The sequence below is a fragment of the Cydia splendana genome, chromosome 8 (assembly GCF_910591565.1).
Source record: "Cydia splendana chromosome 8, ilCydSple1.2, whole genome shotgun sequence".
Classification (NCBI taxonomy): domain Eukaryota; kingdom Metazoa; phylum Arthropoda; class Insecta; order Lepidoptera; family Tortricidae; genus Cydia; species Cydia splendana.
Window position 1 is genome coordinate 997,436 of NC_085967.1, and position 63,252 is coordinate 1,060,687.

At 39.5% G+C, this 63,252-nt stretch overlaps 4 protein-coding genes across 4 annotated transcripts; 1 reads left to right on the forward strand and 3 right to left on the reverse strand.

Moving 5' to 3' along the window:
- Nucleotides 1-213: 213 nt before the first annotated feature.
- LOC134792603 (E3 ubiquitin-protein ligase rififylin) lies at nt 214-9,084 on the reverse strand. The gene is made up of 7 exons (XM_063763835.1): nt 8,651-9,084; nt 6,905-7,099; nt 6,429-6,515; nt 4,905-5,063; nt 4,027-4,311; nt 982-1,164; nt 214-524 (listed from the first exon to the last, which is right to left on the reverse strand). The coding sequence occupies exons 1-7, from the start codon at nt 8,910-8,912 to the stop codon at nt 349-351; spliced, it is 1,347 nt and encodes a 448-aa protein (XP_063619905.1). The 5' UTR covers nt 8,913-9,084; the 3' UTR covers nt 214-348.
- A 4,036-nt stretch (nt 9,085-13,120) lies between these two features.
- Nucleotides 13,121-19,850, forward strand: LOC134792604 (elongator complex protein 2). The gene is made up of 12 exons (XM_063763836.1): nt 13,121-13,333; nt 13,579-13,870; nt 14,613-14,816; nt 15,141-15,356; nt 15,725-15,945; nt 16,612-16,756; nt 16,897-17,088; nt 17,356-17,460; nt 17,912-18,077; nt 18,227-18,491; nt 18,786-18,994; nt 19,674-19,850. Exons 1-12 carry the CDS (start codon nt 13,184-13,186, stop codon nt 19,789-19,791), a joined length of 2,283 nt encoding a protein of 760 aa, XP_063619906.1. The 5' UTR covers nt 13,121-13,183; the 3' UTR covers nt 19,792-19,850.
- A 2,040-nt stretch (nt 19,851-21,890) lies between these two features.
- Nucleotides 21,891-27,054, reverse strand: LOC134792605 (uncharacterized). Its single transcript, XM_063763838.1, has 6 exons — nt 26,857-27,054; nt 26,075-26,292; nt 25,132-25,319; nt 23,952-24,114; nt 23,178-23,325; nt 21,891-22,586 (listed from the first exon to the last, which is right to left on the reverse strand). Exons 1-6 carry the CDS (start codon nt 26,973-26,975, stop codon nt 22,163-22,165), a joined length of 1,260 nt encoding a protein of 419 aa, XP_063619908.1. The 5' UTR covers nt 26,976-27,054; the 3' UTR covers nt 21,891-22,162.
- Nucleotides 27,055-35,586: 8,532 nt separating this feature from the next.
- On the reverse strand, nt 35,587-52,944 carry LOC134792623 (D-glucuronyl C5-epimerase B). The gene is made up of 8 exons (XM_063763867.1): nt 52,666-52,944; nt 47,978-48,095; nt 47,317-47,462; nt 44,965-45,540; nt 44,532-44,666; nt 44,155-44,342; nt 37,341-37,505; nt 35,587-36,697 (listed from the first exon to the last, which is right to left on the reverse strand). The coding sequence occupies exons 1-8, from the start codon at nt 52,732-52,734 to the stop codon at nt 36,331-36,333; spliced, it is 1,764 nt and encodes a 587-aa protein (XP_063619937.1). The 5' UTR covers nt 52,735-52,944; the 3' UTR covers nt 35,587-36,330.
- Between the last annotated feature and the right edge of the window lie 10,308 nt (nt 52,945-63,252).

Here is a 63,252-nt window from a genome sequence, read left to right on the forward strand (position 1 = left end):
CAGGCATATAATTAAGTATTATCATAGTGAGTGACGCTTAGAATGAAAATATCAGGTCGTGACGCTTAGGAGCGACGACAAGATTGTGTCGTTCTGGACGTGACATTCCGGAAGTGACGTAATTGATAATAGATGTCTAATTCCGTACGTAGATTTGGATGTGATGTTCCGGTTGTGACGTGGCGGAAGTGATGTTCCGGATGTGTCATTCCGTAAGCGACATTGCGGACGTCTCGTTCCGTCACGTCACGTTTTGGAAATGATGTTCCCGATAAAACGTCCCGATTGTGTGTTGAGTAAGAGTCATACCGGACGTGACGTTCAGGACGGGTCGTTTTGTAGTCACATTCAGGAGCGGAAGAAGCGCACGGCGCGCACGACGTACTGCCGGCAGATGGGGCACTCGGCGAGCTGCTTGGCGCAGCGCGTGCACGCGGCGATGTGCCCGCACTCCAGCAGCACGCACTCCAGTGGGGCCGCCATGCAGATCTTGCAGCACTCTTCTAGCGGGAGCGCTTCTAGTTCTGTAAACAAACGAAATAGTGAACTAAAGAGACCGGGGCAGAGGGAATTGAAGAGTGTGATATATGACATAAAGAGCCGAGCGAAGCGAGACCATTTTATGAAGCCTAATGCGTCGGCTACCAAACGCATGCTCCGAGAGTGCAAGCTCAACGCTAACCCCGACTTCTATTTACTGGAGTAAAAAAAATTGTATCCATCTATATTTGTGGCTTCAGGGTCGAACGTGCATTCTGTGGCATTCGGTTCAGCAAGGTAAGTGCTTTCTCCAAAATTGCGTGGAAATACAAGTTCAATGAACCGCAGTGTCTAACGCGCGTCAAAATCCAAAATATTGAACGAAATTACTTATCCGTGCATTTTTTTTTTTCATTTTTTTCAGCTAACGGACACTTGATGTCTTGAACCATCCTTGAAGGCTAGAATGTGAAGTTATAGTCGTATATCTTATAAGCTTACCGTCTTTATATCTCGCGTGGTCCTGCCATAGCCGCTGTGCCCGTACTAGTAGCTCCTGCCGTTCGACGCAGCCGCGGAACTCGACGCGGTTTCGTACTAACAGTTCTTTGAGTTGACGGACGGTCAGAGCGTCCAGCGCTGACATGTCCTTCAGGTCATCGAGGGTTATTGACTGCGACCCACCTGGCAAAAAATTCAATTAAAGTGGAAATAAGTGCAATAGATGTACCAACTTGGTGTAAAAAATACACAAATTAACCGTACAACTCCAACTCTCCACACTACCCCAATTAGGATTGGAAATTTTGTATATATAAAAAAAAGTTCTACAACTTTGATATTTAATTTATCTCACGGTGATTTATTTCGCTGAACCGTAAGTGGTTGGTAAGTACCAAATAACATTGGTATGTTCCGAGAAAATTATCGGAACTTATTGGTATTGATTAGCTATTCGCGATCGCATCTTTTTGTGTATTGAAAGAAGGCGGACAGAAATACATGCTGATGATGATTTATACAGTAGCGATCAAAAGTATTTTGACAATGATAATAATTTTGGTATTGTATGAAACATATTAGATTTTTCAAATAAATTTTTGATAATTTAATCAATGGCTTAAAAGCTTCTTGAAACACGTAAAAAGCTTAGTTTCATCGAATGAAAATATAAACTTGGCAACAAAAAATGACAATTTACGGGTTCAAAAGTATTTTGACACGGTTCTTGTTTACAATTTTTTGAGAACAGAGCTGCAGAATTTAAATATTTTGGAAGTAATTACATCTGAATATGCCAGCCATACAACAACCAATATACAACCTCTCTTAATATGCCAAACATAAAGCATATTCGAACGATTTCAAGCAAGCTGGTGTGGCTGCACTTTAGAAAGATAAGTAGCAAGCTGAGGTTTCGCGGACTTTTGGTGTATGACTGCATCTGATTTCTGTCTGGAATAAGCAGTTCAAGGCTCGAAACTGCATCACAAATAAGCATAGAAGCGGTTGTCCTCGAAAAACTACTTCTACGACTGATCGTGTAATAAAAAAGATTTCAGTAGAACACCCATGGAAGCGTACAGTAACAATTAAAAATTAACTAAAAAAAACCGGGCAAGTGCGAGTCGGACTCGCGCACGAAGGGTTCCGTACAATAATGCAAAAAACGGCAAAAAAAAAACGGTCACCCATCCAAGTACTGACCCCGCCCGACGTTGCTTAACTTCGGTCAAAAGTCACGTTTGTTTTATGGGAGCCCCACTTAAATCATTATTTTATTCTGTTTTTAGTATTTGTTGTTATAGCGGCAACAGAAATACATCATCTGTGAAAATTTCAACTGTCTAGCTGTCACGGTTCGTGAGATACAGCCTGGTGACAGACAGACGGACGGACGGACGGACAGCGGAGTCTTAGTAATAGGGTCCCGTTTTACCCTTTGGGTACGGAACCCTAAAAACTATAACGTAAAGGTTGTTGTTTTTACTATTAAACTACTCTTAATAGAGCATGGATTACATGGTCGACGCCCATTAAAAAAAACCGGCCAAGTGCGAGTCGGACTCGCGCACGGAGGGTTCCGCACCATCAACAAAAAATAGAGCAAAACAAGCCAAAAACGGTCACCCATCCAAGTACTGACCCCGCCCGACGTTGCTTAACTTCGGTCAAAAATCACGTTTGTTGTATGGGAGCCCCACTTAAATCTTTATTTTATTCTGTTTTTAGTATTTGTTGTTATAGCGGCAACAGAAATACATCATCTGTGAAAATTTCAACTGTCTAGCTATAACGGTTCGTGAGATACAGCCTGGTGACAGACAGACGGACGGACAGCGGAGTCTTAGTAATAGGGTCCCGTTTTTACCCTTTGGGTACGGAACTCTAAAAATATACATATTTCAGCAAAGAGTAAGGTATCCCAATTAGCATTCGCGATTCGTGACAAGTTGTGGACAAGTGCCGATTGGTCAAAAACTTTATGGAGTGACGAAAGCAAGTTTAATTAAATGTCGTCGGATGGTATCAAGTATGTGCGTCGTCCAAATAACAAAAGACACGTTGTGCGATACCAGGTACCCACCCAGTCTAGCCTGGTGGCATTGGTGGCCCTAACGTAATGGCTTGGCGAAATTTTTCTCGCCATGGAGTCGGGCCTCTCGTACGAATTGATGGGATAATGGATCGATATTATTCGATATGTATATGAAAATTTACTCTACACACAAATGATACCATATACAAAAGAAAATATGCCACTTCGCTGGGTTTTTCAGCATGATAACGACCTCAAGCACAAATCCGGTCATGTAAAGGCTTCTTTAATGCAAAAAAATCTAGGTTTTTGAGTGGCCTAGTCAAGGTACTGATCTTAATGCTATAGAGCTTTTGTAGGAAGCGTTGGATCGTCCAGTGTGAGGTGCAGAAATAATTCAAACAATGGGGTTTTTTCCAAGGTCTTCAGTCAGAATGGGCGAACATACTATATGATCATATACAGAAGTTAGGGGACTCTATGCCGTCTCGATTTACTGCTGTGAGGAAAGCACAGGATATGCCATTAAATATTAATGAAATGTTTTTTTTTAACCGTCTTGCCAGTTCAGCAAAAGCATTTCATTAAAGTGTCAAAATACTTTTGATCTACCTGTAGCGCAAATTATCAGTTTTAATTCTAAGTCTGTTGTTTAGTTTTAGTAATCTAAGTGGAAACGTAACAAATGAAGGGTGAATAAGATATAATCGTAACGTACTGATTAAATATATACCCTATTCATAAACATATTGAAAGAAGTTCGTTTGTCAAAATACTTTTGATCGCTACTGTAAGTATTGTTTCGCTTGAAACTTGAAACGCTCATAATTACTCCAAGAATATTTTTATTATACCGTCTAGATGAACGTATCGAAATGTGACTTGTTCCCTATTTATTAGACTCATTCTCATGCCATCCCCTTCTTTATGACCATTCTAAAGGCTCGTCCAGGAGCGATGCACTATCGGGGTTGAAGGATCAAACAATCATATTCTCTCTGAGTTACCTGTGTTAGAGTCGGACTCATTCCCATCTTGCTTCGGCGGTAATAAGTGTGTCGGTGTCTGCGGTGTCGAATCATCTCTTTGTGGTGGAGGGGCTCTCCTTGGAGGAGACACTAGTGGTGGGGAAGGTGGTCTCTGTATCCGTTCTATCGGCTCATCCTGTAGCGATGTGCTGTCGGCGTCGCGGGAGGTGGCGGAGGGCGAACGGAGCTCTAGAGATGAAGCAGCTCGGAGAGGAGTGGTGGGGCCGGAGAAGGCGCCCGGGGATGCGAGGAGCACTTCCGAATCTGAGAAAAGATGTATGTATTTTTTAACTAAATTTTATGCTTTATAGACTAGATTTTCCTTACCAAACTTCAAGTGTGACAACAAAACTTAGTCAGAACCCAAAACCATCAGTATACATATATAATGAAACCCCGGGACATAAAACAATGTTATCAAGCCAACATATTAACATAGTAACAATCTGCTGTTTACAATGTGTTTCAGATGCTGGAGGCACCTAGGAGCCTATAGAAGTGTTTATGTACCGTATGACAACCTGAAGTATGGCGTGTCTACATATATATCCGGCTTCAACTAATGATTTATTGTTATGGGCATACACTCCAGCTTACGAATATATGTTACGACAAACTCCCAGCCCGAATCGTTCAGGTCTTCAACCTCGAGACAATCTGCCGTGTCCACATGAGCGGATTCTGCCGCGGCCGCAGGAGTAGTTGCCGATGGTACTGGTACAGATGCACTCCTACATACCATCGCCCACACTGTTAACTGACAGTTCGTAAACCTTATTACAAAAGGCATAAGGTCCACCGATGGACAGTTAAAGAGTGTTGCTGTTTGTACAAATGGCCAGATGTTATTTTCTTACCATTGGGTAGAGGATCGGCGGGTCGCCGGACAAACTCCCAGCCTGAGTCATCTAAGTCTTCGACCTCGAGACAGTCTGCCGTGTCCACATGAGCGGTCTCAGCCGCGGCCCCAGGAGTAGTTGCCGATGGCACTGGTACGGAGATGCGCTCCTGACCGCCTGCGTTCATATACAACACAACAATACATGTGTGATCATGTAATTGGTTTTCCATCTCTTATTCATTTGGGATACTCTGTATAGATAGCTGTTGGATCTCCAAAACATAAATAAATAAATAAGCAACATATACCCCAAATAATGAAGCGAAATGGACGACGATAACCAAGTGCTAAAATACCTAAACGTCGCGATTAAATGAGACACAAATGCTACCATGTTATCCACGTCACGGGCGGGCTAGGTTTTCCCTATACCTAAATCTGCTGGGTAGCCTAACATATGAGATCATCGTAAGTCTTTATTGGTTCTTCTGTCTTAGTTTAACGTTATAGTTAACGTAACGTAATCTACGAGACGTGAAATACGAAATGGCGATACTAATATGACAATTAATGGCAAAGATACAGTGAATTTCGTAGAAAAAGGTAAAGGCAAAAATACAACGGTATTTGCAACTGACAGTTTTTTTCCGAAATTGACCCATAATATTTAGTTAGCAACTGAATCTTTTATTTGCATGTTAACAATCATGGATAAAACATTCAATCAAAAACAAATATCTTATCTATAATTTCAAATCATCTTTACAGTTATCAAACTGTATCTGTAAACTGTATCATATCGATACAGTTATCAAATATCATGACATGATAATGCGATTTATTTTTAGACTATAATATACCTAGTATCCACATAGTCAGTAACTCATATTTTAATATCCGTAATAAAAGCAACTGGGCTTTCCTGGAGCTCTACCGAAGAATACTTATTCTTTTTTTTTCAAACTATAGTCTATTTAATAAACAGTAACTTGGCCGACTTTTCTGGATCTACACGATTTCGTTATAGGTAATGAGTAATGACGAAATTACCTAGCACTTACGCTGCCGCTAAGACTTTCCTGTATCGACTTGTTCGACATCCGCATCCGCATAAGCTCCGCATCGATTTTATGCGGATGCGGATGCAGATGCGGATGTTGAAAATAATGCGGAAGTTCCGCGGATGCGGATGTGGATGTTCGCAACATCCCTGGTCCAGACCATCAGTCCATCAGTCCGAGTGTTACACGATTGACGATAATAATTCTCTCGTCATTCTGACCATAATGATGGACTGAACTGACGCCAGAATTAGCGTGTAACCGATGTCTAATAAAACAATGGTGTTAAAAACCCGCAAATTGAAAATTGCCTTGGCTGTCTAGGATTAAACAAGGTGTTGTAGTCAATAGTTTACTAGTTCAGTCGATTTAGCATATTTATATTTTTTTTTATACAAACATTAAATCGCGCCCCTAATTGCCACAAAGACCTTGCCTCACTCCGTCGATAATATCAGTCAATAGCAAAGGTCACTGACCTGGTGTGGGAGTGAAGCGCTCGCGCCGCGGCGCTTGCGCGGGGGTAGGGTTCTGCGTGTGCTGGTGTGCCGCGTTGTAGCACCCGCCTGCAACAATAATATTTATTAAATTATAAATCTGGTAACAAGGCGCTTCGTTGTCATCGCATCCCGGGTATTAACTCGAAAAGTGGTTAAGGGCGATGTAATGACCTTCGTGTACGTCAGCTGCCGCGCTGTTGGTGGGTTAAGTAACGGCAGCCACCTAAATACGTAAAAAAATTATTGTCGCATCCTGATTGAAACTTACTTTCTAGATGTGCTATTAATTTACTTTCTTGATTCAATTTAATAATTTAGTTAGGCAAACTTTTTGCAGTTTTAATAGTTGTACAGCTTAATGTTTCCCCAGAATACTATTCCACACTGCTGTTACGAGTGTGCATAAGCATAGTAGACACAAGTCAAATGATTATTTTAGTCTGTTCTCATATTACCTCCATTGGTGTTAGGCTGTGGCCTCTGTTGTTGTGGTCTCGGTGGTGGTCGCAGGTCGAAGGTGGAGTTGATGAAGTTGTTGATGTTGCTGGTGATGCCCTTGAGGGACGGGAAGGGCTCCGCGCGGGGCGCCCGCCGTCTGTACGCCGTGCTGTTCACGTGCGACACACAGAGTGATACTAACTCTTCTTTTTCTGAAATAGGAATACAGTCAAACCTGGATAAAGTAGAACTGGATAAACGAGAAACCTCTATTAGCGAGAGTAATTATAAGGCCCCATCATTTTTGCCCTAGATTACCTCTATTGGCGAAAGATCCAAACCTCTTTACATCCAGACCCTATACATCTCTAAGGATAATTTGATTAACTATATAATCTTATAGTTCTGACACCTAGAGACATTTACACCTCTAAGCGTTGTAGATTTTTTTTTTGTTTTTGTCTGTATTTTTTTTATATTAATATTATAGGTTTTTTATGTAATTCGACATTAAGAGACCATATACATCTCGTAAGTAATTGTAATACATTAGTTTAAATTGTTAGTTTTATTTTATAAGAATGTGGATGTATGTTATTTTATTATTTTTGCTTGTATGTAAATTCAATGATGATGTGTGTGATGTGCCCTTGTGGCCTATTTGCTGAATAAATGTTGTTGTTTGATGTTTAAGAGAGAGTTGTTTGTCTCGTTTGAACCTCTGTATCAGAGTGTCTCTCCCTTGGCCTCTATAAGGGAGAATCCTGAGTGTAATCATTATCCGTTATTTTTAACACTTTCTAATTTTCTTGGAACTAACACACACGTGGTGAATCTGACCATTTTAATATTTTTTATAAAAAAAGGATTTGTCCCGTAGCTCGTAGGTCATTGTTTTTGATCCTTTTGAGAAAAACAAATGTGCGCCATGAACCGATATTTTCGATCAAACTTGCTCAGTGCCTACGTATCGATTGTGTAGAATGGTTGTACACATTCTAGGATTATCTAAATGAAAAATAAGTGTTAAAGATAAAAATTGCAATCTCTACCGAGAACAGAAAATCACAAAAGCAAAATTCACAGAAATTTGGTTTCCATAAATATTAGCTGAATCGAATAAATAGGTACCTATGTAATTTTAGTAATACAAGAACATATCACTGCAACTTATTTTTCAAACCTGCCTAAGCGAGAAATCTCCGATCCCTTACCTCTAAGAGTAAGAAACTCGGATTAGAGAAAAACCTCTATACGTGAGAAAAATATTCTGGCTCCTTGAGGTCTCGCTTATACAGGTTTGACTGTAGTTGATCAGAGGTTGCAACTGGTATTTACAAATTTGTCATCATTTGTTTGTTATTTCTATTTGAGTATGATGATTCTGCTTTAATTTTTAGTTTTGTTTATTTGGACAGCAAACATATAAGTACTGAGGTTGGTATAATATAAATTATTAACAAGATAATGATTATATCCTTATCAACTCTCACAAAGCATACAGAATATATAAATGACATTGTACATAGAAGTACACATTGTATCTTATTCTAATGGTCAGGCATACAGCCAAAATATTTATAGAAGTAGCGTTTATAGATCTCTTATTTGTTATTCTTAGAATTATGCATTATGCCTAATAAAGGGGTTTTCCCAACATGTCAAACGCATGATGTAAACATGACGTCGAACTGCGTTCTTTAGCGAATTTTCTAGAAGACTTACCCGCAAGCTGTCGCACCAAGTCTTGTCAGGGTACTCACCGACGCAACCGCGGGTGGACACATTCTGGCGCTGCAAGAAGCACTGCAGGTCCCGGACCTTGAGATGAGCTATGGCTGGTCGCGCCAGCGGGCGCGTCGAGAGCGCCCGGCAGGGAGCGCACATGGCGCCGCCGCCGCGCCGCAGGCAGCCCGCGCAGTAGTACCGCTCGCACTCGGAACATGCCCGCTTGCGGCGGAACACGCTGAATTGCACCGCACAACTCTCGCACGGCATCTTACTACCGCGTCCTCGCACTATCATTTGACATGCTCAATAGCTCGCGCTCCACTACCGATACGTTTCTAATTATCACAGTTTCATGACCAGAGTTTTAGATAAGCTATTTACGGTTTTCTTCAAGATTTGAAAGGGCATTTGATAATTTTATAAAAAAATAAACATTCACACAACATCTGCCATCATGGAAGGTTGCGTTTCGTTACACGAATATTAATTATAGACGTCGCTTTTTGGTCGCTTTGTTGACAATAGCAGCACTCTTGAGTCTCTTGTACTTTCCTATGCGTGTACAGGAGCGCAATGTATGAATGCGTTCAGAACATGTTCAGAATAATAAATATAAAAAATAAAAAACTGAGGGGCTCTACATCAAAATATAATACTCACCAAAGAATATAATACTCACTAGGAGAAGAACGATAACTCCATACAAAAAAATGTCCCTTTCAAAAGTTCGTTTATACTACTAGCGCTCTGGTAGGATACCATTGTAATTAGAATTGACAACCCGTTTAGCCTAGCGGGTATTGGCGGTAATCCAGTCCAGGAAGCTAATGGTCCTGGGTTCGAATCCCAGAGAGGGAATTTCTTTTTGTATTTTTTTCTTTTTTGTTGGGGTCAGGTTTTTAAGAGCCCATCAACGTGCACACTAGCGCCACTGCTGAATACATTAAACTAGTTTTTATGTTATTGGATTCGTCAATCTACCCGTCCAAAGTTAAAACGGCCGTTTTTGTTTTGAGCTCATAGATCGACGAATCCAGCAACATAAAATCTAGTTTGATGTATTCAAAAGGTACCTAAATACACAATACAGTCCGTAGCGGCCCCTTTTTTAAATACATGTCGTTAAATTTAAATAATCACGATTATTTAGCAGTGGCGCTAGTGTGCACGTTGTTGGGCTCTTAAATTAGCATTTCACAAATAAGTAAAAAAATACGTTAAAAGATAATGATTAGGTACTATATTCAGAAATTCGCGAAATATAAAAGGTAACAAAAAGTTACGTATTATTAAGATATAAATATTTTCATAATACATATGAATACATACACTGATATGGCAAATGGTTACAAGTTGTTATTACATCTATCCGGTTATCGGACATTTTCTGCTTCACAGCTCCGCGCAGCCTTCTTGGTCACCGGGAAACTAAGGGCCTACCGCGAACCACGTTGGACGTGCTGCCTCCCTGTCACACTTACGTACGAATTTACACGCGCGACAGAGGGGCAACACGTCGAACGTGGTTCGCGGTAGGCCCTCTAGTTTGGATATGCGGCAGATACGTGCCCTTCTGAGCTTTTCCCAAGAAATCATATGACGGCCCAGGATTATATTATTATCTCACGCTCAAGCCATCTGCTGATTCACTTTCTGAAACAAAATAGTCAAAAAATTAAACAATATAATCTATCTTCCTAATTACTAACGTCGCTAATTCCTAGGGTTACCAGCTTAAACAATGTGGGGTTTTACATCTATGTTGAATTTTGATTATAATTTCGGACGCGATATAGCGTCCGCGGGACTTACGGGGATAGTAAGATTAAATTATTATATTTGAATTTGGTAATTAGCACGCTCATTTTTATTTAAAGATTAATATATATCTTACCTTGAAATTATCGCTGTTTCTGATTTACTACAACGGTTTCCACACACACATTAGGGCTTTCCATAATCCGGATAAGAATTGTTGATAAAGTCGCCATTGCCGGATACATACAGCAAGGAAGGAAGAGAGACAACGGTTAAAATTTAACTAAGTCTGTGCGAAGACGCATTTAGATATGTTGCTCGTACATATGAATAGTTTTTATTTTTAAAATTAATAGGTAAATAAATATATTTCAAGTGAATAAATCGTTTTATATGAAAATTGATATTTTTGCATTAAATGACTTAAATGACAGCATTGACATTACAGACTTTTATCTTGTCTATGTTCTTACCGGCCAGAGGGGCTACCGCGAAAACCGAAATTCGCAAATTGCGGGGATCTTACTCTTTTACTCCAATGAAGGCGTAATTAGAGTGACAGAGAAAAATGCCCGCAATTGACGATTTTCGGTATTGGCGGTAGCCCTACTGACCCAAATCAAGGCTTATCAAAGAGGCCAATTGACAAAGATTTTTTTTTATTTTATCAAGGAGGGTAGAGGCACGTCTACCCTTCGTAGATTTTATGAACATAGACAAAGAAAAACTGAAATATATAGCTGGTCAAGCAAATCTTGTCAGTAAAAAAAGGCGGCAAATTTGAAAAATGTAGGCGCGAAGGGATATCGTTTCATAGAAAATTTGAATTTCGCGCCTTTTTCTACTGACAAGATCTGCTTGACCAGCTATAATAGATAATAATATACATATATCAAAAAATAAATAATAATTTACATATGACTACTTCATAAAATACAAATCAAAATAATTTGATTTGTTCCTAGAAATCGTATCTATAGACAAAGCCAGTTCTAGCAATGTTGCTGTAGTAAAATATTTTGATGTTAATTACTGGCAATCTCGTCTGGGAACGGACAACACATGTACAATTTTGAAGGGTCACATCGTTTCAAGGAAGTCAATAGGCCTTGATACTCACTCTACATAATATAAAGATGGTCAAGCAGATCATATCAGTAGAAAAAGGCAGCAAATTTGAAAAATGTAGGCGCGATAAATGGAATACGGGATATAGTCTCATAGAAAATTTGAATTTCGCGCCTTTTTCTACTGACAAGATTTGCTTGACCATCTTATAGCCATAACACACTACCGCACCGCACCAAGGTCATTGTGGAACGCACCCATAAGTAAGAGGGAGAAAGCGATATCTCTTTCTCCCTGTGGTGGAGTGGTGGGGGTAACTGACAGAACGGGATAGTCTTACGTATCTTTCAGTAGGAGTAGCAGAGAAAGCGCTATTATTGTTTGTCCTTGTCACAGTCTCACATATTTTTGTTCCCCACCGTTAATTTAGTATGGATTATGGTGGGATTGGTGGGCAACAAATAAATTCGACCAATCATAGTGACGCATTGCGTATGTTTTGTCCCTCACGGAGGCACGCGTATACCGGGAGAAAGCGATATCTCTTTCTCCCTCTTACTTATGGGTGCGTTCCACAATGACCTTGGTGCGGTGCGGTAGTGTGTTATGGCTATTATAGTAGGTAGGATCCTATAGAAGTGGTATACGCGTGCCTCCGTGAGGGACAAAACATACGCAATGCGTCACTATGATTGGTCGAATTTATTTGTTGCCCACCAATCCCACCATAATCCATACTAAATTAACGGTGGGGAACAAAAATATGTGCGACTGTGACAAGGACAAACAATAATAGCGCTTTCTCTGCTACTCCTACTGAAAGATACGTAAGACTATCCCGTTCTGTCAGTTACCCCCACCACTCATGCCCAATCCAGTTTAATCATAGTTTAATACTAGATTCATGCCCTATTAGGACAGCTGGAAAAATGCTGGAAGCTTAGAGCATTTAATGACTGGAGTGGCCATTAAGAGCTTACCCCTCTGCCGAAAAACTTGCACAATTGTGCAAGCTTTTGTATGGACTGACATAGCTATTTGTACGTTACGTAAAAATCATGTAGAAATAGCAATACATTTGACGTTCCCTTCCCCGCAAAAATCGGCAGACTGTTTCGTAAAGAAAATGACAGCGATGACATCTCCAGTTACTATAGCTGGTCAAGCAGATCTTGTCAGTAGAAAAAGGCGGCAAATTTGAAAAATGTAGGCGCGAAGGGATATCGTCCCATAGAAAATTTGAATTTCGCGCCTTTTTTTACTGACAAGATTTGCTTGACCAGCTATAAATTTAATGCTAAGGCTGGAAACATGGTTGACAGCCGTGTAGTAGACCCTTATAGTGGTAACACACTATCGCACCGCACCGCGGCCTTGGTGCGTCGCACCCATAAGTGAGAGCGAGAAACAGATATCTGTTTCTCACTTATGGGTGCGACGCACCAAGGTCGCGGTGCGGTGCGATAGTGTGTTATGGCCTTTAAGCCTGCCGCACACGTTCGTAATTTTCCGTACGGAATGACATGTGCAAGCGAGACAGCGCTATGCATTTGTAGAGCGACGTCGCGTTTACACTTGTCATTCTGTACGAAAATGAATGAAAATTCCGAACGTGTGCGACGGGTCAAATGACAACTTGATGACAACCATATGACAATTTTGACAAAATAACCTATAAAAGTATACAAACAAAAACCAATTCGTGTTTTTTGAGAAAAATAAATAATTCATGATTTCAAATGCACTTAAAATCCACTGAAAGCATGGAACTAACTATCCAGGAGATCTACACATCCGTAGCATGTAACCGTACACCTGAAATAGCAGACTGGAATAATGAGGGAATTATCTGTTATGGAGCAACAAACGCTGTTGTTATTTATAATACGGTGATTTTACTATTATATCAGTAGTAGTAGCTGCTATAAGTAAAAATGGCTATCACTTTTTATTATTATGGCCTACAGTTGTGGATACCGCTCAGAATATACAGCATAATAATGCGAAATATGTTATAACAGCTGTGTATTGTTATGAGATTGTGACATGGCTTAAGTTGGCGCTATTTTTTTTAAATAATAAATCATATACACTGTGCCAAGACTTTAAAGTCATACCTATCTTTTGTTTTCAGAATCTAAAAGGCACCAACCCAATAAAAGTTCTCAGCCACCACAAGTCCAAAGTAAACTCAGTGAAATGGCTCCGCAAGGCAGACGGCTCTTGCACAGAGCTACTATCATGCTCTGCAGACAAAACCGCAGCCATTTGGGCCTTTGTGGATGGGGTTTGGAAAGTGACTAGTGTATTGTCGGGGCACACAGATGGGGTGGCTTGTGTGAATGGGCTGTATACTAAAGATGATGATTTGTTGGTTTTCACTGGGTCTATTGATTCTACTATTAGAGTTTGGGAGAGGAAAGATGGTGAGTTAATATTTTTTTATATAGATGACTAGCCTCCTAAGACCCAGCCATACAAATGAAACATAAAAAGTTGTAAATGAAATTTGGACCTATAGTGTAAGAAATAGAGTTGATTTTATTTTGTTTGGTTCACAATATAAATAATAATAATAAATAATAAGTTTTTTTTTTACCCCATAGCTCAGTACTTAGTCCATCGCTTTCACCCAATAACCTAGTTCATTTTAGATTCCATCAACTCTCAATAGCCCTTACACCCTGGCGGGTGCTGCCTCTGCGTGCGTCCCATGACACGGGCAAGGGCAGCATCCGCTCGGTGTACCCCTTACATTTCATTAAAGTGTCAAAAGGGCCTCTACGTGTTGGCTTCGGCTCCGCGCATGCCTCCCAAAGGTCCGGAACACCATTGTTCCGTGATGGGAAAGACATACAAATAAATAATAAATATTATAGGGACATTCTTACACAAATTGACTAAGCCCCACAGTAAGCTCAAGAAGGCTTGTGTTGTGGGTACTCAGACATACAAAATACAAAAAAAATACAAAAACATCGACATATTTAATATATAAATACTTAAATACATAGAAAACAACCATGACTCAGGAACAAATATCTGTATCATCATACAAATAAATGCCCTTACTAGGATTCGAACCCGGGACCATCGGCTTCATAGGCAGGGTCACTACCCACTAGGCCAGACCGGTCGTCAAAATAAATGTCTCATTTGTTTCCAAAGGTACAACAAACCACAAGCAAACAATCTCACTTAACTCTGGCCTGTGCCTCACACTGCAACCACACCATCTCGGAGGCCAGCCTGTGTTGTTCTGTGCACTAGACGACCACAAGATACATGTGTTCGCTGGAGAGGAGTTCCATAGAGTGCACACTCTAGTCGGGCATGAGGACTGGGTGCGAGGACTGGATGTTATGGACATTGGTAAATGTGTTTTTATATCCTAATTGTGAATACTATTCCTGACCTTTAGTTACGTTTTTTTTTTTATTATCAGGACTGTTTTTCAACCTACAAGTTCTCAATGCTAAATCTATTTTGTCCTTGATTAATCCCTCATTGATGAAATAGTTAACGAAATGTCTCATAAAACCATTATCGTCACGTAGTAGCACGGTGCACGGGATCAGGTAACTGCCCTCAGTGCCTCATTGAAAATATCTAACTTAACCTGTACTACCATTTGGTGCCAGTTTTTGTGACTTAATCTACATTTTCCTAAAAGAAAAACATGTCTTAAACTTATAGATTCCAACACCATACTGTTAGCATCCGCCTCCCAAGACACATACATCCGTTTATGGCGTATTCAGCTCCACGTGGAACAACCTGCAGTCGGCATAAAGGTGGAACAGAAAGTGTTCCAGACTTGTGGGACAGAGTGGGCGGTGAAGCTTGAAGCGGTGCTGGCTGGACATGAGGGGTGGGTGTATGGGGTCCAATGGCATCCCAGCGTCAATACAGGTATGTGGAACAACCCACACAGCATCAAGGTGGAACAGAAAGTGTTTCAGGCGTGTGTGACAGATTGGGTGGTGCTTGAAGCAGTGCTGGCTGGACATGAGGGGTGGGTGTCTGCACTCCGCATGTGTTGGATCCGTCTCATGCCAGTCATGCCTGACCGCGAAGTGCACATGCGCCAGCTAGTGGACGCCCTTAAAAAATAATTTGTTTATTTGGTAAATATTCGGCAGTTTGTACCGAAATATTCGGCGGAATACGAACTTTGAAAAATATGCCGAATACTTAATAATTACCGAATATTCGGCCCATTTTTATACTGTAAAATTTACAAGACATCACACAAAAATCAACATTAACATTTGTTGCAGATGGAACCACCACCCCAGTCCACCGCCTCCTTTCATCATCCCTGGACAAAACCCTGATTGTCTGGGCCCCGGACGAAACAGGCGCGTGGGTGGAGCGCGTTCGAGTAGGCGAGGTGGGGGGAAATGGATTAGGATTCTACGGTAGCCGGTTCGGACCCGGAGGTGGCTCCTTTTTAGGACACGGCTATAACGGGTCCTTCCATATCTGGGAACTTAATAAGGTCAGTAAACGATAAAAAAAACCATATTGTAAAGGCCTATCGCAATCACGAGTAAACACCATTAGGTCCAGCAACGTAGAACATAACGCGTGCTTTATTCAAGGGCCCAACTGTAATGCCATGTAGCATTTTTCATATTTCATTTATTTGCATAATCAGGTACATTACAAATTACGATACACAGGTGTTATTTGTAAAGTAGGTGGTACATGATAGGGCATTGCAAAATCTCTTAAATACTAAGAAAAAAAAAATAAGTAATAAGTAAGTTTTAAGTGAAAATAAAGTAGATATTTATGACAAAGTAACTAGAACTTACCAGATCAGCCATATCGGACCCGAGTGAACATCAGCGTAGTGCTTTATCCAACCCGCAAACTATAATTGCCATTGGCAATTTCGAATGAGTATAATATACCTAAAAAGCGATCTACTAGACCTTTAGGTATCGAAGACCCAAATCAGGAGTTTTCGGGTGTAATCTTAAAATTGTACATAATATTCACTTTCAAGGGTGGGCTTTTTTTGTAACCCCAGGTTCACGATATAATGCCATATTATTGCGACGAGTGCGCACTAGCTTAGTGAATTAACTGGAGACGATGAAGTTTTTAATTAGAATCACGTGATTTGACTTAGTTAAGCCCTTATTTTAATCATTTCTAGGAGACCCGTCAATGGGAGCCTCGTGTTGTCTGCGGGGGACATTTTGGACGAGTTGAAGACATAGCCTGGGCGCCAGCGGAGTACCTCCTCAGCGTCTCCGCCGACCAGACCACGAGGCTGCACGCGCCGTGGACGCGACCCGACGGTATTACGAAACAAAGTGTCTTATGCATTTGCCACTTGACCTAACGTTACCAATTTCTAACTACTACAGGGTCGGCGAGCTGAGTCTGGCTACTATCTATAGAACTAATGTTTCATTGATTTCTCTACTTTGTTATCTAGGCGCAGTGGAGTGGCACGAACTAGCACGGCCACAAGTGCACGGCTACGACCTCGCCGCTATAGCTCCTATATCATCGCGCACGTTCGCGTCGGCGGCCGAAGAGAAGGTCATCCGCGTGTTCGACGCGCCTTCCAACTTCGCGCACAACTACCAAACTATCGTTGGCGAGCCTCTAGGAGGGGAGGATGCTGGTAAGTCATCAATTTAAATTTGAAGATATAGCCATAAATCATTTTCAATAGGAGCAGCGGCTAGAGTATCATTTGTATTGTTTCGTTCAATTTTCAAACATAACAAAATCAACTCTGTTTCTTACACTGTATATTCAAAATTCACTGACAATTTTTAGGAGGATATAAAAAAGGAAATATACTATAGATCATTACGTATATACATTATGGACCTTACGCCAACTAAACAGCTACTAACTTACGCCAACAAATATATACTATATCCAGGTGCGGAGGGTGCCTCGGTGCCGTCGCTGGGCTTGTCCAACAAGGCGGTGTTCGCGGGAGACGTGGCCGATGACGACGGATACTTCGTGCCTGTCAATCTAACAGGTATGTTGTCGGCTTAGCCAATTTAGCCATAGATTATTAAAAGTCTCCGATTATTCCTTTGTGTAACTTTTCCTTATTTAACCCTTTGACAGGCAATAACGTTAACTGACGGGCGCGGCTACAGCTAATGTTGATTGGAATGGAACACTAAAATGTGGTCCACTCTTTAATGTAAAATAGATGTGAAATTGAAATGTTGCGCCATGCTTGGTAGTATATTACAAGACCACTTGGAAACAGGCAAAAAACCTTCTCCTTCAATCTGACTTTTGCCTGCATAAAAACACTGATTTAAACTTTAACCATTTTTACACATTTTAAATTATGAAAACGGGACTTAATTAAGGCCTTTACCTTCCATGGGTTGTTTTAATTTTAGTACTGTTTCAATTAGGAGAAGAAAGTAAATTGGATATTGTATGATATTAAAATAAACGTGTTGTTCTTGTAGAACCTCCTACAGAAGAAACTCTAATGCAAAACACACTATGGCCGGAGCGCCACAAGCTGTACGGGCACGGGTACGAAGTGTTCGCGCTGGCCGCGTCTCCCGACGGCACCCTACTGGCGTCAGCCTGCAAGGCTAACGTGGCCGAACATGCGGCACTCAGGCTCTGGTGAGATATTATTATTAAAGGTTATTTTTTAAGTGCATTGTGAAACATATTTTGAAACAAGATTTTAAAGATAATTTCAAATATGCTCATAAAAGTCAAGACCGACAAGCTTTGGTCCAGATTTTTCTAAATTTAAACCTTCTTCACAGGGAAACTCAAAACTGGCAGCAGATCCAAACCCTGGTCTCCCACCAGCTCACCGTCACCCAACTATCCTTCAGTCCTGACTCCCAACACCTTCTCTCCGTCTCCCGCGACCGACGCTGGACCTTATGTAGCAGGAAACAGGGCTCAAACTCGTTTGAGCAGGTGGCCTGTACAGACAAGACGAACGGCGTGCATACGAGGATAATTTGGTGTTGCGCGTGGACGGACGATTCTAACATGTTTGGAACTGGCTCTAGGGAAGGCAAGGTTAGTAGTACTTAAAAAAAAGTCATTTATTGTCGCAACAAAAACTTACAGCAACAAATCGAACAAAGAGAAAACAAAAAAAAAAGGTTACAGGTTACATGTATAGCCTGTGGTATATTCCTCCTGCGAACGACGTTGGACTTTATACAGCAGGCAACAGCAGGGCTCAAACTCGTTGTGCAGGCCGCCTCGGCCACTGTTACTTAGGTGTACGTTAAAGACGTTTAGAAGCCCACTTGAATCACCGTCGTCAATAAATTCTGTTTCTTAATATGTTTATTTTTTATTTCCCAGATTTGCCTATGGACCAAATCCACCCCTACCAACACCTCCCTCGGCTCCTACGCGCTAGTCAGCACCCTAGACCTCCCAAAGGATTCTGTGACGGCCTTAGCTTTTGCACCAACAGTACAGAACCTGGCGGCGGTCGGCCTGGACTCGGGCATCATAAAGTTCTACACGTTCGGCAAGGAGTGGACGTTGCTGAAAGAACTAGATCACAGGTTGGTTCACTATGCTACACAATTAGCCACACTGGCGTCACAAAGTTATTACTTTACCGAGAGGATAGGTATCGTCACAATTGTCACAAACTGTTTGACACTGTTGATTTTTTGTTATTAGCTGTCTATTATATTGCGTCCCTGTGAAGAACCAGAGTATTGTTGACTGTAGAAGAGATGTTAAATGTAAAAAAATCCTTCCCCCAGTCACTACAGCGGAACTAGATGGCGCTACACGGTTTTGTGGCAAGGGGCTGTCCATAAATTACGTCATCGATTTTTGCCGATTTTTGACCCCCCCCCCCTAAAATCATCAAAAAATCATGCTTCGAATGACCTCGTTTCCTCCTTCTTCATGCTACCATCATCCGATGTCTAGACCCCCCCCCCCCCCTAATTTGAAATGACGTAATTTATGAATAGCCCCCAAGTGAATAGTTAAAACGTCAACTTTTTGACCAGAATTACTGCATAAAGTGTATAAAGGGGCCCACTGATTAACAGTCCGCCGGACGGTATCGGCCTGTCAGTTGTTCGGAACTGTCAAAATTTTGTTCTAACTGACAGGCCGATACCGTCCGGCGGACTGTTAATCAGTGGCCCCTTAATATTCGGGGACGTCCAGAAACATTTACTTCAGCTGTCAAATAATAATAATTAAAAACTCTATTTTTTTCAGTGCGGCACATCACTTGACCGTCCGGAGGCTGGCGTTCAGGCAAGATGAAAATGCACTTCTACTGGCTAGCGGTGGCGCCGACCATGTTGTCAGGGTCTATGGGGTCTCTGTGTCATAATCATAATACAATATATGTTTAACGAGAATTTATTAACAAATAAATGTTTATACTTTAAAGTTTTCTGTTTAAACGATTAACTCTCAAGACTAAATTTTCCAGGTAAAAAGTGGGCCAAATAAATAAGAAATCGCGTAAAAAAAAATTACTTCTATAGGAATCTGCAAACTTTTATAAGGTTAATTTTTTACTGCATGATACATTGCCAAAGCTTACACATTACTTAGTCATATCTGTGAGGTTAAGATTCTTTCATTTAGAAAGAGGGCAATAAAACAATCAATTAAGAATAAAGTATTTAATTCAAAACATTAATCAAAATATCCAATGTACATTTACTGTAAAAGAAGGCATTTTATCACAATTTCATCGTTCAAATTCTCACTTTATGGTAACAAATACAAAAAAATATTGGGTCTAGTTCCTGAACGGTAGGGCTCCCTCGCACCATCCCACTAACCCGGAGTTAAGCGGTTAAACCGTTAACCCAGTGTCACATTGTACTGGTAACCATGGTAACTCCAGGTTTAACCGGTCAACCCCGGGTTAGAGGGATGGGATGGTAAAACGTAGTGATTATATTCTCTTTGAAGGATGGTGCAAGTGGCGCTAAGTCTATTAAAATTTCGTGGCTTATATGTTAAGTTGTGTTACGTGTTGTTTTCTTCTTTTATTTTGCCACGATTAAACACTCTCTATTCTCTCTCTATTTACTTATACCATGTTGGAGGCAAACAAGCATACGGTTACTGTGGTCCATAGACGCTTGCAATTAAAAAGTAATATGTAAGTAGTAATGTAGTAATACGCAATAGCACCAAAACTAGATATTTTTGCTTTTATGGAATAAATGACTATACTCACTGATTTGGATGGTACATACTTAATTTGAGCCATTTTAATAAATTCTTATTAAAGCAGCAGCACTATGTATACAAAATAAACAAACACACATACGCTTTTATTTATAGGAGAAAATGCTAAGACATAATCATAGTTAGCTCAGGGGCCCGATTTTTGAATTTAGCCGCTCGATTTCGTGTATTTCGTTAAATAATATCTCCAGTACCCGGCATTTAAATTCTACTAATAGAATTGAAAACGAGTGGTCGATACCACTCGATTCCCAATTTCTATGGCTCGTATTTCAAAAATTAGCATTTCACTGTTTTCCACCGATTTTCGAGTGACGAAATCGAGCGCTCGAATTTCAAAAATCGGTCCTCTGGACATTTTAGCTTAAGCTCCAAAATGTAGGTCTAAAAACCTCAATCAGACACCTATCACATTTTGCACGACCCATTGCCATTGCACATTTTTGTTAAACTTAAACTATGACTAAAATTGTATCTTAAAATATACAAAAAAGGCAACGCCACGCCATTCACATCGATAATATGAAATATTTTAAATCGACTATTTTTAGAAGTATAAAGTCCTGTTTGACAAAAATTGCCTTGTGATGTAATTTAATTCAATACCTACTTATATAAAAAATACGTTCTAGAAGTATATAAAGATTTGAAAGAATTATAAAAAAACATGGAAGAGAAGAATTAGGCAAGAAGATTAAGGTATAAAATTGCGTGTCATTAGATGTGATGTATAAAATTAGCATTTGAATCCTCAATGAGGAGGAGGAGACTAAATCAAATAAATGGATCATATATACAGATTTTACAGCAAAAGTTGTCACTCCTGTGGGCAATAATTAACAACTTGTGTGCATATACTAAAAAACACCCACACACACAGGCTTAATATATAAGAAGTACCTACCCATTTAAACGGATAGGGGTCAAACAGAAGGCATCATAGCTTTTAACTTTGGGTATGTCCACAGGAGAGATTTGAACTTAATTGCCGTGCAATACCTAACTATAGTGGCAGGTATCTAAAAATGGAAGTCCGAGATGATATTAGGTAAACTACCCTATTAATGGAACCACACGATTCAGTAGAGCAGTACGGTTACCATCAGTTTGTCACTGACATAAACGCCGTCGAGAACGTAATTTACTTTCTATACGTCTCGCTCGCACTCGCATATTAGTGCAAACGAGACGTATAGAAAGTAAATTACGTTCTCGACGGCGTTTATGTCAGTGACAAACTGATGGTAACCGTACAGGTGTCTTTTCACTTAAATTAACGTTAGCACTTTTTGATGCACTGCAATCGCCTTTTTCAGTGGACGTAACTGCTTTCTCTTATATATAGTGTTTAAAGTTAAAGGCACTTGTATAAAAATAGTACAAATTGATAACCTTTTGTTGTTCAGTCTGAAAGTCGTTATATAATTCCCAATAGCCAAAACAGCGACATGACATAGATGCCGACAACGTGTTTACCTAACACACACTCTTATCACTCAATTCGTAGTGAGCAACACTTCTTTCTTCTTTTTAGGAAACTTTAACAACTTCTTTAAAAAACTTTTCTTCTTTTTCTTTGTGCTTAAATCGTTGAGAGAGGCACTTTCCGTTCTCCGCGAGTCCAGCGAAGCTAGAGATGTCACAGAAACAGATAGGCTAGTTGACGGTACATCTGGTAAGGCTATAGTAGTAGTAGTATGTTGAGACACACACCCTTCTGAAGGGATACAAGCTTGAGTATGGCTGCTAGGTTGAGTTACATACTGGCTAGGCTGACCGTTGACCTGGATGGTGGGGACTCCGTTGGGTATCTGACCGTTGGGGACGGGACCGTTGGTGATCTTCAGCTGGCTGCCGTTGAGCCTGAGTTGGCTGCCGCTGGTCACCTCCTGGATTCGCACTGAGTTTGTGGGGAGTAGCCTGTTAAAGAAATTTGTATAATTAATACCTAGTTCATTATCATTGGGCCGCAGCTAAAATGGCAATCGTTTGTCCACTACCGCCAATCGAAAAGTAGTGGTGAGCATTGTGGAACACTCGGTTGGAACGAAGTTACGAAAGGCTGGTGACGTGTTCATGCTCTTGTTTTGTTTTGTTTTGTTCTGTTCTGTTCTGTTCTTATTAGTCTCATTACATATTTCGCAATAGTATGGCATGTGACAGCAAATTTTTTCACTTTTTTCGCCTAGTCCCATCCGCAAACCGTCCGATCAGGAACTTCATTCCAAAATGTATCAGGACATATTGTTAACTTCGTGTAACCTTCCCAAAGAGCTCACTAGTTGGCGTCATTAAATATGAATATGGCTGAAAAGCTATTATTGTACTTTAATGTCTAAGAAAGAGGCCAGGTAAGTCCAAGTTTATGTTTAGAAGTCACAAATTACAGTTTTCATACACAATAAAGGAAAACAGATAATAGTAAATTGCGTCATCATCATCAACAGCTCATTGCTATTGCTATTGGCATGCGGTGCAAGATATAGTACTTAAAACATTATGTGAACATACCTAGGCGTCCGACCGGCGTCGACCGAACTGGCGAGGCGATCCCAGAAGTTGTACGCCGTGGAGTTGACGTACAGCGCGAATATGTACCGGAACTGCGGCGGTAGCGTGCACTCGCGGTACATGCACGGGATAAGGGTGTGCTTCTTCTCTGAAAACAAAATTATAATAACTATGTAGACATGTTACGCAAACTCAGAAATGTATAATGACAATACGAGACGAATCGTAATCGAGGGTCGATCTATTAAAAATTAATAAGGTGTATTCGGATAGTTTCGGATATAAGGTAATCACTAAAATCATTTAAAATCACTCGTATTCCGTTGTAATAAGAGTCCCTTTTCGGAATTATACGCCACTTTTTTAGTGTTTATTTTTCCTTTCGGAATTACCCAAATATACCTTACCGAGTTTTTTTTTTTCATAAATATAACCATCTTTTTTTCGGCACCTTGTAACAGGCCATAGCTAAGACGACAATGGTTTATCGACCAATCGCAAAGGAAAAAAGTATCTGGATGACAAATGCAAATCAAAAGTCACTTGACGTTATCCATGCCATGTTATTTCATTTGGCCTATTCTATTACCTATGTTCCTGGCGTGGACGTATTCCGTGTAAAAGTGATCGTCGAGCCTCTTGAAGAAGGCGGGCGAGTAGACAAGGATAGTGTGGCGACATCGCGAGCTGATCAGTTCCGTCATGGGCCCGTAGGGGATCGCGCCTGGTCTCAGGCTGTGCTTTGTGAACAACATTGTCGTAGAGAGTACAGACCTATGTTCCTGGCGTGGACATACTCCGTGTAGAAGCGATCGTCCAAGCTCTTGAAGAAGGCGGGCGAGTAGACAAGGATGGTGTGGCGACATCGCGAGCTGATCAGTTCCGTCATGGGCCCGTAGGGGATCGCGCCTGGTCTCAGGCTGTGCTTTGTGAATAACTGCAACAATGTACACAAATGGCTATAGTGGAGCTAGTCAGGTGGAGTGAAATAAGTTAAGATATAACTAAGAGTATAGGTACAAGTATAATCCTAGCGTTTTCCAGGCTTATTGCAATGTCAAAGGAGCCAAGAAATAAATCAGTATTACAGGTGCATCCACACCACAGCTAACTTTTGGAGTTGGAAGAGAGATTGGAGGAACTGTGGAGCAACATTGTGCAACAGTAAGTAATTAGGGTAAGTTACCTATAAATGAATGTTAGGTACCGTGTTGCTCCACAAAAGCTAACTATGGTGTGGATGCACCCGATACAAGAATGCTAATCAAAGTCAAGGGCAAAGTGTACAAGACAGCCGTGAGACCGGCAATGATGTACGGTGCTGAATGCTGGGCAATCAAAAAGGCGCATGAACAAAAATTACATGTGGCAGAGATGAAGATGCTGAGGTGGGCGGCTGGAGTAACAAGACTCGATAAAGTGAAAAATTAATACATTAGAGGTAGTTACAAAGTTCCCACAACCAAAGCCATCACAAACAAAGTCACGGAAAGCAGGCTTCGCTGGTACGGCCACGTGATGAGACGCCCCGAAAACCACGTAGTTCGGCAAGCCTTGGCATTGCCGAACAGGGAAGCGAGCAGACAAGGAAGACCTAAAGCCACGGTCCTGGCGCATGCGAACGAGGAGAGCCGACCCCAAATAATGGGAATAAGGCAAAGAGAAAGAAGGTGTGGATGCACCCTAATGAGGATGCTATCTAACTATCTATGCCCGAAGGGTATGTCTACGATTTCATTATCCCGAAGGGTATGTCTACTATTTCATTATCCCGAAGGGTATGTCTACTATTTCATTATCCCGAAGGGCAGATAGTCGCAGCGTGTTACAGCGAGAGATAGAGCCATGCTGTATACGGAGAAACAGCAAAACTAGTGCATAGAAACTTCGGCAGTATATCTATGCTTTCGTAGCGTGATAGAGACAGAGAGATAGAGCCATGAAATATACGTACTTTGAATCCAATCTCCGACATTTTATGAATCATAACATCCACAAACTCTTGGTCATCAGCAGCGTACAGCACCAGCGCGTCGTACTCCACCGGGGCGCCCTGGTCCACGTCGTCCATAGTCAACAGCTGGTCATTCTCTTGGACAGGACAGTGGAGCACCATTTGGCGCTCTATGGTCCATTTTTGTTCTGTTGATATAAAAAGTATCAGCATTTTATTTTATGCTTCTAATATATATAAGGGTTATTGACTGTATTAGACAAGCCCAAGGTAAAAATTTGCGATGTTTGGCAGCTGAAGTAGATGGCGTTGTGAGGTTTTAGGTCCGGGACTTAATCGCGTATTTAAGAGTTAAGATTTACTTCCGACGTTTCGAGGACGGCGTTGTCTCCGTGGTCTCGGAGAAGACTGGTTAAAGTTGACATCAACATCTTCTGGCCGCGCGAGTTTTTCGAACTACCCGCACTTGGTCTTGTTTATCAGTTTGAACGTTTTACATATGTTTGAAATACGCGATTAAGTCCCGTTGTGCAATCTAATAATGCTTAAAAATTGTAAACATGAGCCTTCTTAATAGTATGTGCGAATCACGAATTAGTAATGACAAAGTGTGTCGTAGTTTGCGGTTTCACATTATTTACTAATAACACCTTAGTTATTGTCCTAAAGTTCCTCAATAGTTATATACATAGTTATCATATTTAGTCACCCTTGAGTTTGGTGTGACTTATGTATGAAATCATTATACCCCAAAAGAATCCAAAGATAGTACATAAATGCATACTTTGCATGGCATTCACAATTAATTGAGGATAAATGACAAAGTTGGGAAATATCATGATCAATGTCAAATTTCTATGAAAATATGACATTTATACCTAATGACACCACATAGAACATGTTAAAGTCGGTTAGTATTGACTCTTTTTAAATGTAAGTTTACCTGTATTAACAAGTCTGTTAGCATTGGCCAGGTTCTGCAGATCATCCCTGATGTCGTATCTGTCAATGGTCTCCAGGTGCCGTAGCAGCTGGTGCACCACCGACAACTCCTTCGCATTCTGGACCCACGTCTCCAGAATCCACTTCACCATGTTCTCATGTCTGCTTTCTGCATCTTGGGCTGTTATTCCTATTAGATTGGCTAAGCCTCTCCAATCCCTGAAAATATAAAGGCTCTGTTTTAATCCTCGAGTACCGTTGCATGTGATAATTATTGTGTCAGCAATGACAATAAAAACTCAATTCTAAATTTAAAACCTAAGGGTTGTCCTTGGGTTTTGTGTAATATTTTTTTATACCATGTTGGTGGCAAACGCCTGATGTTAAGTGGTTGCTATAGATAATGGATGCCTGTAATGTATATTGCAAACTCGGGTCTTTAATTCCCTTCAGCCTGCGGCTTACCCCCCTCGTGGCTCGTGGCATAATGTACTATTATAAATGTCTTATATTACATACTCTGTTATTAGAGAAGTCAGTCACAGCACAGCTCATAAAGTCCAAAATTGAGAACTTCACATAGACTTATCAGCAAGAAGTGTTGGTACAGTAATACGACGTCTGTCAATGGTATGTTTACATTTATTTCCTTATTACAAAGTGGTAAGGTGCAAAAGTGTAAACATATCCTTGACGTCTACTATACAGTCAGCTCCAAAATGTCATATCATAACATCAAAACAGTATATTGCCACACACAAAGATAATGAAATATCAACATACCTGGGCAGTTTACCCGGTCCAGTACTGGGGAATAATCTCCTTGTATTCAGACGATTCAGTATGTTTAAAGCGTCACTCGTGAAATGGCAAACCGACACATAAGACACGTCTTCGGACATTTTACTTTACAGACAAGTACATACACTCTTGAATAAAAAATGACGCCTTCCACTATAAACAAAGACGAGTAAACACTTTCCTTTTCACTATAAAAGAGACATTACTCATTCAGAAATAAAATAAAATAGTGCTCAACAAGTGAACGGTATTGCCAGCCCACTTTAGGTTATTCGCGAATATATTTAAAAAAATTCGGTAATATACTAAACATTACGTCTTTTCAACTATATTCATTGATTAAACACAATAATGTAATTCTGTACAAATATTTTACTAGTAGCAAAAAATTAATTAAAATATGTTTTATATAGTTTTACTAATTGCTTAGGCCTTAAAGAATATTTTGAAATAACACAAAACTTTCTCACACAGCAACACTGGCACTGACTGTCATAGTGACACTTCAGTGACAGTTGATATGTTTATGAAACTAGCTGACGACTTTCGAATGATCCATGAAACATGGCGAATCGTGCTCCAGATATTTTTTAAAAATTTAATTCATTCTGCTGTTTAATTTACAATTTAGATAGCATATTATTATTATGCAGTGAATGGCAAACGTGACGGGTGCAGTTAATGAAGAATTCTTCTGGAAATGCGAATAACCAATGCTTGGACATTATTCAGCGGTTCGTGGTCTCGGCCGCCATTATGTGAAATGTTTTACTTGTAATCTACGCTTACTGTATTTTGGCAAGGGCCCATGAGCCTGCCACTTCTCCAATAAATAATAATAACTAGCTGACTCACGTAATCCCTCCTCTTAGTGGTAATGGCAAAAAAAGGTAACCAACATCTCCGTAAAAATAAAAAAATACTAAGAGAGATAAAACTTTTGCGCCTACATTTAGTTAGGTCATAAGGCAAAACTTACACGAATCAAGTAGGTGATAATGATAACAGCAAGATCCGTCATAATAACGGTTGCAGTTATCATTTGAATTTTAACTTTAAAGTGTAAGCGAATCTGAACTTTGATTTGTAAGACACAAGTTTCAATTTTCTGTAACGCGTTCCGGGGATTCCCCGATGTCGCAATAGGTGAACATATTATTATCAGAACTTATTTTACTGAATTAGGTAGGTATCAAAATATTAATGTAACTATAATATATTGTTGCTAGTCTACAATTATTGAGGCTACTGGGATATTTACGTACGGGTAAAGCGTACTATTAGCGTACTATAAGTAGATAGGTATCCAAATTCCAAATATCAGATAAAAGAACTGTAATTTATTTAATGGTGGTCACCGCCACCACAGGAATGACTAGAGTCATACCAAAAACGTTTTTAAGTAATCTGGGATATAAAATAGAGCTTACTTTGCTGTAATAATCATAAAATCAATACTATAAGCAAGCAAGGCGAAGTGTTTTAAATATCAATTTTATATTGTTTGTATTGAGGTAGAAAATCAAAGGACAAAAAGTGGAATACAAAAAACAAACCAAGATGAATGTTTGAGACGCTTTATTGTCATTCACAAGTGCATTCACTACCTTCTACTCTACCGCGGGTATACATCATACAGACCTTACGCTATTCATACATACAATCATAATGTAGGTAATCAATAGAAAGTCGAACATAATGCTGGCAATATTTTCCTTACGGCTATACATATATCCATTATTAAAACAATAAAAACATACCGACATATTTTTGCACCAAGTCGGTGGCAAACAACTTATGCAGCAGGCTTTAATTCCGCTTTATCCACGTGATAAATTAACTGCCACTTTTTAACACCGCGTGATAGAAAGTGACGGACACAGTTTTATCACGCTGTCACGTAGACAAGAACGACCATCATATCCGCAGATACCAACCTCGAAAACGAGAAAACGAAAATCCCCTATGTTGTTACCAAACTATGAATTAAAAGTAGGTAGTAAACTTCAAATGTGCTTAGAAATGTTAAAACAGTCTGATTTTATAGTTTTTTCGCGATTTAGTAACAAAATTTTAATAAAGGTACAACAAAACAAATCAGCCTTTATACATATGAATTTCTGTCAAATATAAATATTATTACAATCGAAGTCACAAATATCTTTACAAGCCAACGTTCCAAAAATATATTTATTACACGTCCCCAAGACCCTAAGACAATAAGGTCGTGTACAGTCAGCAGCAGAAGTTGCTAAGCGGGCCAGGTGTTCAAAACGATCTTGACGCGACTTTATTGTTAAGAGAATAAGAGCGTGTCTAGGTGATTATGAACACCTCACCCGCTTAGCAATTTCTGCTGCTGACTGTACCTAAATATTTTTGGAACGTTGGCTTGTAAAGATGTTTTCGTTTTTTGATATAAGAGGCAGACGAGCAGACGAATCGCCTGATGGTAAGCGATTATCGTCGCCCATGGACACCCGCGACACTAAAGGGGTTGGAAGTACGTTGGCGGCCTTTAAGATGGGAGTACATTATTTGATGGGAGTACATTATTTGATGGGAGATGTTTGTAAACTCGACATTTAAGATTTGGATCCATGTGGCATAAACCGTAGTGGACTATAGCACTTGAAAATATTACCAGCATTATACACTCATTCACTAATTTAGAGGAATGGAAAAAAATTGTTTAATTATTGGATTAAAGTGATTTTAAAATTAGTAACTTTTTTTTTTTTGGCGTTTCTCTAAATTTGGCCATGAGTGTAGTTAAATAATAAATGAGAAACAATTCAACAAAACTGTTATCATACAACGCCTATAAAAGATAACCAAATATCAACAGAAACGAATAACAAACACTATTTACAGTGACTATTATAATAAGCTCTTTATACATTGGAATGTTTCTAACAGCGATACAATACTATACTACCTTTAGCAAAGATGCATTGATTGTATTAGATGTGTAAAGTCTAAGAAAAATCATGATCCGTTTGATAGCTGAAATAGATGATGCTGTTTGTCGCCATATGCTTAGCGGTAACTGAATAACTGTATAATTTATGGGACTGTACACGTAAAGCGCCATCTACATCAGCTATCAAATCCGTAGCACGAATTTTTTGAGAATTTACATAAGTATAGAATCAATGAATCTTTAGTTTGTCATTGACAGATGGTTTAATATGATTTAACCTTTTCGACGCCGTGTCAAACACAAAAGCTGTCACTCGGACGCCACGTCACCGAAGTGTTAAAACTGAAATTGAACTTTGTGCATATGCACGTAGGTCTATGTTGCTCTGTGGTCTGTGACCGATTAATCGGTCTTTGGCGTTGAACTTGCGGTGCGGATATATCGGTCATTGGCGTCCACAAGGTTAAAATTGATTTTATACTTTGTTGTAATAATCATATCAATATAACAAGCATCATACGGTTGTGCAGAATATTTTAGATTTTAGATTTTATTTATGTTTGCGTTAAGGTAGAAAATAAAATGGAAGGAAATCATCTGTCAATAACAAATGATCTTTAAAACATTTTTAGTTACGATTGCATTGACTCTTCCGCCTCAAATACTAAAAGGAAATGAATCACGCTACACGTACGGTGTAATAGTTAGATAAGTAAATAATTTAAAATTGGATTGGGTATACAATTACCAAAACCTCAAATAAAATTAGGAGGCTTATATAGCTGGCAATAATATTATTTCGATTTGATATTAATATCGGTACATTTCACTCACGCATAACTTAATGTAATTTCTATACAAGTTTGACAGAAATAATTGTGATATTTTGTGCCCATACATTTGTCACATTAAATATTCAAAATAATCGGAACTTAAATGCGTTTTCACCTCAACGTTTCGATCGTGTTGGAACACCTGAAGTTCTCACACACACTCATGATACCTGTACGTCTACCATCAGTTTTGACATTGACATATACGCTCACGTCTACGTAACTTACTTTCTATGCATCTCGCTCGTACTCGCATATGCGAGCAATAGTGCAAGCGAGATGTACAGAAAGTAAATTACGTAGACGTAAGCGTTATGTCAATGTTAAAACTGATGGTAGAGGCTCAGATCCGTAGGCGCTGTCACACGTCTGAAACGTCGAGTTAAATCAAAATACATTATGTGGCCGTCCAAAGCAATAGGCCTTTAATATTGCTTGAATAAAAATGCCTGCAGGCCAAAAGGTCCCTTTTCAACGACCACTAATATGAAATCAAACTCAGTACTTATTTTCTCGCGTAGCGTGAATTTCATATAGTATTTATGACAAAGGACCGAGTATTGAGATACATACTAGTTATTTTCTTAGCAGGAGTACCTAGTATTTTATATACATTTTTGATTTCAATTGACCTGAACATTTTATTGTACAATATTATTGTTGATCACAGCCGACCAACAACCTACGAAGTAATTTAAAAAAATGTGACGTTTTCCGAAAAAGGTACCACATTGTCAGTTGTTCGTAAAGTAAAATCTCGCTATCTATAGAATATCCCCCTTATTCATAAACGCGCTACAAACCTTAATTAGCTAATAATCGTTTGTCATTATCTGTCATTTATACTAATGTATTTGTAAGAATTAGGGATAAAACATAATTTAACTAAATCAGGCCCGTAAAGTTTTATGAATAAGGGCGTATGTCTTTAGCGCTCTATTTATTGAGTTTCGTAAATGTGGTACCTACATTTTATCTGAAAACGATACTTATGTGTTTTATACATATATAAAAGTGACATTGGCAAGAAATATTTTAAATAAATTACTTGATGCATATTAGCAGCGTATTAATAAATTAAATTAATCACTAAAAAACTATGAAAACACAAATATACTGTACTTTTTATTTTAATAATGTATTAATACCAATTGAAATAAATATACGTGTATAAGATTTTGAATCTATCTGCTGCCATATAAAAAAAAATCATGTTGTCCTAAATTCTTACATACAGTCTGACAACATTTTATATTTTGGCATGTATATCTACGTTCTACGAAAACGATTTGTGGTATACATAATACAAACAAATATTTATCTTTTGAACACAGAAAAATAAAGTTTTGGCTCTTTGCTAAATTTTAAAACGCGGAAAGTTTTCTGTTACAACTGACGGTAAATTAATAAAAGTTAGGTATAAGAAATTTCAATAGATATTTTATACACTTCACTAGATATTACTTAGATATATATTTTGAATATTTGCTACATTACAAATTCAGATAGTTCACTAATAGATATGGTTACATGTTACAATAATTATTTGTCATTAATATAAGACATTTTTGAAATATTTCGAGGCATTGGGAGTGTTTATAATTCTAACAATTTGACATAGCTGGGCATTAACTCGTTAATCCGTTAATCGTTAATTAACGAAGTTAAGATTTCGAGTAACGGATTAACTTTTAAGTTAACTTTAAAAACCTGTAACGGACTTGTTAACTTCCGTTAACTTTTCTTAAGTCCGTTAATCGTTAATACCTAAGTACCTACTCACACCAAGGCGGCGGTTGCCTCAAACATAACACTAGTATACCTTCGAGTGCTGCTGTGGAACGCCTGTTTTCGGCGGGAAAAGATATTTTTTCTCCAAAGCGGGCGTCGCTATCAGACGACAATTTTAATATGCTCATGTTCATGAAGGGGAACATGCACCTTATGGCAGATGCTAGCGAATGATATTTTTATTGGCTATGCTATTATTCATTAGTAATGATTACCATGTTAATTAGTAGATTCGTCTTTAATAAAAATAAAAATTTATGATTATATCTCCTAGTTTTATTTCTTATTGCGAATATTTACGATTTCGAGTTAACGATTAATTTCCGTTAAAACTTTTGAAAAGTAACGATTTAACGTTTAACGAAGTTAACTTTTTATTTAACGGATTAACGATTAACGAAGTTAACTTTTTGATTAACGGTGCCCAGCTCTGCAATTTGACAACCCAGCTGTCATTTTTCTTAACATCTATTAAGTAGTGTTAGTAAGTTCTAAGACTTGTTTATCATTAATAGTGTTTTAAATTAAATTAACAATAAATAATTAGGCAAGAACAGGAGATGACTTTTATAAGATTTTTCTTAAGCTGTCCATTTTAATCCAGATCACTGAGAAAAAAAACTTTAATATTGAAACAAAAAGTATTAGTGTTTGTTAGAAATTCAAAGGTGACATTTTAAGTGTTTTTTATGGCTTAATAATCTCTAAGATAAAATAAATAAACTATCGTTATTTGATATGCACAATTGTTACTTAAATAATATTAATTACAATGTTAGTTAAAATAAATCTAATTAAGTACATTTAAATTCATCAACTATGTCTCTAAATTGCGACCTTTATGGTTAAATGTGTGGTTCCATATAAAAATACAGCTTAGGGTATGAGTTTACATAATTTTGATCGTTATCAATATACGTTTGGCTCGCAGCAATCACCTAAGATCCATTTTGACACGGAACGACACACAAACTCATATGATACTCTAAATCCGCGTTTACATACTCATGGGAGCGGTAAGCCGAATAGCTAAACCAAAACCGCGAGTTCTCCTCGCTCTTTTGCTTCGAACGTTTGTCATTAGGGTTACCATTTGCCATATGAAAACTTGGAATATCACTCTAAACATTCTGACATTTCCTAGACGGTCGGATATACAATTTTTTTCTATTTCCTCTGCCTAACTCCAAACTTATACTATACCTAGCTTCCGGTGGTTAGTTGAGGACAAACAATCCTGACATGTCAGGCGAAGCCTGACGAGTATGTAAGTGCGGATTGACAAAAAAAAAACAAACATACAAGTCAAACATCAGTCAGTCTTACAGTAATGTTTTTTGGGTCAAAAACGTTCCTGCGTCTTTCCTGTGAGGAATACAATACTTAACGATTTGGGTACATACTACTAAGGATTTCACATTACAGTGAAGGGGACGACGTCACGTGACCGTCACTACATACAAATGTAGTTCCCATTTTCCTCTCTGGATATGAACATTATAGAAAATATTTTTTACGCAACGTCCGCTTTCATCTCAAGAAGTAGGTTTATCATACATTAAAGTGGCCATTTGTACATTTCTGTTTATTTGTGCAATAAAGTTGAAATAAATAAATAAAGTCATTATCATCAATATCCACAGGAAAGACGCATAACGCAAAATCAGAATAATAAGATTTATGACCCTTTTAATTGATAGCAGTGCCTTTAAAATTTGTGTTCGACCTTAGAATAATAAGCGGGGTAAATAAGTCACAACAACATGAGGTACAATATGTGCGTTCGTTAGAGGAATCCTTATAATAGGGCCATATGGAAATATTGCCTTCAAATAGTACTGTAATTTTCAAACCTCGTTACCAATGTTGCAGCTCATTGAAAACAAAGGTTGGCAAGTAGGGACATAACTATTATTCATTGAATTCACAATAAAAACATCTGCGTAAAAATAGTATAAAAGTTAAAAAATAATAATATTAAAATAACCTATCTTTGCAACCAATCCCCAACTTCTTATGAAAATTATATCAAATTCCAAATTCTAAATGTTGAATACGCCCATGAAACCCACGATACAATTTATAGTGGAATTATGATTGAATGCTTAAAGCGAAGAAGTAATGTACAAATAGCAACACTCGTAAATGTACATCGGTGGACCTTATTACAAAAGGCTTAAGGTCCACACCCACGCACGCACGCACGCACGCACGCACGCACGCACGCACGCACGCACGCACGCACGCACGCACGCACGCACGCACGCACGCACTCACACTAACAGTGTGGGCGATGCCAATTTGGGGAAATTTAGAGTACACGTATTCTTGCGAACCCTTATTTTCAATGAATTGCAACATTGATAACAAGGTTTCATTAATACAACGATGTGATATTTGATATATTATTAACACATTTCGCCATTCCTAGGGGCCCCTCGCTACCACGACTATATACCTACACCAACGCTACACCGTTTCGTTTATTAGAAAATCCTACTTAAAGATATGTCTTTTATACACAACTGTATAGTTATACGAAGACAGGAAAAAAATGACGTTTCCTCCGCCAGTTGATTTAGACAAGATTGTAAACAAACGAATCTACGTACTGTACTATAATTTTTAGAAAAAAAAAAATCAGGTCTGAAGACTCGAGTCAAAAGTACCAAACGCTACTACAAAGAAATACTTTTTATACTACAAATTTGTCTGCTATATATAAAGGTACACCAGCGATTCCCAGCAGACAGTGTTATGCAGAAAACAACCAAGTAAGGTCAACACGAGTAAGCGTGGCTCGCCTTCACAATGTGAAGGCGAGCCAAGTTCACATCTATTTCGTGCATAACACCATCCACAACCTAATACAAGTCTTTTGGCATCTTCATTTCTAAAATACTATTCATAAGTTTTAGCACAGTCGCCAATGTCGCCATCAGATATATCGGAGCGGTAAGGCGCTCACAAATATCTGAACACGCCTCTATTATCAAGGCGTTAGGGTGCGTGTTCAGATATTGTGAACACCTTGGCCGCTCCGATATATCGGATGGCGACTGTACCGAAGTCGCAGAATATAAAAGTATGAGAAATTTTCATACACCTACATTTTCAAATTCAACACTAAGATATGTTAAAAATTGAGGATACAAATATCAACTCTAAACTGATTTTAATAGAGTTGCGTTTCATTCTAAATATTTGTCGATATATCTTTATTGAATAGCAGCTATTTATTACAAGTACTAGTCTTTCGCATTTGTTCAGCGTATATACATAAACTACTTAATTATGTGCATACATATTACCTGTATTTATATATAGAAATCGTTCAATAATGTTCCCGATTCAAAACCGAAATCGACGATTCGATGATGTGCTTTATTTATATCATAATAACGCACAATTTCCATTAGCAAGAGTTGGCTCGGTCAACGGAGCTTTAAATTTTTCGTTATTCATAAGATTTTTTACAAATCTGCGTTAACCTCTAGCGTCCCACGGTCCTAATACTAGTACAAATTACTCCAATTATTTTTAAACCATTATTAAATGGGACAGAGTTTGTTTTTGTTTTCTTTGCAATATTTAGGACTTACGCCTGACGTGGAATGCCAATCGTCATAGAAACCAGATTCAATGGAAAATATTTCTTATTGCAACGCAATAAAATTCAATTTGACTCATTTATGCGCTGCCCTTTTTTCCTGCATATAACCCTCCCTTCTTTTCGCCGTATTTATCAATATTGGGTCCACAATCATCATCTAGCCCCGCTAGTAAGTACAATTGATTCACATGAGTAGCGTGGTAATTCCATCGTGCAATATTAGGACTGGCGTCTAGCGTGAAACCAGTTTCAATAGTAAATAGCTCTTATTGCAACACAATAAAATTCAATTTGACTCAATTGTGGGCTGCCCGTTTCCCCTGCATATAACCCTCCCATCTTTTCGCCGTATTTATCAATATTGGGTCGTCATCTAGCCCCGCTAGTAAGTACAATTGATTCACATGAGTAGCGTGGTAATCCCATCGTGCAATATTAGGACTTACGCCTAGAGTGAAATGCCTGAGATCATAAAAGCTGCCGCTGCCTGTGTCGAACAATGGCAGGAGTGTTTTGAGTGACGTCATGCCGTCATCGAACATCTTCTTGGCGAGTGAGATGGAGTTCTCACCTTCGATCACGTGGAGGTCGTAGAGGCCGAGGAGCGTGTATATGAAGCCGTTCAGGACGAACAGCGGCGGTTTTGTGGGGTATTCCTCGTACCTGGAATTGTGAGAAATGATTCATGAATTTAGCTTTATCTTATTCTGTACTTGGGTCATTCCATAAGAGTAAGGCCCCATTTAGACGGATCATGAACTTGCATGCTTGCTTGATGATATAATGATGCATTGAATTTCATTACGGTGCTTGGTCAGTTATTGCATGGAAGTTCTCGTTTTCCTTCTATTCATGATGCAAATTTAAGTAGTAATTTATCTCGAAAACTGTATTACTTTGTATCCACATGCATTAACACGGTATATAATCACATCATTAATAAAAAAACAACACGCAATGAGTTCGTGACTCACGTTACTTTTGCGCCTTCTACTATAACTGTAAATATTTCTCACTACTTTGTACTTTGTGTATTCCTGTGTGTGTGCCCTAACAGTTATTTATGATAAAAGTGCGAAAAATAGGAAATTTGCAACGAGTGGCGAATTTTAAAACACTCCCTGCCGTCGTGTTTTAAATCGACTGCGACGAGTTGCGAATTACCTATTCGCTGTATCGTACAATGTTTTATAGTACACGGCATATGGACCTTAAATTTTTCGACGTAGTTACGTAATGTGCTTATTATAGCACCTGGTGTCGTAATGTAGCACCAGATGTACTGTAAAATTACTTATGGACTTACCATACATGCTTATCCATCCACATAGCTTTAACGCCGCCGGCGTGGCTCGGTACATCTAGTAGATAAAGGGCCTTTTTAGCCGCTCGCAGGTAAGCAGCGTCACCGCTGCGGTGGAACGCCCTGGCCAGGAGCGAGATGCCGTGCCCTTGGCTCATTGCTGAGTGCCTGTGGAAAAAAGAGGGCATATTATTGACTAAAAACATTAAACAAAAATTGGTCTTAATATAGTATTTCTTGCGTCAAGCAAGCGTTCCATAGTTACGTCCCTTAAAAATGTATGTTTTTAGGGTTCAGTAGCCAAAATGGCAGCAATAAACTCTTATAACAACGAACATCTGTCCGTTCGTCGAACAAAAAACAATTACTCCGTGAACATGGCGCTTGCAACAGTGCCGAAATATCGAGACCCCACACAACAATCTTCAAATCAATTTGTCACAAGAATCTTACATAGTAAATTCACATTCCAACGCTAGTTTTTAACTACAAAAACTGTTCGACCGTTTCGACATAGAAAACACGACCTTACCGCAACCAGTTAAGGTTCAAATTAAAAGATGCGCAAACGGTGCGCAGCGAATGACATTTGCCGATCTATAATTATCTCGTTCAATTGCATGTGCAGACTATTTGCGCCGGCGCCGATCTAATTAGGCTGTTTTATTGTTTATCAAGTGTATACGTTTCGGATCTTCTTCTATTGAGCAGATTAGCAAAAGTTTTGCTAAAGTGTGTATGATGTATTGTAGTAATATTGGATAATGAGGAATATCTTGCGGTAACTAAGTGTGGTTTACCTCCACATTTTATACCTAACAATATTTACACCTATCATTTCTTATTTAGTTATTAATCTATATGAGGCATAGTCCTTTAAATCATTTTAATGTAAAGCGGCGCTTTGTTCACAAGTAGCCTGGTCAGTTCATAGTTTATCAGCAAAATACAACAAATTATACATTCAGATAGTATGACTGGCGCCTTCAAGTAAATCATGATTTGTATTGCAATATTGCAATACTGTAACAGCATTTATTTACATTATCTGATACATTTTACATATTATGTATTTATAAAACTTAAGAAACTAAAACCCGTTCTGAGCCATGCCGGGTCCAAAGGTCCCCATTACACTAGCAGCGTTACCCCGCTGTATGGCGATGGAGACCTGTTGGACAAGCCATGACTCAGAACGGGGGTCATTCCCCTTTTCTCTGAGGCGCTTTCCAAGCTCCCTGAAGAGCTCTCGTGCCTCCCGTCCCCAGGGCCCAGCTGTCTCGACAGCGACGGGCACGAAGTCGTACGTGGCTCCCAAGGCAGAGTATTTCTGTCGCTTATTTTTGGCGGCAGTCTCTGCCGCCGAACCTGCCGACTTTGCGGTGTGTCCTACATGGGATGCAGCAAATGTACTCACACAAGTTGCATCCCATATAAGACACCGCCCTCTCTGCCAGGGAACCAGCGTCAGCCCGTCGGGTCGTTTGCCATCTGTTCGAGACAGCCCTGGTGGTTCCAGGAGGCACGGGACACCCACCGACAGCATCGCTCGACGGACGATTTCATTTAAAGAATGGTGCCTGGGGAAACGACCGGCGCATCTCTGACAGCTGAGCCCATGGTGGCCGTTCTCTTCCACCATAACTCCACAGATGCAGCGGTGCGCGTTGCACACCTTGCACCCCAACCTTAAGGCCACTGCGATCCTTAGGGAATCGTTGTCTAGCAGTGTGCCTAATTGAGGGGATGGCAAGGCGTGCAACCATGCACCCGACTCAGGCTTGGAGGCGGCCTTGAGACGCGCCAGATCGGTTATCGAGGCACCAGCCTGTAAATTCGCGTGGCGAAGCCTACAGAGGATGCCATCCCAGCCCCTCTGAACGGCCGGATTTTCTGGATGTTCATTAGATGGACATAATGTGGCCCATTTTGATAAGGCATCGGTTGCAAAGGGTAAGCAGATATTGGTGTTCTCTATTGTAAGTATGCGACCAACTAGATCAGCTGATCCGTGTACCGAGGCCAAAAACGCCACCAAGCCGATGTCTTGGACTCGACGGATGCCGATACCGCCATAGCGAACAGGTAAGGACGCCTGACGCCACTGATCTCCGTTCAAACTTACGTTCAGTACTGATTCTAGGATGAGTTTTAATGTGTCGTCGAGGGTTTGTAGGTCCTGTTCGAAAAGCCAAGTCGGAGATATTCGTAGGGTGTACACGGTACGAGGTAGTGCGAAACAGTTCCGCAAAAGAATGAGGGAAACATGTCCAGACAGATGAACCAGGTGCTCCCGTACGCCCGAGAGTGCCTGCCTTTTGCTTTGTAATACAGAGCTGACACCCTCGGAGAATATGGGAGCACCTAGGAGTTGGAAGGAGGATTTATCGATCTGCCTCATTCCCGGCAGAACAGTTTCGAGATCTGTGAGTGTTTCAAAAGTTATATCGCCGCAAGTAAAGAATTCGCACTTTGAAGGATTAATTTCTAGTCCTATTGTTTTTAATGCCGGTATTAAGGTCTTTAAATTTTCTATGACAACATCAGGGCTCCCTCCAATGACACCATCATCAAGATACCATACGTTTAATGGTGCTTTAACTGCAGAAATCATTTTATGTATGGCCAGACAGAATAAAAGGGGACCTAGAGGGTCGCCCTGTTGAGCGCCGACTTGAGATTGGATGGGTTCACCCGAGTAGAAAAGATTACTCGGGGAGGCATAACATTGATAGATGAAGGGGTATAGGCGTGGAATTTTGTCTAGGACTTCATTGAGGATGATGTCTCTTTCTACACTATTGAAAGCATTTTTTATGTCTATCTTGATGATGATGTCATTGGTTGTATGGTGTTCCGTTGCGAAGTGACGAGTGGCATGTATTGCCGCCTCGCAGCCCAGAATTGTGCCAAAACCCAACTGTCTGGACTGCAAATAGCCAGACATTGTTTCTCTTACTGCTCGGCAACAGAGTTTAGCCGTGAGGCGCCGGAAAATACTGCCTACTGCAATCGGTCTGATGCCACCGTCTTTTTTAGATAAGGCACAAAGAGAGGCCCCATAAAGAAATGGTCTCACCTCCATGTTTAGCATACCTCTCAGTAGGAAATTGCATAATTTCGCGAGGGCCTCTAGCAGGCGGGGCCCGTTGTTCCCGGCGGCCGGCGAGATCAGTTCTTTAAGGTGTTGTGGCCGCAAACCATCGAAACCAGAGGCCGACCCATTATAAAAAGACGAGATTGCCGTGGCTACGTCTGAAGGCGTTACAGACAGAAAGGGGCTTGCAATGTTAAGCTCAGGCGGCAATGTTACTAGTCTAGATGGTGGCGGATGTTTCTGTTTCAAAGCAAGTAGGGTATGCTCATTGGAGGGAGCAAGTGCGGAGTCCGACAGAAGCAACCGAACGGCTCCTCTCAGATCACCGTCGTGTACTTTGGTCTCGATGGTGCGGTATAATGAGGCGGGTTTGGCTGTAGCTGTGGATGGAAAGTATATATGAATGTTATTAATATTGTTTTTAACTTTAGACGTGAGTGATCGGCGCTCAGTGGCGTCTGGCACCCTTAAGGCTGAGTATGAGAAAGATAATAGACTAAACCAATCGTCAACATTATTAGTATGTAAGCAATTGTCAATAATTGAGCATAGCTTATCAGCAGCGAGGCACCTGGCTCCTTTAGGGATGTGTCTAAGTACTGGCACATTCGATTTGAGTATTGGTAGATCATCTAGTCGGTTTTTCTTGTATGTGGTGACTGTGGTACTACGTCGGAGATTCCGGTTTGGGTGGGATTGGTACCCGAGATGCAGCTGGTACCATGGTGTTTTCTCAAATGGATATTCAGTCCCCTCTGTCCCTTAAAGGAGCGATTCTGAGGGCAAAAAGGACAACGTGTTGAATTATTTAGAGTGGGCGGGGTCAATTGTCCTGTAGGCCCGTGGCATGCCGGCTGCTGTAGTGGCAGCGATCTTTGCAGTGATGGTGGCGGCGGCGGTTGTGGCAGTGGCATCGGCGGGGATGGTGGCCGAGGCTGTGGCGGTGGTAACAGCAGCGGTGGCGACGGCGAGTGCGGTAACGAAGGTTGTGACAGTGGCGGTGGTGGCGATCCCGGTGGTGACCGTGGTGGTTGTGGCAGATCGTATTCATTACAGGATTCGTCTGTGTCGGTTGCTGAGGCAAACTCATCCTCTGACGAAGAAATTCCGCGTAGGGACTTGGGCGAAGCGGGCCCTGGGGAAGGCAGTGGGGATGGTCGTGCGTTTCTTGCTGCTTTTTTCTGTAATCTAGTGAGCATACTATGGATAGTATTTTTTGTAGTTAAACTTCATCTGACAGGGGTTCATTATATCGGTATTTTCGGTGCCACAAGGTGGCCCAAGGTTTGTAATTATGTGTATACAATGTTAAGGGGCGTAAAGAGGAACACTACACTGAATAAAAGCTTATTTATGCGGTAAAGGGGTACAAAAGTAAATATTATGATGTAAATTTTCACTTGACACGTCTGTCATGGAACGTCACGATTATATATATATATATATATATATATATATATATTATTTTAACAATATTGTTTTTACTATCAAATAAAGTCTTATAGGTACATCAGATCATAACCTAGTCACAATTATAGTTAGTGAATATCTCTCTTCTTCCTAGCGTTTTGTCCTGCATTTCAGCTAGTGAATAGTTGGTGAATATGATTTGATAATAAGCGGGCTAGCGTAAGCGAGGTAGTTTAGTAATATAAGGCAGACACTCCCAGTTCCGGTCAATTAACTGGGACACATTGGGGTTCTATTTCTTTTTTTTAAGAAGTCGCTATATTTAACATAAACGAAAACTTTAATGAAGCGCCAGAAACACGATATGTCATAATTTCAAAACAGACAAATAAATACAAATAAAATAAATTGATACTCCTGCCGAATTTGCGTCTACAATATTTTCACTGCTTTAAGAGTATTTTAATGTTCCTCTGTCAGTTACGAATATCTGTGACGTTCCATGCCTAAAGGGTCCCCATGCTCCATGTGCATAAATACCCTTCTCTGATGGAAAGACATAGACATAATTACGAGTATAAATGTATCGCAACTGTTACATGAAAGTAGCAGGACAATCTTAGACATGTTAATTGATGAATAGCTCCATCCATCATTCCGCTCGCGCCGATCAAATGTGATTTAAATACAATGACGGGTTGACGGGTAACAATCGCTTCTTACTGTCACAAGTGCCGCTCGGAACTTAAACTGTACAATTGATACGAACATAAATAGTACTTAACTCTTATCAATAAGGTCTGACGGCGATTCAAAGGGTTAATAGGCTAACTTTAGGCTAATAAAACAATTTTATAGCCTTAAGTAAGTTTTCTTGAAAGTACCAGTCATTAAATACTAGTAAATTTCAGATTTCTTAATTTTTCCGTACTTTGTATGTAAATCCTAGGCTCCATGTCCAGCTTTCTAGGACATCGGGAAGTACGAGTATCAGTGAGTGAGGGGCCAAATCGCCGTATTTTAGGTATTATTGACGAAACTGAATGAATTTAATATGTTCCATAACTACAGGGTGTCCGGTGGCAGATTTCTAGTTTCAAAGTCAATTTACAATAAAAAACTAAAGAAATACATTTTGATATTTGATGGCATTAGAATATTCAATGTTGCGGATTTTATTTTCAATATGTCTCAGTGGTCAGTATCTCAGCGTGCTTACGCAATTGAAGCATATTTTAAAGCCAACGATTCGCTAGTTTTTGCACCGAAAATTTTGTTCACATTTCAATATTCGTCGTGTAAGTGATGGGCCGAGTGTTAATTTGATTCGGTTATGGGTACCCGCAAAGGTTTCGCAAAACTTCTTCGGTCCAGAATATCCCAAGACCAAGCCCCAGCCGGTACACTCGGACGCCGGAAAACATATTGAGTGTACAGCGGAGTTTGGAAGAAAGTCCACGAATCCCACTTTATTGAGAATTCCAGAGGCTAAGCAGGTTTATGTCAATAGTGAAGACTCTAGACAAATGATAGTTGATTACTTTTTGCCAAATTTGCTAGCACATCCATCTTACTTGTCACACACCTGGTTTCAGCAAGATGGTGCTACGCCCCATACTGCCGGAGTGTCCATGAATGTGCTTCGCGAAAAATTCCCTAGAAAATTGATATGCCGTTTTGGTGATATCACGTGGCCACCACGATCGCCCGATTTTACCCCTATGGATGTTTTTCTATGGGGGTACCTCAAATGCAGAGTTTATAATAACAACCCACGGTCCATAGCTGATTTAAAAGAAAATATCACCAATGAAATCCGCAACATGCTAAATGCGAGGCTCCGCTTCGAAGAACGCGTACGTGTTCCCGGAGCTCATTTAGAGGATATAATTTTGTAAGTAACTAAATCCGCATTTGTGCTCTTTTTTAATAGATGTAAATAAATGTTCTACCTTAAGCCGTTGTTTTTTTATTTCATATTAAAAACATAAATCTGCCACCGGACACCCTGTACATCTTATCCCGTAAATTTAAGCTCTCTGGTGTTATTTAGGACGAAGCTGTGAGGGTTTGAAAATGAGACGTAGCCGCTTTTTATTGGTCGTCTTGGTGAAGTTAACGTAAAGAACTCTTACCAGACAGGCCGCAGGTCAGTGACCCCTGCAGCCACCCGGCGCCACACGGGTATGGGCCAGCCTCCGCTCCGGGCCCGTTTGTCGCCGCACCATCCATGAGGCGGCCGCGTAGGACCGCTCCATGTGTGCGCTGTATGTTCGGGTTGTCTCGCTCTATAAGTGTTATCTCACTCACCAGCCAGGCCGCAGGTCAGTGACCCCTGCAGCCACCCGGCGCCGCACGGGTATAGGCCAGCCTCCGCTCCGGGCCCGTTGTCGCCGCACCAGCCATGTGGCGGCCGCGTAGAACTGCTCCATGTGTGCGCTGGTGCTTATAGTCAGGTTGTCGAGGGAACCGTTGCCGCTTAGGATTATGCTGGAGATCTGTGGCAAAATGAACAACAATTTTAGTATAACTCTAGCATCAAAGGGGTTTAAAACCTGCGTTTTGCTCACGTTAAAGTGAATGAACGAGTTTGGAGGCTCAGATGCGGCTTTCAAACTAGTTCTTTGATACAATACACTAAAAGTGTTATTAGTCGCCTTTATTTTATAAAGAGGAAGTAAATTTACCTTGAACTTGGTCCGTGGCGACTTCCGCTTGGGCCTGTCCAACAAGGCCCAGCCTTTTTGCATGTCGACGATTAGGTCGCGCGTCAGCCGCCGCCATATTGCTTCTGCCCCGATGCCGTAGTATATATGCTCCTCCTGTACAACATGCATCAATGTACATATTGAGATATATGCCAAGGAACGGTAAGTAAATATTTTGCTGAGTATAGTAGAAAAATATAGCTTTCCTAGGCACTATTGTTCTACTGCGCTTACTTTTGGAATTTGACTGCCAAGCTGGGTTGTCAGCTTTTTTTAGAACGCAGCCGTAAAAGAGTTAAGATGGAGAAAAAACAGAAGTACCAAGCTGGATAAGCCCAGTCTTTGTTATGGCGTTTACAGATGTACCTCCTTGTTAAAAAAAATTGTTACGACTATGTTAATTTCCACTCACCTGAGCATAAATCATCTGTGTAGTCGTAACATAATGCAAATAAGCAGTCTCTTTCCTCTCCTTGTTCTGCAGCACCACTGTCACCGACGAGTTCGGCCTCAACAACACATCCACGCTCAACACGAAGTCCAGGCTAATATTCACTTTCAACCACACTTGGCTCGACGCTAACTCCGTCGTCGAAAACTTTAAAACATTCGAACGCACTTTCTCATCAAATTCCCTTGACAATGACGCGTCTTTACTGACAATCCAGTTCTCTAAATACTTCTCGCTGTCATCTAAGATCCTTATTCTTGGTTCAGGCTCTGTAATATTCTTGCTGTAATGTGACAAGCCAAATTGAGCTATCTGCGTTGGGTAATAGAAGCCTCTGGGCTCCCATTGCGTCGAGACGGGAACACCGTCCGTCCCGCTCACGCATTTGACGCGGTCTCGAACTTCGACGTTGTAGTTCTCAAAGGTAACGAAGGTGCCGCGCGGATCGTACTTTTTCTTCGGGTGGTAGATTTTGCTGTAGCTGTGAGACCATTCGAATTTCTCGACGCCATCCACTGATGTCACTTTCCCATATATCTAAGGAAACATAAAAACACGTAAAAAATGTTTTGAGTAATTTTAGTAATAGGTTTAAAATAAATAATATCCTGAAAAACGTACAGATCCCTTTACAGGTCCCTGGTCACAGCACCGATTGAAGACAGCTAACCAAAAAACGGTATTCCAAGTTAGCCATCAAAGCACAACAGTTTAAATTACGTGGAAACAAATATATTCATATTTAGGGTCGATGGAACGGGTGCGTCCCACGAGATATAACTACATAATATATAATTTCATATTAATAACGTTCACAAGATATAATGAACGTTTGCTATAACATTAAAATCAATATTTTTATTAGGAATAACGGTCATTTAACATAATACTCATTTTGTATAATGATTTTTTATATAACACTCAAATACTATAAATTCAGTTTATATAACATACATAACGTATATCGATCATAGTATATACTATCTTTTAGTATAATGATTATAAAATATAATAGCGTATGATATACTAAATAGGTTATAACTGCTACCCCTATACAAAACAAGCTGTTGCCAGAAAAGTAGGTTAGGTTAGGTTAGAACTGCGACCCCTACAGAAAACTAACTGCTGCCAAAAGTAGGTTAGGTTAGGTTAGAACTGCGACCCCTACAGAAAATAAACTGCTGCTAGAAAAGTAGGTTAGGTTAGACCTGCGACCCCTACAAAAAACAAACTGTTGCCAGAAAAGTAGGTTAGGTTAGGTTAGAACTGCGACCCCTACAGAAAACAAACAGCTGCCAGAAAAGTAGGTTAGGTTAGGTTAGAACTGCGACCCCTACAAAAAACAAACTGCTGCCAGAAATGTAGGTTAGGTTAGAACTGCGACCCCTACAGAAAACAAACTGCTGCCAGAAAATAAGGCTAGGATAGGTTAGAACTGCGACCCCTACAAAAAACAAACTGTTGCCAGAAAAGTAGGTTAGGTTAGGTTAGAACTGCGACCCCTACAGAAAACAAACTGCTGCCAGAAAAGTAGGTTAGGTTAGAACTGCGACCCCTACAAAAAACAAACTGCTGCCAGGAATGTAGGTTAGGTTAGAACTGCGACCCCTACAGAAAACAAACTGCTGCCAGAAAATAAGGCTAGGATAGGTTAGAACTGCGACCCCTACAGAAAACAAACTGCTGCCAGAAAAGTAGGTTAGGTTAGGTTAGAACTGCGACCCCTACAGAAAACAAACTGCTGCCAGAAAAGTAGGTTAGGTTATTCTATACGAGCATTATGCATTTTGGTGTTAGATGTATTGAGTAATATACATTATAAATCTGAGATATTATGAACGTTATACATAATGATCGTTATATACAATGATATTATACTTAAATAACGTTATACTTAACAAAAATAGATATTTTGATGTTATATCTAACGTTCGTTATACACCTTGAACGGTATACAAAACAAACGTATACAATATGAGCGTATATAATATGAATATTATAGTATAAGTTCTTATGTCTTATATTACTTACCCGATGGAACACAGGGTTTTTTTTTATTGGGACCCAATTGGGGATAAAGTCAAAGCAACACGGTCTTACCTCGAATTATTTCCTTAAGTTGAACTGCACGTACAATACGTACATGTCTCCTGATCTCTTGGTTGCGGTAACCAATGGAATATTCGCCGTTGATCGAACATTCGCTCTCATCGCGTACTATTCGCTCGGTCAACTCGTTCGACTACAAGCTAAATTCAACTGCATCTCGCGCGATAAATTCAATTCTAAAGGAATAGAACATTAAGAACTCACCTCGAAATATTTCCTTATGAAATTAAAGGGCACGTACACATCGTCCCGGTCCCTGCGACAAGCGATCGAATATTCGCCGTTGATCGAACATTCGATCTGATCGGGCGCTGTTCGCTCGGTCAACGCGTTTGACAGCATCGAACCGACTGTGGACAATATAACATGGTCAGAAAGAAATTAACGATTCGTTGTTTTGATCGCTTATGAACGCGGTATTAGAAAAAAACCGTAAGTATATAAGCTATATATCCAAAATGCCAATCCATAAAACTCCCGTGAGACTCGAACATATGATCCGACCCGTTGACCCGTATGAGTAACCCGTTCAAAATGACAATCGTTATCGTTTATCTACAAACATCTACAGATGCGACCGAAAACTCGCGAGATCATTTCCATGCATTATTTAAGTTTCGATTGGCGTTTTCTATATACGATTGTCACTTGGCCTGACTTGCCACACTTAAATAAAGGCAATATCCTGTCTGCATTGCTTGTAGAATTGTATAGCTGTTAAGGCGTAAAAGTTTCAAATGGTGGACCAAACTCCTAGTCAAGATTATAGAAACCCTTAGGAAAAGGCGGTACGTGTACCGATCGACTATGTCCAGAAGTGGCTATTATTTTGGGTGATATGATTATAACATCTGAATTATTGTACCTGGCGGCCGGCTGAGCTCCCCACAACGCGCCCAGAACAGTGTGAGCGCGATCACGACGCAGCACAGCGCGCCCAGCGCCACGCGCAGGTTCAACCGCACCACCATCATACCCGCGCGCTGTCACAACGAAAACATTAGTTTAGTTTTAGTATTTAGTTTAGTAGCAGAAAATGGCTTCAGTCAAAGGCGGCGTTAGGTAGGCGGCGTTTAGTAACTGGTCTCCAGTGGGCTCTGCTCTGCTCAAGTCTATTTCGCGTCGATAAATAGGATAATAAATAAATAAAAAAGCCATTTTATTCTGGGTAACCATACACTATAAAGTATTTGTACTTAATCTAAGATAAATAGGATAACAATAAATTGTCTATCACCTATGGCGGTTGAGAGTGCAATACTAAAAGCTTGATGCTATCGACATCCAAAGTGACAGACAACTGGTATAATACACAATGCAGTATCGACTATCTATAGTCTACATGTACCGCTTACTGGGTGTAAATTAGTTTGAATCATAGGTCACATGTCAGTCAAAGCATTGAGATGATGAATAGACTATTTGTGCTAGAGTTGAATGACTCACTAGCTTCTATGAAGTTATTGATTACCTTCCATTGGATATCTAAAGTGACCCAATTTGAGGATGCATCTCTCAGATGACATCATTTAAGTGTAAAATAATTCTTCAATTAGGTAATTTACTGTACAGTACTGTATCAATAGTAGCAGATAATATTTATAACCTGCCAAAAGTATCTACCACCCTGGAATACTTTTCCAAATAGAGATATGAAGGGAATATAATTAATAATAATATAATAATTTCGGTTCAAAAGTCTAATTATTCTACATAATTATAGTGTAGACTGTAGAGTTATAGACTTATCATATGAGAGTGGCACATGATCACTTGAATGACATAACATGATGCAGAAGAATTTTACCAAGTTCCTACTGTAATTATTTGTAAACACAGACAAGTGATATTAATTGAGATGTTGCACAATAACCCGAATAATTAGACCAATTAACACTATAAACTGGAACCAAAGCAAATCGCTCAATGCACTAACAACACTGACTGACCATAAATGGAACTTATGTCTTTGCTATTAGGTTTAAAATAGCCTTTCAGTGTGAATGGTACTTGCAGTCAGAAATCAGAGTAATGAGGTTAATGGCTTAAAGTTAGAATCAAATAAGAGGTCACAACCCTGAGGAGCACTGAGGAGAAGGAAGCGAAGAAGAGCACTGAAATGAAGGCATTAGATCTTTGTTCAATAAATAAATATTATAGGACATTATTACACAAATTTTGACTTAGTCCCACAGTATTTAAGCTCAAAAAGGCTTGTGTTGTGGGTACTTAGACAATTATATGATTATATAATACTAGCGACCCCAGCTTCACACGGGTTACACAAAACCGTAACAAATTGTACACCTAAACCTTCCTCAAGAACCACTGTCTGGGGTGGGGCGGCTAAAACGCGACTCATTAGTATGGAAAGAGCTCAGCATGCACTCTTAAAAACAATGTATTTTAAAAAATCCGTTACCCTACAGAATCATTATACCAACTAAGCGACGTATTATCAATAAGGAAACTATATATTTTACAAATTACTTTAAAAACCATAAAACCCTTTCCTACAGTGCCGACTATTTCTCTAGAAGGACAATAAAAAACGTTGCTAATATAACTAAAACTAAAACCATGTTTGCACGCTCACAATACAATTTGAAGTCTAGTCACATTTACAACAAAGTCAATAGGTGCCTAAATATTTACCCAAAACTTTACTATGATTGCAAATAAACAATTACAAAATGGTTAAAATCAAAAAGCTACAATGAAATAGAAGACTTACAAAACTAACCAGATACTATAACTTACTAGAAATTCACACATCAACTTTATAAACTAAGTAAATACATACAATCCATACATACATATACAGCCACAAACACACACACACACACACACACACACACACACACACACGCGCGCGCGCGCGCGCGCACACACGCCCACGCACACACACGCGCGCACACACACACACACACACACACACACACACACACACACACACACACGCGCGCGCACACGCACACACACACACTTACTGGCTCCTTTATTCCTTTATTTATTACTGCATGTCTGACAACCCAGATATTTCCCTAGTTCTATAAACAATTGTTATATATGATCTGAATTGTATACATATGTTAAACTATTAGACTTACTTAAACTAGTACTTGAAATTTTCGTGTAACAATCTGTTAATTAAGGAAGAGCGGTGTTGCCCAACACAGGCAAATTTTGCTTACCGGGCAACACTATCCCCTACTTTATAAACACGTGTATATTTTACGAAAATAAAGAATTTTAATTTTTAATTTAATTTTTTTTTTTTTTACTAACGGTAGGTGAAAACTGCATGAAAATCCGTTCATTAGTTTTTGAGTTTATCACAAACATGCAAACACACAAACAAACAGACGGGGGCCTTGTTATATAAGGTGTAGTGATATAAAATAAATATTTATAGATACTTAAATACATAGAAAACACCCATGACTCAGGAACAAATATCTGTGCTCATTACACAAATAAATGCCCTTACCAGGATTTTAACCCAGGACCATGACCTTCAAAGGCAGGGTCACTATATACCCACTAGGCTAGGGTTGCCATAAGTGTGGGGACTCAGACCGGGACATTTAAAGAAAACCGGCCAAGTGCGAGTCGGACTCGCGTCGCGTTTAAAGGGTTACACAATTTGTAACAATGTATTTTTTCATGTGAAACTTGAGTGAAATGTCTATAATTAAGTCCGACTCACGCTTGACTGCACATGTCTAATAGGTTTTCCTATAGATAGGTAAAGAACTATTTTGTTATTTTTTTTTCAAAATTTTAGCACAGTAGTTTCGGAGATAAATTTTCCATGTGTTTAAATGATTAATCATTGACCAGTCAAGCTACCATGTAGATTCAGGGGATTCAGGGTCAACGAGCAAAAAACGCGAGCGAAGCGAGCGCGAAATTTTTTTGTCAAAATTGTGAAAGCGTGTTAAAAAGGCCGGGCCGGGCCTAAAAATCCGAAGTTCCCCAGTGAGGCTAGCTTTCATGCGAGGTCGAAGCCGTGCTTCAGGATAAGCTCAGCTAGAGCATAGACGCCAACCAATGTCCATTGTATTAAAAAGCGAAACCGTAGGCCGAGCTTGGCGCAGCGAGGTCAAAGGCTAAGCTGAAGAAGACGAGATTTGGAAGACAAACCAAAAATTTAGGTAAAATGTGAGGCTGAAGGTCGAGCTCAGAAATCTCCACATTACTTAATAAGCCCGAAGCGTACTTATAACCAGCGCGGTGAGCTTTCATGCGAGGCAAAAGGCCAAGCTTCTCAAATCAAATTTTTATATTTGTTAAAAATTAAGCGACGCTGAAGGTCGAGCTGTAAGAAAGCAGCGCTAGTGTTACTCAACAATAATATGTGTCATATGTACAAGAGTTACTCGGAGGGCCGAAGTTCCATTGATGAGGTTTTAGGCCCTTGGGAGCCTGAAATTCGAGCTCTACATTACAGACTTTAAAAGCTATAAAATAACATACTTTACATAATCATCTAATTATTGTGTGTCTGAGAAACTGATATTGGACATTAGGTAAAAGTAGGTACCATAAAACATTTTTTTTTAATTAGGGCCATATGAAACGTAGAAATGTAGGTATATTATTATTTACCAAGTCCAGCCCCCTACTAAATAACTATGATTTTTAAACCGGGACAATTTTCTTATCGGCCGGGACGCCGGGACACCGTGCTTCAAACCGGGACATGTCCCGGCGTACCGGGACGTATGGCAACCCTACACTAGGCCAAACAGGTCATCAAGTATGAAGTTTACTACTATTATTGTAGTAAGTATTCAAAGATGTATGATCCACCAATGGTCAGGTCAGTTTAGCAAAAATATTATACACCTAGCCCAAGTAATTTTTGAATAAATAAATTTAAAAAAGAGTGTGGTTTTATAATATACATTCAAAAAAATATTCTTTACAAATATGATTATATTTCTTCCCGCCATTTACAGATTTAAGAATAATTTACTTACTTTCTCAGATTCTTAACTGATTCAATTCTCTTGTTAGCTTTCACACACCCATTACTTAAACAAAATGCATCTTTCTCTGAGTTCTACTTTAAATGTAAGTCAACAGTCCAATAAAAGCAATGCAAATTAATTAACTGCACAATTGCAAACAAATGTATCACATAATAAAATGTATTCACTACTATTTGTAGCATAACAGTAAATATTTACAGTGAAAGTCAAAACAAACTTTAATGTTTTGTAATGTTTCAAGTTTTACTACACAAACATGGTTAAAAATCAATATCACTCATTTCTTCAACTCTCAGATTACACTGATTACCTTAAATAGATGTCACAGCGATATTAGTAATTTGGTTTCTAATTATAGACGTAGGACGATCGGGCCCTTTAAATACGTGCGTCGGAATCTTTGCGTAGGCGGTGGATACAAACACGACGCTCATGACATGACACTACATCAACTAACTATTAACAGACACCATACCTACACGCACTATGTTTACAATCACACGTTGACCAAGTAAAAAAACTAATAGCTACTACATTTTCACGTAATTATACTTACTCTGCACAAGCCAGAGACATTCCATCCGTGCCGATAATGTTTGTTCAGCGATAAACTGCCACTTCTCATAGAACTAACACAAGATCACATCTTATTTAGCTTTGGGAACGCTGTTTTATTTTAATTATTGTTTTAGTTTAGTCTTTATTTATTCGGAGAGCGATTTAGATACTCGCAAGACACGGCTCCGTCCGTTCCGCAGGTTTTTATGATATTTTCGATGTCGTTCTGCAGCTGTGGGTGTTTGACAGTAGACGTCAAAAGCGTTTCGTTTCGTTGGAAGATTGTGTATTGGAACCGTTCGCTTCAACCCAATTCAACCTTATTGCATAGTTAAAAAATAATAAAATCGGTGACGCACAGCGTCAAATTAAAAATTATTGTTCTATTATTTTATTTTCATTAAAGTTTATAAAATAATAATTGCCTGAAATGAAAGTTTTGTCATGGAATCCATGGTCTAATAAAACATGGTCTTCCATTCCCAGAGTGACACGGGCCTACGTCACAATAACATTGCCACTTTATTTCAACATAACATGTTACATGGGTACATTATACCTATGGTTAATAAGTTAAAATATTTCTTTATAATTTTATAATTTTCATTTATATGTATTTTAGCTTAAATTTTACAATAACACGTCATTTTTAATTACTCGTTAGCAATATCTTCCGATTCACGAAAGAAATTTCAGACTTTCGGGTAATTCTGTTTATACTACTGGCAGCACAGGATAGCGCTGTGCACATTTGACAATTCAGATCTAGATAACTCACTGAAATATGAAACCTATGGAAGTGAAACGTCAACGAATAATGCGTGCCACTGTGACGTCATCTTAGGACTAAACATGGCGGTTTTAGTGCTGCCCAGAAGATTTTTACTGTTACTAGGTTTTATCGATACATCGATACCTTTTTAACGTTCTCGGCTCATTTTATTTAAAATACTAAGTATGTATTATTTGTGCAGTTTATGTTTTAATAGGAAGTAAATAAATAAAAATTCTTTATTAGTATATTGTTATGTGAAAAGATACTTTGATTGAGTAAGATGTGTGGAGTCTAGGACAATTTCGTGCTTCAAATTTGACAGGTAAACGAGATGACGCTGTACTACTCAATACATATTGCGATTTTTGCGGTAACACTGATTTTCATAAGTTGACGTTTGACAACTTAGTGACCGCAAAACACATGGCGCAGTACAGCGCCATCTGTTTTGGATGTCAGAATAAGTGTACGTGTTTTTCTTGGACTTTACCTCTCTATTACAATCAATTTTGTTGTGTTGCTAACCCTGAAGTCTGTAACACACTACCGCACTGCACCTCGACCTTGGTGCGCCGTATCTATAAGTGAGAGCGATACAAAATTCAAGCTTATTAAGCGACGGGTGAAAAAAACAAAACACCTTCAGAACATTTTTTTATTACAAAAATAAGGAATGACTTCCGCTCTTCATCTTCTTCAACATTTATTCAGCAAATAGGCCACAAGGGCATTTTTATACGTCAACATTGAATTTACATACAAGCAAAAATAATAACAATACATTAACCATTTTATAAATTACAACTATATGTATATGGTCTCTTAATGTCGAATTATATAAAAAAACTTTAATAATGATATAAAAAAGCCCGCAGGGCAGCTTGTGGAGTAACGACCCCACGGACCCGAGTGCTCCCGAGAGTCGGTCAGGGTCTCCATCTCCAGCTCTTTCTTTTTATGTTCATTTCTTGGTAAGCTATAAAAATGATTTAATTATTAAATTAAGATAATTTAGTTGGTTTGAAGCGGGGTAGCATGATAAAATAAGAAAATATAAATAGGCAATCATAATATATCGATATCAAAGTCGATAAATAAAGTACAACCCTAGCTGAAATGTTTACATTATTTAAGCGTAAAAATATAGTTAAAGAAATCCAATCACTTCATGATCTATAACTGCACAGAAGAACCTTGCTATTTATAATTTGAAACATCCTTAAATTTCCCAGGAACATTAACAATAACCAATATTTTTCATGTAAATTATAGCGTACCTGTGTATGGTTAAAGATGGCTGATTTGGTGGTTTTCTTATGCCGCACCCTAATACACTACACACTGGCATATTCGCGACGTAATTATTCACATTTGGCTTCAATTATTTTCAATCACAAGCAAAATATTGAAAGATAATTAATAATTTTAATTTTCACCACGACTTTTTGACAGGACAAGTACCGGCTGAACTGACAGACAATGACATTTGGGTGACTAAACATGGCGGATTTTCGGCCGCATTAGGTATTTACGTATTTTCATGGAACACTTTATGTCCGTACTGAAATACTGTCACCTTTTTTTGCTATGGGTTACAGTGCTGAGTAAAAACGAGATAGATATATATTTATGTGTGTGCCGTCAAAATGGGTGCTATTTCTATAAGCAATTGTACGTATAGAACAATATGTCTTGTCCCTATTATATAGGTCTATGAGATAACTTCATGCCCTGACCGTCATCCTTGTCGAACGCGTGTTAATTGTTATTTCCTTCTCGCTCAGTGTCAGCAGTCGCAGTGTTTTCCAAACTTTTCACGTCGTAAGCTTGGTAATTAATGGCTGTGAATTAGTTTTTTAAACGTTTGTCTTGTATAGATAAATAAAGTTTAATTTAATACATTAGATTTGTTTTATTTTACTATGTTTCTACATGAATAACTTAAAATTAATGCCGTTAAAATAATTTTCACCGTTGGTTAAAATTCTCCCACATTTCAAAGTTTGAGAACCTGTAAACAGCATGATGACGTAGGCGCGTGTCAGTTAGGTCATACGCGAATCTCGGAATGGAGTACCAGGCGGAGTATATTATTATACCATGATGGAATCATGATAATTATCAAGGAATAATCACATGCAAACAGTCGTGTCCAGAAGTAAGCTACTTATATCATTAATATTAAATCTAATTTTTATAGTAGGTATAAACCGCGAACGAAAAAATCAATTTACAATCGCTGGGTATAAATCAGTAATCGGATTACTTTCCTCTATTTATCAACCAGGCAGCCTTTATCAAGGTTTTAATTAGTACGGCTTCTCATAAACGGGTACCTAATGATTCTCCGATAAACTTTTAGCAGATCATCGATTCGCCGACAACGATTCGCCGAACATCGTTTCGCAGAGTCATTTATTTGTCAATGTAACTTCTGGTCAACTAACGTTACGTAGACTCTTGGTTCACATACCGTTCAGTTTGCTTCTGTGTAAATTCGCAGAACTATTATTGGACGATTTCCATTTGGCAGAGTAATCGTTTCGTTTAAGCAATGTTTAGTCGAATAACGTTTCACATTTTACATATAAGTCGTTATTTTCGAAACAAAAGAATGAAATATTATCATTTTTTAAGTAAATGCGTTAAGTATATGTAGTTACGAAGAAGTTAGCGAATATGTAGTGTCAAACTCGTGGTAAGGCTACAGTTGCACTTCATGAAATTGGTGGATTTCAGGAGGAAATGCTTGAGTTACTTTAAATACCGAAATCATAATACACAGTATGCCTTTAAAAATTGAGGGGTTCCGTCAATTCCTCATGGATTACAACATCAGATCAGAACCAAAATTATTATGGGAATACCTCGCAGGTAACTTTTTTCAAACAAAAAATAATAACTCAAATCGGACCATGGGTGCTGGAGTAATCGCTAAACATACTACTTTAAAAAAATCATCATCATTATCATCAACAATCATCATCATCAGGCGCACTTCATCAATAATTGAAATCTCACCTTATTTTATATATTTTTTTAGCATTAGAAAGAAGGTAAGCGACGTTGACATGTCTTTAAACTAAAAAACGCTTTTTAAAAATCAGTAACTAAGTATTACTTATGAAAGCAGAAGAATATAAATGATCGTATTAGATTCGTGAAACAAAAGGCAAAATCTATAAGACTGCCGTAAGACCGGTCATGTTGTACTCGTATGGTTCGGAGTGCTGGACTGCACTTAAGAAGCACGAACAACAAGTGCATACGGCAGAGATGAAGATGCTGAGATGGGCAGGTGGGGTAACACGCTTGGATGAAATGAATACGTCAGAGGATCCTTTAAGGTAGCCCCAATAATCGACAAGCTGAAAGAAGGGAGACTCCGCTGGTATGGCCACGTAATGAGAAGGGAGGAGAGCTACTCTGTAAAGACTGTGCTCAACATCAAAACACAGCCCAGGGGAAGAGGCAGGCCACCTGCCACGTGGTGGTCAACTGTCGAGAGGGATCTAAAGGCCCAAGACATTTCGCCAATGACAACCCGGGACAGAAGGTCCTGGAGCCGCTGCACAAGGAGGCCCGACCCCAGATGACCTGGGAATATGGGTAAGGACAAGAAGAAGAAGTATTAGATTCGTAAATGTTACATATTTGCCATGACTTATTTTTAAAAAGAGTTTTTCAATTAAAAGACACGTCAAGATTGTTTACCTTTATTCTAATGCTAAAAAAACGAACATTCAATATTAATGCCAAAGGAACATTCGACCTATTGTGTTTCGACCAATGGTTTCTCGGGTAATTACGACAGTTACTAAATGATTATTCTACGAATAGTAAATATGCGTATCAATGTTCTGCTTATTGACTACTCTCGCAAATGACTATTATGCGTAACGAGATTCGGCGAATCGTTACTCTGCCAAACAACCCGTCTGCGAATCGTTGTCGGCGAAACAAAAATCGGCGTATTTTTTTTCGGAATATTAATAGGGCACCCTCATAAACAGATTTGCCGCGAATGAGATTACAGGCGCGAAGCCGATCATGCGTATCAAGATTTTTTTTACCAGGTACTGTAGGTACTTATTAAACCCAATATACCGAAGCCAGTTGACAATTTTTTACCCGACTACGACATTAAAGCATTATATTTCTATTAGAGTTATGACTGGAAGCAGGGGCGTATTTTGAAATTTGGCGCCCCGGGCCAATAAGTTTCACCGCCCCAGAAGTCAAGGAAAAAAACCGGCCAAGTGCGAGTCGGACTCGCCACAAAGGGTTCCGTACCAAAATCAAAAAATCACGTTAGTTGTATGGGAGCCCCACTTAAATATTTATTTTATTCTGTTCTTAGTATTTGTTGCTATAGCGGCAATAGAATGCATCATCTGTGAAAATTACAACTGCCTAAGCTATAACGGTTCATGAGGTACAGTCTGGTGACAGACAGAAAAACGGACGGAGAGCGGAGTCTTAGTAATAGGGTCCCGTTTTTACCCTTTGGGTACGGAACCCAAAAACAATTTAAATCAAGTGCGAGTCGGACTCGCGTTCCAAGGGTTCCGTACATTACTACCCAATTTATAACAATGTATTTTTTAACTGGAACGTAAATGAAATGTCTTTAAAAAATCCATAGGGGTTGAATCGAAAACTAAGTAATTAAGTCCGACTCACGCTTGACTGCACATTTCTAACGGATTTTCCTGTCATCTATAGATAAAGAACTATTTTGTGTATTTTTTCAAAATTTTAGACCCATTAAAAAAGCCAAAAACCAGATATAACGAACCTACGACTCCTATTTGCAATGTTTATTTAGTAATTACTCATCAGTCCATTAACCGATTCTGGTGAAATTGATGTCATTTGATAGATCTTATTCAATGTTAATGAAATTTAGAAAAATAAAATACGAGGGATTATAATAAGGTGTAAAACATTTCAAATGTGGCATTTTTTACAGACCTCGGATAGAAGGATGAAGCAAAAATAGTTCTTTATGATTCTTTTTAACCCTAGTAGAACATGTTCATCTCCTCAAATAATGCATTAGAATTTATGGCCGCGGCGGCGCTATAGCGGGTACAGGGCGCCTGAGACTGTAACTTTAGAACGCTCTTGCATACGGGGCGCATGCGGCGCCCTTTACAAGTTTACACTGTAATGTCGGGCAAAGCTCTGACATACCTACAGGGCGTCTGCAGGGCACTTTACACTGTAAAGTCAGACTTCTTACATTCAGGGCGCCTGAGGCGCCCTTTACACTGTAAGCTTTGCACGCTCTGGTTTACAGGGCGCCGGTGGCGCACTCCACACTGTAAGGTCGCGCGAAACGCGTTCTTTCAATACAGGGCGCCTGCGGTGCCCTTTACACTATGGGGTCCCTATAAGCGGCCCTAAGCGGCGTTTGCATTAACTTTCCAAGCAACTTTTCACGTAAACCACTGCGGCTGATTCTCTGATACAGCGTATCCCCATTTTTTTATATTATTATTATGATTGACAAGAAAAAAATTAATAAAAACTTTTTACAAAAAAAAGCAAACCGACTTCAAAAAGGATGAAATAAAATATTATCCTTTTTGAAGTCTATGCGTTACCAACTGATATGTTTGAAGTCGGTGCCAAGCCAAATTTTGAAGCATACCATGATTTTGGTGCGATTCGATAAGGATGTACCTACGTTGGATTGCCTTACACGGCGACAATGAACGTACCTTCTGTAGGTACAGTCGACGTTAAAAATATGTTTACACTTTTCGCCTTATTACAAAGGAGTAAGGTGCAAAAGTGTAAATATATCTTTGACGTCGATTGTATCTAAGAACACACCTCAGAACACACGATCAAACCTTCTTGGCGCAGTCTGTACCATGTTTGTCGGCACATTAGTGGAAATCCAATGCATTTTTTTTTCGTCGGTTTTTTTAAAGAGCATTTCTTACTAATGCTCGAACAGTCTATAGCACGCAAGTGTGAGATTGGGACTGAGTAATTTCCCGTCCCTTATCCAGAGGACTACATTTCAAAATATAAAACAATTTAAGAAATTTACCTTCTTGCCAAATTTCACCTAAAGCGGTTCAGTTGTTTAGCCATGAAAAGGCGACAAAGAGGCAGACAAAATTACTTACACATTTGTAATAGTTATTAGTGCAGTTCTAATGGGATTTATAGCTATAAAGCTGATTATTTTGACTGGTATTGTTACTACTTGGCTTGGCACCGACTTCAAACATATCAGTTGGTAACGCATAGACTTCAAAAAGGATAATATTTTATTTCATCCTTTTTGAAGTCGGTTTGCTTTTTTTTGTAAAAAGTTTTTATTTTTCCATTTTTAGTTTTAACGCATTGTTAAGAGCGCGACGCATGAATGAAAAACAAGATCATGTTTAACACTAAATTCGTGTACCTATTACTTTAATAAATATGTATGTAATCAGGAATTTTCTCGAGTCCGTCTGGGAAATTATAATTCCTGTCACTACTACACTAAATCCATCCTCCGCCTCGCCACTGGCCCAATCCCTCAACGCCCCGATCACTCAACCTCACAGCGCATCAACCCCTGATCCAGGAACCCCTCGACCCTGAACCAGGAATTGTCTCGAGTCCGTCTGGGAAATTATAATTCCTGTCAACTAAATCCATCCGCCCGCCCCGCCACTGACCCAATCCCTCAGCCCCCCGATCACTCAACCTCACAGCACATCAACCCCTGATCCAGGAACTCCTCGATCCTGAACCAGCAACCCTTCAACCGCCATTCCCCGACCCGTTAATCTCTGACCCCTTAACTCCTAACCCTAACCCCCGATCAGTAGCCTTACCAGCTTACCACGAGTTTGACATTGATATATTCGCTAGCATGTGTGTAACTTACTTCCTATGCATCTCGCTCGTACTAACCTTAGTGTGAGCGAGATACATAAAAAGTTACATTTAGATGCATAAGACGAATATGTCAATGTCAAACTCGTGGTAAGGCTACAGTTGCAGTACATCAAATTGGTGGTTTTCGGAAGCAAATGCTCGAGTTACTTTAGAAAACCCCGAAATCACTTAACACGTGCCTTTAAAAATTGAGGAGTTCCCTCAATTCCTCATGGATTCCATCATCAGACCAGAACCAAAAATAATACGGAAACACCTTGTAGGTAACTTCTTCCAAACAAAAAAATAATTACTCAAATCGGATCACAGGTGCCAGAGTAATCGCTGAACATATTTACATTTAAAGAAATCATCATCATTATCATCAAGATAATCATCATCATCAGGTCTACTTCATCAAATTAGTGGTTTTCGAGAGAAAATGCTCGAGTTACTTAAGAAAACGCCCAAAACACCATGCATGTGCCTTTAAAAATTGAGGAGTTCCCTCAATTCCTCATGGATCCCATCATCAGAACAGAACCAAATTAAAATGGGACCAACTCGGAGGTAGCTCCTTTCAAACAAAAAAAGAATTACTCAAATCGGACTACGCCGGATGTCGGAGTAATCGGTGAACGTACATAGAAAAAAAAAAAAATAGCCACAACCGAATACAGAACCTCCTCCTTCTATGAAATTGAAGTCGGTTAAAAAGTAAGAAATTAAAAAGTGAAAAGTTGGTTGAATGGCGCCAAAACCAAAACAAAATGCAGTCGGCCAGGGGCGGCGTTGCCGCCCCTGCCGCCCCTGGCGGATTGGCGCCCCGGGCCATGGCCCGGATGGCCCTAGGGTAAATACGCCCCTGACTGGAAGGTAAATTATGATTAATGAAGTAGGAACTGTAACGACTACTGTGAGGACTAGGTAACTTAATTCCATCGTTATATTCTCAAAGACGACTTCTAAAGATCCTATAGGTACACTCAGCAGTAAAAGTTCCTAAGAGGGCGAGACATTCAAAATGATACCTAGGCAGCTCAACTCTAGGTACCTACTGTCACAAAAATCGTGTGCAGAAGTGCAGATAATTTTGACCACCTTAACCGCTTAGCTATGTAGTTTTGTTGCTGACTGTACAATGACGCGAGCCAAGAATACCTATGTTAGTTACTGAATAAAACAGACTGCACTTTGACTTTGAGTTTGGACTGCCGCCAAATAAGTACCATCGTCCGCACTGTCAACGGACTATTTGTAAACCTTATTGTAAGGAGATAAGGTCCTCCGATGGTCAGTTAAGTTAAGAGTGTTTCTGTTAAGGCTACTTGCTCTGTAATCTCTGTAGGTAGGTATAATGTTTTTACATGTTGTCTACCTAGTACCTACATATACAGCTATTAGTTTTCATAAACCTTCAGAAGTTTGGCATCGTCATTTTAGGAGTTGCAAGCGTTCTTTGATGGTGATAACCAAATTAGTTTTCCATCTTCTTCTTTCTTGTAACAGTCAGCAAGAAGTTGCTAAGCGGGCCAGATGTTCAAAATGATCTTGACGTGACTTTATTTTTAAGAGAATAAGAGCGTGTGCTGAACGTACTTACCTTAATTGATGAGGATTATGACCAATGTATTAGGAGAATTCTGAAAAAAAATTGTACATTTCGATCACATCTTAGATTTCTATAAAAATTGCCATGGTGGTAAAGTACATGAAGCTGGACAACTTCCTAATCAGCATAAAAAAATTAAATGTAGCGAACGTTTTAACAGTGACAGACGGTTTCGTGCACCCAAGGAGAATTGGTGCAACCGACTCTTAGCTGAGCGTCGGCACTAATGAGTCGAGTTTGGGCCCACTCGAGCCGAGTGCCCGCTTAGCGGCGCGCTGCGTTGCTGGTGCCGTTGCATGCGTGGTCGCACGTCAGGGAAGCTCTATTTTACTAGCTTTTATTTAACTAGCAATGTTTGTATGTATGTATTTATGTATTAGCAGTGACACATCACGGTTTGACGCAACCGACCCTTAGATGGGCGTTGGCACTATTTTTTTTTGCTTTATGTTAATGTATTGTACAGCACAGCCGAGGTTTGAACCCACACAACTATGAAAGGTTAATTAACCGGGTCACTTAAAAAAAGTCAATACCTGACTTTATGAAGACAGAGTTAAAGAAGACAAGACAAAGATTACTAGGACGGTATAGGTACTCGGATAAAATCTGTTATGGTATATGTATATTGATACGATACGATCACTTGCGCTTATTATAGTGCATAATGTAGTGTGCATGAAACGCACTGCGAGTTGTGCCATAAAATTTTATTTCACATCTCGCTTGCATTTGTAGCGCGTGAGATGAGCTGCGAGTCGTTTCAAGGTCGAACTAATATAACAATTTGTTAAGGTTTTGATATGACCTTGTGACGATCGTCTTGGTGATTGGCGCGCATCTCACGTACGACTTTCACTTCATTTCGCATGCACCAATCAGCGTGACAGATCTTCAAGGTCGTACCTATCAAAATGAGATCAAACCCGTAACAAATCGTTAAATCTGTAGGCTAATTCGAAAGCACAATTTGACATAAAAATTATATCTAAATAATGTAATTTATAGATGGTCAAGCAAATCTTGTCAGTAGAAAAAGGCGCGAAATTCAAATTTTCTATGGGACGATATCCCTTCGCGCCTACATTTTTCAAATTTGCCGCCTTTTTCTACTGACAAGATCTGCTTGACCAACTATAGTTATCATTTGCGCGTGAATTTCGCTCGTACAGTCACCTGCAATAATATATTCCTGTTCGAAGGCCGCAAAAATATGTGACACGCTCTTATGGCTCTAAAAATAAGATCGTGTCAGATATTTTTTCGGCCTTCGTTGTGTAACATATTATTGGAGGTGACTGTACTTGTCCATT

Bases quoted from the DNA above. Each gene is read 5' to 3' on its own strand.
- LOC134792603 (XM_063763835.1), bottom strand. From the start codon at position 8,912: ATGATAGTGCGAGGACGCGGTAGTAAGATGCCGTGCGAGAGTTGTGCG. The intron at 5,064-6,428 runs GTCAGTGACCTT...ATATGAACGCAG, and splicing joins GCGCTTCACTCCCACACCAG to GCGGTCAGGAGCGCATCTCC. The intron at 525-981 runs GTAAGCTTATAA...GTTTGTTTACAG, and splicing joins CCACGCGAGATATAAAGACG to AACTAGAAGCGCTCCCGCTA.
- LOC134792604 (XM_063763836.1), top strand. From the start codon at position 13,184: ATGCACTTAAAATCCACTGAAAGCATGGAACTAACTATCCAGGAGATC. The intron at 16,757-16,896 runs GTATTACGAAAC...TTTGTTATCTAG, and splicing joins GCCGTGGACGCGACCCGACG to GCGCAGTGGAGTGGCACGAA. The intron at 17,461-17,911 runs GTATGTTGTCGG...TTGTTCTTGTAG, and splicing joins CGTGCCTGTCAATCTAACAG to AACCTCCTACAGAAGAAACT.
- LOC134792605 (XM_063763838.1), bottom strand. From the start codon at position 26,975: ATGTCCGAAGACGTGTCTTATGTGTCGGTTTGCCATTTCACGAGTGAC. The intron at 26,293-26,856 runs GTATGTTGATAT...TTATATTTTCAG, and splicing joins GGACCGGGTAAACTGCCCAG to GGATTGGAGAGGCTTAGCCA. The intron at 24,115-25,131 runs GTACGTATATTT...ACATTGTTGCAG, and splicing joins TGTCGGAGATTGGATTCAAA to TTATTCACAAAGCACAGCCT.
- LOC134792623 (XM_063763867.1), bottom strand. From the start codon at position 52,734: ATGAGAAGTGGCAGTTTATCGCTGAACAAACATTATCGGCACGGATGG. The intron at 48,096-52,665 runs GTAAGTATAATT...TCGTTGTGACAG, and splicing joins ATGTCTCTGGCTTGTGCAGA to CGCGCGGGTATGATGGTGGT. The intron at 47,463-47,977 runs GTACAATAATTC...TATTGTCCACAG, and splicing joins GGAGCTCAGCCGGCCGCCAG to TCGGTTCGATGCTGTCAAAC.